Genomic DNA, 72,089 nt, shown 5'->3' with positions numbered 1-72,089 from the left:
GAAAAGTAAACACAGCAGAAGTGAAAGGATTGAGATAGCAGATGTCACACAATGCCATGTCATATGCACAGATCACACTGCCTGCTGGTGGGATGTTGCCATTATGAAGTTGAGGAACTGCTGCCCTCGCCCTCCCAGTCATTGCCTCTGCTAAGGGGAAATCCAGCAAGCTTCATGGTGGGCCCGGCATTAGGGGGATAAAGTTCACTCGCTTGTTGAAAGGGCAAAATAACTGCTCTATTTTCCTCAAGCTCACCTAAGTCAGAAATGGATTTTGTGCCAACATTAGAAATCAATTTTTGTGATATGTGGTGACTGAAATTCCCAGCATGTGTTTTCAAGAGTAGAAGGGTTAAGGCCAGTGTCACATTCACATCCATGTTGTGGATCTGGTGTTCAACCTACTTAAATGCTCTGTGATTTTAAATACTTCTCCAGTTTCAATACTAAGTAAGTGCTATGTAAGCATTTACTACATGCAGGAGGGAATGTTTCTGCAATTCTGGGTGAGAAGAGTGTACTGAGAACATCTTCTACCTTCTTTCCTCCAAGTGTGCAATGGACTTCTCCCACAATCCTCACCTCCCTGTGCTTGCCAAAGCCACAGATGCATAAACACCACCTAGCTGCCCAGAGCTTTATCTCCTGTAACAGACTGATATGGTTAATACACAAATATGAAAAAGGGATAAGCTTGCTTTCTCACTATTCAGATTTCCTTCCCAAGTCACTCTCTGCGCATTAGTTATGCACTTACCCCTCACCAGGACAGTGAACCCTGTGTCATACAGCTATTCCAAATTGTGTGTCCCCGCTTCTCCTCCTCCATCCCACATTTACCCTATACAAGGTAGTATTTTCTAAGTAGATACATAATCTCTCTTTTCCTCCCCATATAAGATTTCTCCCATTTTATCTCTTCATTTGTCTGATGTTCTGGGATTGTTGTATACAGTGATTCTGAAAAAAGCATCAAAGATTAATCACCCTGGAGGTATACCTATATTATAAAAATGAGGTTATGGAGCTACAGTGTTTTGATACAAAAATAAGAATTTGCCAACTCAGGTACTATATTTCTCTGCTTAAAAAGCAGTATTCTAGGATATGGTCTGGAAAGACATGAGGTGTAGGCACATGTTTGGAACTTTCAAGTTGCTTGTCTGATATTAGACTTCACTGAGGCCAACTGAACTTGAAGTGGGCAGTATGGAACACAAGTGGAACATGTCTGTGATTCAACTTTATACCCACAAACAATGGTGCAATGTTGTTTATAGAATATGTGTTATCATATGACAAAAAACACAACCCTATATGGTTGAAGGACAGTGGGTTTGACGTATTTAGAAGTCTAGTTTCAAGACAAATATTTGGATCTCTATTCCATCTTTCCCTAAATTCCAGAGGAAAAACAAGGCTGCATCAAGTAGAAGTATCTAGCAAGATAAGAGAAGGCAAGGAAACAAGATTTTCAAGTATCAATTAATTCTACAAAATATGCTTTAAATTTAATACTATTTCAATAAAAATCCAAACAGATTAATTTTGTGGAACAATAAAACTGATTCAAAAATTAAGATGGAAAGTAGGAAGCATCCTAAAAGAGACAAAAGAAACTCTAAAGAAGAAGGAGGCAGACTTGACCTTACTAATCCCATATAATAAAAGCCCCACGACCTAATGGCAGAACGACCAGAATGACAGGTCTATAAGTTGCTATGAGGCACACTGACCACCAGGAGGCAGATGCTCAATGCAGGAGCTGCCACCTGGTGGTCAGTACACTCCCACAGTGGGCGTGTTGCTCAGCTGACCAGGATGAGCAGCGCTCCCAAAGTGGGCAAATTCCTGCAGGCCATGCCCCCAACCAGTGCACAAATCTCGTGCATCCGGCCTCTAGTTATCAAATAATAACCCAAATAGGTGTTATTGGCAAGAAAAACAAATAAATCAGTGAAAGACAATAGGATGTTCAGAAAGAGTTTCAAGCATATCTGGGAACTTGATATGTATTTGAAAATATATCAATGAAAAAGAATGAACTATCCAGTTAATCACACTAGGACAACTGGTTCTCCATAAATTTCAGAGAGATAAATAAACTAAATGTGAAAAATTAAAGCTATTATTAAAAAGTAAAATAATTTCATGCCTTTAGGGTTAGGAAAATATTTATTAAACGCAAAATAATCACAACTCATAAGGATTGAGAAATGTAAATATATTAACATCAACAACTGACAGAAGAATTAAAAAGTAAAAGCCATAAAGGCATTTTTTGTAAATTCAAGTGCATTAAGATGTACAATGTGTATATGACAAAAGAAATCTACAACACTAAAGACATGTGTCAGAGAGGAAGAGATATATGCAAAATGTATAAAGCAAAAAATATAATCCAGAATATATAAAATATATACAAATGAGCAAAAACAGGGGAAAAGTGGTTCAAATGATGTAAACAGGAGAGAAAAATTAAATCATGCCCCTACCAAGACTTAATTTCCAAAAATAAACATGAAAACAAAACAAAGAGTTATTATTTTACACTAATAAGTAGGGGTTTCCTACAAAATGTTTTTGATGATTTTAGGAGGCAAAAAATATCATAAACTCTTTGTGTTCACTAATTAAAAGACTGAATTAGACCCAGAAATTTAGGGTTGAGATGTTATTTATTTTCTTATTAAGCAAAGAAAAGACTCTGTGGACTACCAAGGAGGCTATAATATAATTTTAATAAACAAAAGAGTTAACATTTATAGGCTTAATATAATAAAAAAATCATACTAGAAAATAGAGTAAATTATGAATATTAACTATCTTTGATACATTAGTGACAGAATCAAGGAGACAATTTGTAATATATATAGCTTATTATTTGAACTAGAGACCCGGTGCACAAAAATTTGTGCACTCGAGGGGAAGGGGGGCTCCCTCAGCCCGGCCTGTGCCCTCTCGCAGTCTGGGACCCCTCAGGAGATAACGACGTGCTGGCTTAGGCCCGCTCCCGGGTGGCAGAGGGCAGGCCCAATCTCTAGGTGCAGTCCCTGGTTGGGCTCAGAGCCGGGCTGATTGGGGAGTTGGGGCGCCGCCCCTGTCATGCACAGAGCAGGGAGGATTGGGAGGTTGCGATGCCACCCTCAGTCACGCTCAGGTTAGGGCCGATTGGGGTTTGGGGCACCGCCCCCTGTCACACTCAAGGCAGAGTCGATGGGCAGGTTGCAGCGCCACCCCCTGTCACGCACAGAGCAGGGCCCATCAAGGGGTTGGGGAGCTACCCCTGTCACTCACAGAGCAGGGCCCATCAGGGGGTTGGGGAGCTCCCCCCTGTCACTCACAGAGCAGGGCCGATCAGGGGGTTGGGGCACTGCCACTGTCACACTCAGGGCAGGGCCGATGGGGAGGTTATGGCTCTACCCCTTCACACACAGAGCAGGGCCCATGGGGGGGTGTTTGGGGCTCCGCACCCTGTCACACACAGAGCAAGGCTGATCATGGGGTTGGGGCGCCAGACCCTGTCACACACAGAGCTGCAGGGCAATCAGAGGGTTGAGGAGATCCCCGCTATCAGGCACAGAGCAGGGCTGATAAGGTGGTTGGGGCGCCTTCCCCTGTCATGAATAGAGCAGGGCAGATAGGGAGGTTGTGGCCCCGCCCCCTGTCACACACAGAGCTGCAGGGCGATCAGTGGGTTTGGGCGCTGCCCCCTGTCATGCTGATTCCGGTGCTGGGAGGCATATTACCCTTTTACTATATAGGATAGAAGCCTGATGCATGGGTGGGGGCCTGCTGGTTTGCCCTGAAGGGTGTCCCGGATCAGGGTGGGGGTCCCCACTGGGGTGCCTGGCCAGCCTGGGTGAGGGGATGATGGCTGTTTGCAGCTGGTCACACACCCTTCAGGGTGGGGGTCCCCACTGGGGTACCTGGCCAGTCTGGGTGAGGGGCTGAGGGCTGTTTTCAGGCTGGCGGGTGACTAAAGCTCTCAACCGCTCCTTTTTTTCTTTTTTTTTCCTTTTTCTGGGCCAGGTTTAGCTTTGAGGCTTGGCTCCAGTTCTTAGGCCTCTGCTGCTGAAAGCAGGTTTCTGGCCTTTGTTTACCTTCTGTATTTGAAACAAGGTTGCAATCCTGCTGGCTGAAGCCTGGCGACTAAAGCAGGTTTCTGGGTTTTTGTTTAGCTTCTATATTTGTAACATAGTTGCTTAGAGTTGCAGCTCAGAGGCCTGCAGTGGCAGGCAGGAAACGTTGGAGTCCTCCATCACTGAAGCAAGCAAGCCTCATGTTCCCTTTAAAAGCTGCCTGGCTGCCCGCCGCCATCTTGGCTGGCAGTTAATTTGCATATTGCCCTGATTAGCCAATGGGAAGGATAGCAGTTGTATGCTAATTACCATGTTTCTCTTTTATTAGATAGGATTATTATGAACACATTTATTATGATTTTATTATAATAAAAAGGAAATATGCTGAAATTAATGGCAGAAAAAGTTAAACTTAAGTAAAAATATCAAAAGGAATTCTTTTTGTTGATGAAAAATATAATGAGCCCGCCTAGCATGTATCAGTGGTTGAGCTTCAACCTATGAACCAGGAGGTCATGGTTCAATTCCTGGTCAGGGCATGTGCCTGGGTTGAGGGCTCAATCCCCAGTGGGGGATATGCAGGAGGCAGCTGATCAATGACTCTCTCTCTCATCACTGATCTTTCTAGCTCTTTCTCTTTCCTTTCCTCTCTGAAATCCATAAAATATATATTCTTAAAAAACCATAATGACTGAAATTACAAAGCAGCAATATAGTAAGCAAAGTATATCATAAATAAAAGGATAATTTAAAGCAGTGAAGTAGATTAAAGTTTTTATGGTGATATTTATTTTAGTGACAAAATATGAACCATTTTCTGTAGAGATGGCTAGTTGTCTGTCACATATTTGATCTCTCCCATTGTGAAAAGGTTTTAGCTATAAAAAGACATGATGAATGCTATTTCAAGGTCTGATCAGTATAAAACCCCCAAAGGAGATATTTCATGCTCTGTGCCCAGCAGCAGATTGAAAGACCCTAAAGGAGGGCAGAGTCAGAAGATAGTAGGGCTGGGGTCACCAAGTAAAAAAAATGCCTTCTATTCAACAGAAACATAAGGCATAAATAAAGTCTTATTGAGTTGATTCACTAAAATTTAGATGTTTGGTTTTATATCAGAGTTATAAACACATTGTTTAAATAAATTGTGCTCTATTCATTTCAAAATATGATGACAGAAAGAATCACATAATATATTATTACAATAACAATATAGGTATTAAACAAAATGAATATGATAGTATGCCATTTTAAAATAGAATCTATATCAGTCTATATCCATACCTATGTATGTATACCTATATGTATTTATATCCATATAATTTGCATATAAAGACAGAAAAAATCTGAAAGAATAAACTGTAAAATATTAACTGTGGTTATTTCTGGATGGTGATATTATGAGTGATCTCACCACTTTTTTTTCAACCTTCTCTGTATTTTCTAATTTTTAAGATTATATATGAATAACTTACATACTAAAAGCCAAAGGTGTTTTTTTTTTTAAAAAAAAAGTTCCTTAGCTATGCCAATTTTCCTGCCCAACATCTGCCCAGATAGTAACCTAAGCTTAGCTAACCAAAAAAGTATAAGGTATTATATACATGAGCATGTTCTGAGGAGCTGCAGTAGGAAATTTGACTTTGTTTCAGCACTGATGTAGAGGGTGCTATGTATCAAATGGCAGCATATTATTGGAACTCTTTCACTGCTTGCCAGGTTCAGCCAAAGCACACACTCTGCTGGTGTCAATCTTGCATAAATTCCTAAACACTCACCTCCATGATCTGATTGAAGAGGGAAATGAAGGAGGAGGAGGAGGAGAACTTCTTACTTGATGGGACAGAAGTTCATAATCATAGGCACTAATTTATTAATTGAGAGATGTATACATAAATGACCCTAATAAAATGCAGACTAACATTTTTTGAGTGAGTGAGTGATTTTAATTTAGAGTAGAGGAACATGTCTCTGTGTGTGCTTGTATGTGTGAGCACATAGACTTTTGTGCATATTTACTTATTTTTTTTTTTTTTTAGTTTAACATGTTTTCTTCTTAGTCATTTGGGCCAAGTAGAAGTTTCCAAATAAAGACAGTTCTGCTTGCTTAGCAAAACCATATTTGCTGATGTTTCCTACGATGTTTGACTTCAATGTGAACTACTTTATTTCTATTTTTTTAAATACATTTTATTGATTTTTTTACAGAGAGGAAGGAAGAGGAACAGAGAGTCAGAAACATCGATGAGAGAGAAACATTGATCAGCTGTTTCCTGCACACCTCCTACTTGGGATGTGCCTGCAACCAAGGTACATGCCCTTGACTGGAATCGAACCTGGGACATTTCAGTCCATAGGCTGACGCTCCATCCACTGAGCCAAACTAGTTAGGGCTATTTTTTTAATTAACTTTTATTAGGTGACATAGGTCAACATGAACATATAGGTTTCATGTGTGGATTTCTAAGTTACAAAACCTTGATATAGCCTTGACTTTGGGTGGTGGGCAGATTAACATTTAAAAAGATGTGCAAAAGAAGTATAGTGAGAAGACAGGATTTATTAAGGTCAATAGAAAGATCATAGGAATGATCTGGCAGATAGATAAACGTGGTGCTCATTGCCTCCCACAACCACATCAAAATTATAACTAAAATACAGAACAACCATCATTCTGAACTGCCTAAAAGCTGGTTGAATGGAAGTCAGACAACTAAAGAATTAAAGAAGAAAACACAGGGAAATTGGTAGAAGGGGTGGAGGCATGGAACAGGCTAGTCTAATACCCACATGTGGCGTGTTTTTTTTAGACCAGGAGAGATATCGTGGCTGAGGAAGCCTCCTGTGAGGAGCAGGGGTCCCAGCCCCACACCAGACCCCCAGCCCAGGGTTCCACAGATGGGAAAAGCCAGTGGGGATGGGTGGCTGAGTAATTGGAGGCTGCTGGAGTCCCAAGTGATCCTCTTAAAGGGCTGTGGCAGGTCCTGCTTCCTCTGAGCTCCAGCACCAGGCAGTGGCTTTTGGGGATCTAGGTACACATGAGGAAGAACTGGATTGTCTAGCATTGGGGCAGGAACTTGGAGGTGACTTTTTCCGAGACGGGGGGGGGGGGGGCTCACAGAGGTCATTGTTCCTATGCTGAAACCACCCATTCACAGAGCTAACTAGCAGCCATATCTGGGTTTCCGTCAGCATGGCACACAGTGTTTGCTTCACCCTTGGGATTCCCTGAGACCCCACACCATCCAATTTGCAGCCCTACCCAAGCGGTTTGCAGTGGCTTTTCCATACAAATAGCCTGTCCTGGTTCAAGCTTCAGACTCTCCTAAAATCTCTCAAACAAGCAGCAGCTGGCATTAGCTTGCCCAAAACCTATCAATAAGAGGCCCAAGACTTGGTACTAGCACCAGCCTACCTTGCTTCACAGCTGGGCCTCACCTGGACATTTCCAAGCCTAATAAAAGTATGAGTCAAGAGATCTTCAGATCTCTCTGAAGCTCATGCCAAGTGGCCCCAGGCAGTGGCTGACTTTGTACCTCTTGGGAGGCTCCAGAGCCAGTGTACCTGGTGGACAGCTTCAGACCATACCAGATTACAACTCTACACATCCACAAGCAACACATTCAAGGGGAAGAGTCAGTGAGCACCAAAGCCCCAATGAAACAAGTCCTGATCCATAGGGGTGTCTCCTACATAGCAGCTCTTCCACTGTAGTCACAGCTGGTCCTCATAGCTAATTGGTCCAGAGGTCAATTCCTCCCAGTGACACCAACAGCAATCAAGGCTGAGCTACAAGATTGTTGGAAGAGCCAACACAGGGGTACACCTAGAATGCCCAGTTCAGTTGACTGGGGAAGCAAAGCCATTGGGCCCTGTAGGACACCTACTACACAAGGCCACCCTATCAATTCAAGGAGACACAGAAGCTCCACCTAATACATAAAAACAAGCACAGGGAAGCAGCCAAAATGCAGAAATAAAAAAATGTCACAAATGAAAGAAATGGAAACAAGCAAACTACTGGATACAGAGTTAAAAACAACGGCTATAAGGTTACTCAAGGATCTTAATAAGAACTTCAAGGGACCTAATGAGAGCATCAAGGGACTTAGTCAAGGATCTTAGTGAGAATTTCAAAGACACAAAAAAGGATCAGTCAAAAATTAAGCATACACTAACTGAAAGAAAGAATAATTTACAGGGATTCAACAGTAGAGGACTCTGATAATCAAATTAACAATTTGGAATATAAGGAAGCAAACAACAACCAATCAGAAGAGCAAAAAGAATAAAAAAATATGAAGATAGTGTAAGGAACCTCCGGGACAACTTCAAGCATACTCAAAATCGCATTTTGTGGGTGCCAGAAGGAGAAGAGAGATAGCAAGTTATTGAAAGCTTATTTGAAGTAATTATGGCAGAAAACTCTCTTTTCCTGGTGAAAAAAATACACACACAAGTCCAGAAAGCATAAAAAGTCCCAAACAAGATGAACCCAAAGATGCCCACATCAAGATACATCATAATTAAAATGCCAAAGTTTAAAGACAAAGTGAGAATTTTAAAAGCAGCAAGAGAAAAGAAGGTAATTATCTACATGGGGGCACCCATATGACTGTCAACTGATTTTTCAACAGAAACTTTGCAGGCCAGAAGGGAATGACAAGAAATATTTAAGTGATGAATGGCAAGGACCTACAACCAATATTATGCTACCTGGCAAAGCTATCATTTAGAATTGAAGGTCAGATACAAAGTTTCACAGACAAGTAAAAGCTAAAGGAGTTCATCGCCACCAAACCAGTATTGCATGAAATGTTGAAGGGTATTTTTTAAGAAGATTAAGCAGCAGAAGAAGAAAAATAAGAAGGAGGAGGAGAAAAAGAAGAAGAAGTAGAAGAAGGAGAAGAACAAGACACTGAAGACATATCTATCAACAATTGAATCCTAAAATCAAAATAAATGAACAAGAAATCTAATGTACAAAATAAACAGATAAATAAAACACAATCAGAGGCACGGAAACATGCAACAGACTGACGAATCTCCGAGGAAAGGGGAGAGGGAAACTGGAAGAGATTAACCAGAAATCTTATATGCATATATGTATTACCTATGGACACAGACAATAGGGTGGTAAAGGCCTGGGGCAGGGAGGAAACCAAGTGGAGGGGGGCAAAGGAGAGAAAAAAGGGTGACATCTGTAATACTCAACAATATTTAAAAAAAAAAAAGAGCTCAGGGATCTTAGAGGAAAAATTATGATCTGTTTACATGGTGAGTAGGAAAAAACATCACAGATTTTAGAACTGAGTCATCCAGTAGTAGCCCACACTCCACAGCTTTTATTCTGAAATTCTGACAGGCATTCCCACTAACAAAGAACATTCCTGGATAACACTTGAAAAACAAGCACTACAATAGATCCAATGCACAAAAAAAGCTATTTTCTTGATGATTACCACATTGTCAAAATTAGAATCCATTTTCAAGTATTTTGAAAACTGTAAAAGATAGCCCACAAAATGGTGGTTATGAAATAGTTATAGGGATGTAAAGTACAGCATGGATAATAAAAGCAATAATATTTGTAATAGCTATGTATCATGCCAGGTGGGTACCAGAAATATTGAGGGGGGACACTTTGTAAAGTATATGATTGTCTGATCACTATGCTGTTCACCTGAAACTAATACAAAATAATATTGAATGTAAACTGTAATTGAAAAATATTTTAAAAAAGAGTTCCCAGAAAACTCTCTTGTTCCTTCCACCATGTGAGGACACAGCAAAAAAGGTGGCCATCTGTGAATCAGTAAGTGAACTCTCTCCAGACAGAGACTCTGCCAACACCCTGATCTTTTTCTTCCCAGCCAACAGGACTGTGAGAAATAAATATGCATTGTTTAAGGGGAAAAAAAGAATTGCTTAAATAGAGAAGATAATCTATATATGTATATAGTGAATATAGTATATATAAATATTCACTAAACTAAAATACATTAAAACCTCAAAAGCATTGAGGTAGTTTTTGATTATTTCTTAAATTATAGTATCTTTATTATAATTATCATTGGCATTGGGTCAGGAACTCGGAGGTGGCTTTCTCCCAGATAGGGAGGACAAAGAATCCAATAATTCTTTAAGAATATTTTTAAATTTTGAGGTAGAGAACAAATATTGAAAGCCTATTTAGCTCCCACTTACAAATATTCAAAATTCACCCTTGAAAATCTATTTAGTATAGGTCTGAAAGTTGTAGATTACCAACGGGCCCTGCTCTGTGTGTGACGGGGTACAGCCATTACCTCCCTGTCAGCCCTGCTGTGAGTGTGACAGGGTGCGGCTCCACAACCCCCTGATCCGCCCTGCACTGTGTGTGACAGGGGGCGCTGCCCCAACTCCCCTATTGGTCCTACTCTGTGAGTGACAGAGGGGAGCTCCCCAATCCCCTGATGGGCCCTGCTCTGTGTGTGACAGGGGGTGGCGCTGCAACCTCCCCATCGACTCTGCCTTGAGTGTGACAGGGGGCAGTGCCCCAACCCCCCAATCGGCCCTACCCTGAGTTGTAGCATGAAATAGATCTTTGGTATTGGAAGGATATAAATTTTAATTTCTAAATATTTAATTTAGTAGTTGATGACTTTATACGTAAAACAGGGAAATAATGAAAACTCATAGGTTATTAGAATTAGAATTGATACATGTAATTTTCCTAATTAGATGGCCAGTAATGATGATACTCAATAGTCATACCGCTTGACATGTGTTAGACCTATTCTAAGTGCATTTCATTAACTCAACTGATGCTCATAATGACTCCAAGAGGTTGGTGATTCACTTAGACCCCTTTTGTGGATAAAGAAATTGAGGTACATCAAGGCTTAACAACTTGCCCATGTAAGTGGAAGCCTTGGGATTGAAACATTGACAGTTTAGCTCCAAGGACTACATTCTTATAATGTCATTTTAGTATTATATAGAAATTGAAATAGTAATTATATATATATATATATATATATATATATATATATATATATCTTATCTAATAAAAGAGAAACATGGTAATTAGCTGTACCTCCGCTACCCTTCCCATTGGCTAATCAGGGAGATATGCAAATTAACTGCCAGCCAAGATGGCGGCCGGCAGCCAGGCAGCTTGAAAGGAACATGAAGCTTTCTTGCTTCAGTGACGGAGGACTCTAACGTTCCCGCCTGCTGCTGCAGGCCTCTGAGCTTGCAGTTTGAAACATTGTTACAAATATAGAAGTTAAACAAAACCCAAGAAACCTGCTATCAGCCAGCTGGGATCTCAGAGCTGGAGTTGAAACAGTGTTTTGATTGTAGAACCCAAACAAACCAGGTACCTGCTTTCAGCAGCTGAGGCCTAAGAGCTAAAGCCAAGCCTCAGAGCTAAAGCTGGCCCAGAATTAAAAAAAAAGAAAAAAAGGAGCGGTTGGGAGTTTCAGTCACCCGCCAGCCTGAAAACAGCTCTCAGCCCCTCACCCAGACTGGCCAGGCACCGAAGCGGGACCCCCACCCTGATCCAGGACACCCTTCAGGGCAAACCAGCTGGCCCCCACCCGTGGACCAGGCCTCTATCCTATATAGTAAAAGGGTAATATGCCTCCCGGCACCGGGATCAGCATGACAGGGAGCAGCGCCCAAACCCCCTGATCGCCCTGTGGCTCTGTGTGTGACAGGGGGCAGGGCCACAACCTCCCTATCCGCCCTGCTCTGTTCGTGACAGGGGAAGGCACCCCAACCCCCTGATCAGCCTGGCTCTGTGCCTGATAGGGGGGAGCTCCCCAACCCCCTGATCACCCTGCGGCTCTGTGCGTGACAGGGTGTGGCACCCCAACCCCCTTATTGGCCCGGCTCTGTGTGTGACAGGGTGCGGCACCTCAACCCCCCCCCCCCCACGGGCCCTGCTCTGTGTGTGACGGGGTACAGCCATTACCTCCCTGTCAGCCCTGCTGTGAGTGTGACAGGGTGCGGCTCCACAACCCCCTGATCTGCCCTGCACTGTGTGTGACAGGGGGCACTGCCCCAACTCCCCTATTGGCCCTACTCTGTGAGTGACAGAGGGGAGCTCCCCAATCCCCTGATGGGCCCTGCTCTGTGTGTGACAGGGGGTGGCGCCGCAACCTCCCCATCGACTCTGCCTTGAGTGTGACAGGGGGCAGTGCCCCAAACCCCAATCGGCCCTACCCTGAGTGTGACTGAGGGTGGCATCGATACCTCCCGATCCGCCCTGCTCTGTGCATGACAGGGGGTGGCGCCCCAACTCCCTAATCAGCCCTGCTCTGAGCCCGACCAGGGGCTGCACCTAGGGATTGGGCCTGCCCTCTGCCACCCGGGAGCGGGCCTAAACCAGCAGGTCGTTATCTCCCGAGGGGTCCCAGACTGCGAGAGGGCACAGGCCGGGCTGAGGGACCCCCCTCCCCCCTCCGAGTGCACAAATTTTTGTGCACTGGGCCTCTAGTATACTAATAAAAGAGAAACATGCAAATTGACCGTACCTGCTATGCCCCCGAGCCACGCCTACCAGCCCATCAGAGCAACTATATGCAAATTAACCCAACCAAGATGGCGGCTGGCAGCCAAGGAGCTGGAGCAAACAGGAGGCTTGGTTGCCCCGGCGATGGAGGAAGCCAAGCTTCCCACCTGCCCTGGCCAGCTGTCGCCTCCACTCAAGGCAACAAAGTTTCAATTATAGAAGATAAATAAATCAAAGATACATGCTTCCTTCCAGCCTCCACTGGGAGCTTGGGTGGCTGGGAGCTGTGGCCAGCCTGCAAAAAGCCTTCAGCCTGTCACCCAGGATTGCCACACCCTCATGGGGTGTGGGTCCCCGCTGATTGGATTGGGCAGCCTGCAAACAGCCATCAGCCTATCACCCAGGCTGGCCAGGCACCCCAGCAAGACCCTCACCCTGATCTGGGACACCCTTCAGGGCAAACCAGCCAGCCCTTACCCATGCACCATGCCTCTATCTAATCTAATAAAAGAGAAACATGCAAATTGACTGCACCTTCACTACACCCCAAGCCACGCCCACTAGCCAATCAGAGTGACCATAAGCAAATTAACCCAACCAGGATGAAGGCTGGAAACCTTGGAGCTGGAACAAGCAGGAGGCTTGGTTGCCCTGGCGATGGAGGAAGCCAAGCTTCCCACCTGCCCTGGCTGGCTGTAGCCTCAGTTCAAGGCAACAAAGTTTCAATTATAGAAGAGAAATAAAACCGAGATACCTGCTTCCAGCCAGCCTCCACTGGGAGCTTGGGTGGCTGGGAGCCGTGGCTAGCCGGCAAACAGCCATCAGCCCCTCACCCAGGATGGCCACACCCTCATGGGCCTGCAAAAGCCATCAGCCCCTCACCCAGGCTAGCCAGGTACCCCAGCGGGGACCCCCACCCTGAAGGGGCTGTGGCCAGCTGGCAAACAGCCATCAGCCCCTCACCAAGACTGGCCAGGCACCCCAGAAGGACCCCCCACCCTGAAGGGGGTGTGGCCAGCCTGAAAATGGCCCTCACTCCTCACCCAGGCTGGCCAGGCACCCCAGTGGGACCCCCACCTTATCAGGGCAAACCAGCCAGCCCCCTCCCATGCACCAGGCCTCTATCTTATATAATAAAAGGGTAATATGCAAATTGACTCTAACAGCAGACCAACTGGGAATGACTGGTCACTATGACACACACTGACCATCAGGGGGCAGACGCACAATGCAGGCGCTGCCCCATGGTGATCAGTGCGCACCTACAGGGGGAGCTCTGCTCAGCCACAAGCCAGGCTGATGGCTGCCAGTACAGTGGTGGTGGTGGGAGCCTCTCCCACCTCCTCAGCAGCGCTAAGGATGCCCGACTGCAGCTTAGGCCTGCTCCCTGCTGGCAAGTGGACATCCCCTGAGGCTCCCAGGCTGCCAGAGGGATGTCTGACTGCCAGCTTAGGCCCAATCCCCCAGGGAGTGGGCCTAAGCCAGCAGGTGATCATCCCCCAAGGGGTCCCAGACTGTGACAGGGCACAGGCCAGGCTTAGGGACCCCCTGGAGTGCCCAAATTTTTGTGCATTGAGCCTCTAGTATATCTATATCTATATCTATATCTATATCTATATCTATATCTATATCTATATCTATATCTATATCTATATCTATATCTATATCTATATATTTGATAACCTCTAAAGCTACATTAATTAAATCAAACATCTGATGTAACTATTCATTCATGAAAGAAAACCAAAACAAACAAGCTGACTGCCTACTGAAATAATTTCACGGTGCATGGAATATGCAGTGGTGCATAAAACATAGATTGTATCCACAATTAGCAGTAACTCAAAGAAGTTAAGTCATTTCTATATTGTATGAGAAATAGAATTCTTCTCTCTCTTTTACTTGTGGTGGTATATACCTCCTTGCCACACTAACTTTGGGCTTAGTCCTGTGACGTATCCAGTAGAATGTTAGCAAATGTGCACATGCCACTTAACATGAGAAAGTCGTACCCTGAGTAGGCATTGGTCCAATGAAGATATTTGAACTGGTATCAAAATACCAGGCCATGTGCTATGGTAAGAGTAAGCATAGGGTATAAGAATAGGAGCAAATGACAGGAATACCTAAAATGGAATTGCATACCCTCAGACAAGTACCTTGGAAATGAAAACAATTCTAAGATTTTATATCATCTACATAACATTCAGAAAAACAAATTCTACTCACTGCCTGCTCATAAGGATTTATAAATTACTTCCTTTTTTGCATTCTTTGTTACTTTAACATGTAATAAAAGCATCTACATGCTAAGTTGAGATAAACATACTGAAATATATTGAGTTGAAAATTCCCAATCTAAGATATTTCTCAAGTTGAATCTATAAACCCTAAAATTGGGAGTTAATTATGAAAAATATATCCAACACTAAATTTAATATAGTAAGTCTTGGAAACAAAGTATAATTAAACTTTATGAAACTACAAATGGTGTAGGAAGGTCTCTAGAGCAGAGTGTTTACTTCATCAAGTAAGATGTTTTCTCCATGTTATTCTGTAAAATAGGCAGGGGTACAATTGAAAAGAGTTTTTGGCCTCTTTTTTGCTAAAGTACTCATAATCATAAGACAGAAATGTGCTATCGTTCAATATTTCAAACATAATGTTCAAATAATTAGACAGGAAAAATGACCATCTTAGAGTAGCTTATTTGGAATATGTATTGTTTGGTGCAAATACTTTTGGCTAATGGGGCAATTTTCTTGCCTCCAGTGAGTTTGTTAATTGATAATAAGAATATTATGTGGACATCATCCTGGAAAAATAAGAAAATTATGTGAAGTTCCCTTCTAATACTAGTGCATCATACGCAATTCTATATAAGCTCTTTTCTTCTTAGAATTTCTGAACTCAATTTTACATATGCCATGGCTACACACTATAAAGGCAAGATTGGCATACTCACCTTGTCTGTACCAACTAAAGAATTTAAATTGCAAATATCATTTCAAGAAGTCAGAAAAATGTATTCCATTCTGCTCAAGAATGGCATTCTGCTCATGAGTGACATTGTAAATATAGGTGTCAATTAAGGATAATTTATAACCAATGGTTTCCCTACCCAGGAGAAATTTGAAGACCAAAGTAGTAATGTCTACATTAAGAAATGTTTATTGAACACCTGTAGAGCTCAATATTGTAGGAGATATTTTACAATTTGTATTGAGCTTGGATGGCATGGCTCAGTGGTTGATTATCAACTTATGAACTAGGAGGTTAAGTTTCGATTCCCAGTCAGGGTACATGCCCAGGTTGTGGGCTTGATACCCGTGGAGGGAGGGCAGGAAGCAGCTGATTAATGATTCTCTCTCTCTCATCACTGATGTTTCTCTCTCTCTCTCTCTCCCTTCCTCCCTGAAATCAATAAAAAAATATTTTTTAAAAAATTTATATTAAATTTATTGGGGTGATATTGGTTACTAAAATTATATAGGTTTCAGTGTACAATTCAATAATGCATCACCTGTATATTGTATGTTCACCATCCCAAGTCAAGTCTCCTTTCATCACTATTTATTCTCCTTTATCTTCTACTTGTAATCACAATTTTGTTGCCTGTATCAATGAGTTTATTTTCTTTGCTTAATCCCTTCACCATTTCACCCAATTCCAACCCTCCTCCTTTCTGACAGCTTTGAGTCTGTTCTCTCTCTATATATGAGTCTGTTCCTATTTTATGTGTTAGTTTATTTTTTTTTAGCTTCCACATATTAGTGAGATCATGTGATACTTTTCTTTCTCTGATGGGCTTATTTCACTTAGAATAATATTCTCCAGGTCCATCCATGCTGTTGCAAAAGGTAAGATTTCCTTCTTTTCTTACAGATGAGTAGTATTCCATTGTGTAAATATGCCACCGCTTTTTATCCACTCATCTATTGGTGGGCACTTGGGCTGTTTCTAAAACTTGGCTCGTGTAAATAATATTGCAATGAACATAGGGGTGCATATATTCTTTCAAAATAGTGTTTTGCAATTATTTGGGTATATTTCCTGAAGTGATATTGCTGGATCATAAGATGGCTCTATTTTTAATATTTTGAGGTAACTCTATACTGCTGTCCACAGTGGCTGCACCAGTGTGCATTTCCACCAACGATGCATGAGGGTTCTCTATTTTTCCACATCCTCGCCAACTTTCTCTGATGATTACTGACACTGAGGATATTTTCATAGTCTATTGGACATCTGTATGTCCTCTTTGGAGAAATGTCTACTCAGGTCCTTTGCCCATTCTTAAATTTGATCATTTGGGTTTTAATGTTGAGTTTTAAATGTTTTTAAATAAATTTTAGATATTAACCCCTTGTCAGATGTTTTATTGCCAAATATGTTCTCCCATAGAGTGGGCTGTCTTTTCATTTTGTTGATGGTTCCATTTGCTGTATGAAAACTTTTTAGTTTGATGTAGTCCCATGTGTTTATTTCTTATTTTCTTTTCCTTGCCCATGGAAACATTTCAGAAAAAAATATATTGATACAAGAAATGTCTGAGGTTTTACTGCCTATGTTTTCTTCTAGGATTTTTTATGATTTCAAGTCTAACATTTAAGCATTTAATCTATTTTCAATTTATTCTTGTGTGTGGTGTAGAAGGTGGTCTAGTATTATTTTCTTACAGTTATCTGTAAAATTTTTCTACAGCATTTATTGAATGGACTATCTTACCTTCTTTGTCAAATATTAATTAACCATAAAGCTGTGGGATTATTTCTTGGCTCTATTCTGTTCCATTGATCTATATGTCTGATTTTATGCCAGTACCATGCTGTTTTGATTACTATGGCCTTGTAGTACAGTTTGATAGGTAGAGTGATCCCTCCAACTTTGTTCTTCTTTATTAAGGTTGATGTGGCCATTCTGGGTCTTTTTGGTTCCATATACATTTTTGAAATATTTGTTCTGGTTCTGTGAAATACAATGTAGGCTATTTTAAAAAGAAAATGATATAGGTAGTATCTAGTATCTCAACCTCCTTTCTAGTTGAGGGAATGGAGCCTACAACTGACTTGTTCTAAGTTATAGAATTTGGTGGTGGACTTGGGAACTTAGGTTACTTCCTCATGGTTATTGGCCTTTTCCTTTACATCAGTTCTCTCAATCAACTTGGCATATACTTTGCATCATCATACTTAGTTCTGAGGACGCAGAGATAAACAGGACATGACCCTTACCCTTGAGAAACTCATGGTCTGATGAGATGGGCAGATATGTAAACATTTAAATATAGCATAATCAGAGGATGACTCCCCACAAATAAATATAACAGCCCTCCCCCCATCCCAGTGGCAAATTTTTGATGGAACATATAACAGTATGACATAGAAATTAACATTAGAATATTGAAATGTAGAGGTTGAGGAATTTGAGGTAGATCTAAACCTGGAAGGTTTTGTCCTTAGTTAAAAGTCAAAGCAGAGAAAAGAAAAAAATCTAACCTATTAAGAAGAAACTATAGCCGAAACCGGTTTGGCTCAGTGGAAAGAGCGTCAGCCTGCGGACTGAAAGGTCCCAGGTTCGATTCCGGTCAAGGGCATGTACCTGGGTTGCAGGCACATCGCCAGTAGGAGATGTGCAGGAGGCAGCTGATCGATGTTTCCCTCCCATCGATGTTTCTAACTCTCTATCTCTCTCCCTTTCTCTCTGTAAAAAATCAATAAAATATATTTTTTTAAAAAAGAGGAAACTATAGCAGGCAAACTTCAGTGTTAACATATCAGAGGAAACACAACTTTGTTAGGGTCTATATTTTAAGACTCCATATTGTAACAAATGGGAATATACATCAAGACCTGCATAACTCCAGCTTTTAATACTGTGTACGTTAAAATCTGAAATTTGAGCCTATGCAAGGAATTGAGAATTTTTGCCAAATTTCAAGGAGTTGATCAATTTGCATAATATACAATGTTTTTTATTTTAAGTATGGGGCCCAGAGGAGGACCACAGTAGATGAAAATATCAGGACAATGACAGCAGATTAAGATGAGGATAGAAAGCAGATAGTTCTGACCGGTATTTTATGAATTATTGTTTAGATTGAGGTACAGATTATGATAAAAAAATTATACACACATGTCATGTGAAAATACATACTTTATTTTATTATGTAGTAAGTAATCTCTATAGATATAGGTAGTTTCATAGGATGAAATTATTCTAATTCAAATAAATGAGATAGACAAATGCATAGAAACATAAATATGGATATGTAGACATTGATAGATATTGTATAGATAGATCAAGACATGTATATGGTTATAGATAGAAATAGAAGTATACTACAAGTTGTTGAGGTTCTCAAGTCCCTCAAGTGAAGTCTGAATACCATTATAAGAAAGAAATGTCAATATTTAGGAAGAAACTTAAAGATGGTTTAAAAAACTATAAGTAGTTTTGAAATAAATTAATTAGAGTAGTATTAACTAAATAGCAAATAGTGAGGTATAAATGAAAAAATGTTACCCACTGGCAGAGTTAAATGACATACCTAAATTTCTTTTAGTCTTGTACATACTTGAGGTGTACATAACCACTATACTTGGCTAATTAATTCCATTGAAGAAACAGTAAATTTCAGGAACATAAAAAATATAGAAAAAAACAACTTTTCATATCTTCAAATGTTAAATGGAGATAGTATTGCTTAGTTTACTGAAGCATGGAGAGGATTAAATGAGACTATGTAAATCCCTTGGCACAGGATGGTTGTTTTAAATTAGCTCACTTCCTTAGCCCAGCAGAAAACTTTACCTTTAAGGATGCAACTATGCCAATGATTAAGTTGACTGTAGGAGGAGTAAGAACAATTGCAAGGTGTTATTGATTTGTTGAAGAAGGATGAATTAAGCAGAGCCATAGCTCAATATAAACATAATATATTCTTATTTTAGTTTATATTTTATTTTATACTAGTGGCCCAGTGCACAAAATTAATGCACAGAGGGGTAGGGGTGTTCCTTAGGTTGGTATGCACCCTCTCCAATCTGGGAACCCTCGAAGGATGTCCTACTGCCGGTTTACAGGGATTGGGCCTAAACCAGCAGTCGGACATCCCTCTCACCAGTATGGGTGAGGGGCTGAGGGCTGTTTTCAGGGTGGTCAAGCCCCCCAGTGGGGACCCTCACCCCATGAGAGCCAGCCTGGGTGAGGGGCTGATGGCTGTTTTCAGGCTGGCCACACCCCCCAGCAGTGACTCTTACCTCTTGGAGGCATGGCCAGCCTGGGTAAGGGGCTGAGGGTTATTTTCAGGCTGACCACACCCCCTTCAGGGTGGAGGTTCCCACTGGGGTGCCTGGCCAGCCTGGGTGAGTGGCTGATGGCTGTTTGTAGACTGGTAAAGCCCCCCAGCGGTAACCCTCACCCCATAGGGGTGTGGCCAGCCTGGTGAGGGGCTGAGGGCTGTTTTCAGGCTGGCCACACCCCCTTCAGGGTGGGAGAGCTATGGCTGGGGTGCTTGGCCAGCATGGGTGAGGGGCTGAGGGCTGTTTTCAGGCTGACCACACCCCCTTCAGGGTGGAGGTTCCCACTGGGGTGCCTGGCCAGCCTGGGTGAGGGGCTGATGGCTGTTTGCAAATTGACCAAGTCCCCCAGGGACCGAAACTCCCAGCCCCTCCTTTTATTCTGTTTTTTTTTTTTTTCAGCACCTCTGTGAGCAGAGGCCATGGCTGGCTGGAAGCAGGTCTCTGGGATTTATTTGTCTTCTATAATTGAAAGTTTGTAGCCTTGAGCAGAGGTCACTGCCGGCCAGGTCGGGCAGGAAGCTTGGCTTCCTTCATTGCCGGGGCAACCCAAGTCTCCTGCTCGCTCCAGCTCTGTGGCCGCCAGCTGCCATCTTGGTTGGGTTAATTTGCATAGTTGCTCTGATTGGTTTGTGGGCATGGCTTGTGGGCATAGCAGAGGTATGGTCAATTTGCATGTTTCCCTTTTATTAGATAGGATTATTTCATATTTAATATTTACAAAAATTTATTTGAGCCAAATAGAGGATACAACTGGAAGCAATCTCTCAACGCAGTAAGATAAATACTTTGGAGAATAAATTTGCAGGTTTTTAAAATGCATTTAAGATTAAGGAGGGGAGGGGAGAACCAAGATGGCGGCATAGGTTAACGCTGGAGTTTGCTGCTTTGAACAACTACTTCAAAAGTGAAACCAAAAAACGGAAGGGACATCACCCAGAACCACAGGAACGCTGGCTGAGTGGAAGTCCTACAACTAGGAGGAAAGAGAAACGCACACGGACACTCAGAGGAGGCGCAGTGCTGAAGTCAAATTCTGAGGTGCGGAGTGCGTGGAGCGGGCTGGCGGCGGAGGGCGCGGTTGTTGTTTTCATTCGGGAGGGAGTCACAGACTCTGAGCTCCAGATCCGGGCGAGTCTTTAGGGACCCAGACTCAAACGGGAGAAGCGGGACTGTCTGGCTTCGGTCAGAGCGAGGGCAGCTTTCTCTCCGAGCTTTGCAGCGGGTGCTGGGACTCAGAGAGGCAGAGCCCCTGGGGACAGGACTGAGAGCCGCCATAACTGCTCTCTCAGGCCCACCCTGTTGATCCTGTGCGACCCGCCCCGCCCCGCCCAAGCCCTGCACAGAGGCATTTCCCGGATAGCCTCAGGCAAAGGCTAGATTAGCACCTCCCTAGAGGACAGAAGTTCTCTCACTGCTGACACAGCTGATTCTCATAGCCACTTGGCCTGGAGGTCAAACCCTCCCTGGGATTAGCTACAACAATCAAGATTTAACTATAAGACTGTGAACAAAGACCACTAGGGGGTGCACCAAGGAAGCATAACAAAATGCGGAGACAAAGAAACAGGACAAAATTGTCAATGGAAGAAATAGAGTTCAGAACCACACTTTTAAGGTCTCTCAAGAACTGTTTAGAAGCTGCCGATAAACTTAATGAGATCTACACGAAAACTAATAAGACCCTCGATCTTATATTGGGGAACCAACTAGAAATTAAGCATACACGGACTGAAATAACGAATATTATACAGACGCCCGACAGCAGACCAGAGGAGCACAAGAATCAAGTCAATGATTTGAAATGCGAGGAAGCAAAAAACATCCAACCGGAAAAGCAAAATGAAAAAAGAATCCAAAAATGCGAGGATAGTGTAAGGAGCCTCTGGGACAGCTTCAAGCGTACCAACATCAGAATTATAGGTGTGCCAGAAGATGAGAGAGAACAAGATATTGAAAACCTATTTGAAGAAATAATGACAGAAAACTTCCCCCACCTGGTGAAAGAAATGGACTTACAGGTCCAAGAAGCGCGGAGAACCCCAAACAAAAGGAATCCAAAGAGGACCACACCAAGACACATCATAATTAAAATGCCAAGAGCAAAAGATAAAGAGAGAATCTTAAAAACAGCAAGAGAAAGAAACTCAGTTACCTACAAGGGAATACCCATACGACTGTCAGCTGATTTCTCAACAGAAACTTTGCAGGCCAGAAGGGAGTGGCAAGAAATATTCAAAGTGATGAATACCAAGAACCTACAACCAAGATTACTTTATCCAGCAAAGCTATCATTCAGAATTGAAGGTCAGATAAAGAGCTTCACAGATAAGGAAAAGCTAAAGGAGTTCATCACCACCAAACCAGGATTATATGAAATGCTGAAAGGTATCCTTTAAGAAGAGGAAGAGGAAGAAAAAGGTAAAGATACAAATTATGAACAACAAATATGCATCTATCAACAAGTGAATCTAAGAATCAAGTGAATAAATAATCTGATGAACAGAATGAACTGTTGATTATAATAGAATCAGGGACATAGAAAGGGAATGGACTGACTATTCTTGGGGGGGAAAGGGGTGTGGGAGATGTGGGAAGAGACTGGACAAAAATCGTGCACCTATGGATGAGGACAGTGGGTGGGGAGTGAGGGCGGAGGGTGGGGCGGGAACTGGGAGGATGGGAGTTATGGGGGGGAAAAAAAGAGGAACAAATGTAATAATCTGAACAATAAAGATTTAAAAAAAAAAAAAAAAAAAAAAAAAAAAAAAAAAGATTAAGGAGGGAAATAAGGAAGATTACATGAATGTGGGGAAAAGCAAGGTGGAGATAAGATCACAGGTTATTTAAGATTATGTGCTCCCTTGAGGGCGGTAACACTTTAGAAGAAAGGGTGTGAAAGAAGGAGTGTGAAAAGGGGCATTTCAAAGGTACATTGACTTAGATGCACAGAAACAAAAGGGCTTGCTTAAAGCAAAGGGCATGACTATCCACCATGACCTTCCCAGTTAGGAATCTATGATCAGTTCACCCAGTGAGGTTACTTTCCATACAAACCCTTTTATTCATCCATAATGGAATGTGAGTTGAGGCTATATTGTCCCACAAAGAAAGGGCAGGTAAATAGAAGACAGTTGGATCTTTTGGCCTTCATTGTAAAAAAAAAAAAAAAAAAAAAACAACAACAAAAAACCCAAAGCACAACAACAACAAAAACCCACTCTGGATCATTTCTGTCCTTTCAACTATCAAGACCTGAGTTGTACCTTCTGTCTTATTTTTCTGCATTTGGCATCTAGTATAACACTTGCATGATCCATGAAGAGTATTAATATTTATCTTATACATATTGAGTAATCATAAATAGTTAGACTATATAGAAGAGCCCAAAGAACAAGTATTCTTATGACTAATTAGTAGACAGGTAATGGCAATTAAACAAAAAGGATTCTGAGTTCAATATCTATCTGTAAGTGTACAGTATAGGCCTTGTCAATGTCTTGGGATAGCTATGTACCTCTGGTGTCCCTGGCTTCTTGCCCTCAGAAAGTCTTTGTAGGTAGGAGATGTCCATTCATGGTTAGGCACCTGATAAGGTCCCTTCCAATGAGGCTGGAGAGTGTCTCTTGATGTCCTTTCCAATAAAATTTCTAGGTTGCAGTCAATGATCGTTAAAGTTCTTTGTCTCCTGGGAGTTCGCCAATTTCACCAAATGCAAAGTTAGGAACAGGTGGGGCAAAATGGTGCCTTGCTTGTACCTAGCACCGGGTCTGGGTCAGCAGTGAATGTTATGCCCAGAGTTCGGGGTCCCCAAGAATCAACCACCAGGGAGCCTCTTCTGATGCAAAAAACAAAAAGTCTTTATTCAAACCCGGGTTTGGCTCCCAGCCTCTTTACTGATGCAGCAGTGAGAAGAGAGAGTGAGCCCCAGGAGAAAAAAGGTTATATAGGGCTAGTCATTTGGGTGGGCTTAGGTAAGTGATGTGGGTTACAGAGACTGGTCACTTAGGTCAGGGTTTTTCAGCAGGGTCTTACAGCACAGTGCTCAGGAATTGACCAACACATTCTAAGGTTTGAGTCCTCCCTCACTATGTCCTGATTGGTCAACTGTGACTCATAGGGAACATTTTATGGTATAGCCTTGTTAGGACCTTAGCTGTGTTCCTTGAGCTTCATTGGTCCACTCAGGCGGTGCTTGGTGGAGTTAGGACATTTCTGGCATTCCTGTGGTCACTCCCTGGGGGGGTCAGGCTGAAGACCCAGCTCTACAAGCATGGGGATAGTCAGTTCTGCTTTGTTCTTTCATGAAAAATAAGTTATTATTTGGAAATAAGAAGTTGGTTTGTGAAAATAGCACACCTACAGTATAATACATGTCTATCTGTGAAGGTCCTGTTTTCATTTACATTAGGCCCTTTTAGAAAAAGGGTGAAAGGTGCTAGTTAACAAGTAGAGAGGAAGATCAACAGGGTAACATTTTTTCAAGCTGATTATAAAGGCAAAAGATTTATTTTGCTATTATATAGTTCAGATTGCCATTATGCATTAGAAAATATTTTAGGACAATTGGTGCCTTGACTGTGGAAAATCGAGGCAATACAACAGTTGTAATGGTTAAGGTTAGACATATTGGTATCAATTTATTTTATGATCAGAAACTACTTTTTCATAAATTTCTCCAAATGTTGGCTACAAAGGGAAGAGAAAGGAATGAGGCTTAAAACTGTCAATAGTCTAACATCTAAAATAGAAATCAGATTCAATATAATACACTGCCAACCCTCACACAAGACCCTGGTCCCCATCACCCCTTCCACAAACATTCCCCCAATGCCAAACACAAGAAGAAACAACTACTTCTTTTCTTCCTTGACAGTACGATAAAGTGTTAAGGAAAAAATTCATCTTCAGTCTTCACCTTGTCCTTATTCTCAGTGTCTGGCTAAATATGGAATGGCTGCTCTGGTGCTCAAATTGCAGAATTCTACATTCCTCCCTACAAACACACACACACTCCTTTTCTCCCTCCACATCATCATAGAACACACAAAAATACAAATTTCCTTTATACACAGGCTGGTATTTATTCAAGGAGACCATTTATGTATTCATCACATAATGACCATTTCTTAGGCATTTTTTATAGAGGGGCTACACATTATTAAAGGTCTTCTTCTGGGAGACCCAGGGCATCATTAGGGTAGAAGAACACCCCAGGATTTAAGCTTCTATGATTCTTGGCTTGCTTACTGGTGGTTATTGCGCCTTCCGGTAGTAAAATACAATTATCTGTTTCTTTCACTCTTTCTCCTTCTTCTCTTCATTCAGCTTAAGAACCAAATTTACCATTGCCACTATCTTGGTTATCTAGTTGGCAAACAAGTTAAGCACAGAAAGACATTGGTTTTGTGGAAGAAATTGGGAAATGATTAGGAAATGGGCTTGCAATTGAATGACAATGGATTGAATAAGGAAGTGTCTGTGGCCAAAAAGCACAAGGCCAGAATCTTGGGTGAGGAATTATTGGAGAAGAGGAAGCATATGAGTGGGGTAGTCTGACCTTACTCTTTAACTTTAGTACTTGCAGTTTCTTTGTCCATCCTTGGGGTTGGAGTCTGATTTATTATCTCAACTAGTCTAGAGTATATTCTTAGTAGGTTTGGCTTTCTTATAGCCACAGACCCTACTCTAAGGGTCCTGGCCTCTATATATATATACTCTCCAGGATAATGAGGAACCACACCCTTCAGCTCTGATTGGCCAAAAGTCAGTGGTTGCCGTGGTGTGGCTTGACATAACAAAGCCTCATATTGAACATCCAGGAGGGGTGGTGGGAGAAGGTGCAGAAGAATCAGATGCTCTGGTTAGAGAAAGAAGACCATCCTCATACCTCCTAAAATTTTCCCAGAGCTCTCTCTCCTCATTTCCTCTAGTTCAAAAATAGTTCAGCATATGGCAGGGAGGTGGTGTTTCCTCTAAGCCACTTCCCACATACTCCCATCATTTCATGGTCCATTACTACTATCACCCAAATATTAGTATTACATAGTATTTTGTGAGATTTTAATGGATATTTTATTTTAGAATAGTTTCATAGGTACAGAAAAATTATGAAGATATACCCATATACCCTATACCCAATTTCCCTTATTACTAACAACTTACCATGGTATGGTGCAACTATAACATGTAGTGAACAATCAGTGAAACACTTACAGTGAAAACTCAGTTCTCTAAAATCTCTAATATCAAACAATATGGTTGTAGACCAAGTTGTTCAAGGAAAAACTGTACCAGGTGTGGAATAAAACTTCAGTTCTTGACCTGACCATCCTTTCAATGGTTTAACAATATTCAATAGTCTACCATGTAAAATGGAAATCAGATTCATTATTATACCCTGCCAACACTAACACAACACCCTGTTCCTCATCACTGCTACCGCAAACATCCCCCCGCCCAATAACAAACAAAAGCAGAACAAACTGCCTCTTTTTACCTTGCCAGCATGATAAAGTGTTAAGGAAAAAATTCATCTTCAGTCTTCACCTTGTGCTTATTCTCAATACCTGGCTAAATATGGAATGGCGGTCTGGTGCCCAAATTTCAGAATTCTACGTTCCTTTCTTCTCACATATTGGCTCCCTCCCCTCATCATAGAACACACAAAAATACAAACACATTTCCTTTATGCACATGCTGGTATTTAATCAACAGCATTTATGCTTTCATCTCCTCAAAATGACCATTTCTTAGGCATTTTTTATAGAGGGGCTACACATTATTAAGGGTCTTCTTCTGGGAGAACATGGGCATGACTTGTGATATAAAAACACTCCAGCACTTCTGCTGCTTCTTTGTTGGCTTGCTTATTGGGGGTTTTTGCCCTTTCCTGTAGTAAAATACAATTATGTGATTCCTTCTGTCTTTCTCCTTCTCCTCTTCACTCTGCTTAAGGACAGAATTTACCATCGCCATTATCTTGATTATCTAGTTGGAAAAAAAGTTAAACACAGAGATACATTAGTTTTGTGGAAGAAATTGGAAAATAGGTAGGAAAAGGCCTTGTAATTGAATGACAATGGATTGAGTGAAACCTCACTACTCTAGGATCTCTAATATGCAACAATGCTGTTCTAGACCAAGTTGTTAAAGAAAAAACTGTACCGTTGTGGCATAAAATTTCACATCATGAGCTGACAATATTTTGAATAGTTTAACAATATTCCATAGTCTACCATGTAAAAAGGAAATCAGATTCATTATTATACACCGCCAGCACTAGAATGCCGGGGTCCAGCCCCAGCAGGTCCAGGGGTCCCCAAAGGTGTGGACGGAGTCGGCGAAGAAGGAATGACACGGAGACAGCGTTCAGTTGATCAGCAGCCTAGCCAGGATCTCTAGCCCGGATCTCCAGCCAAGTTCTGGTCTGGATCTCCAGAGAGGTTCTGCTGTTTATTGTCTTGTTACATCCGTATTTATACCAGTTGATTTTAATCCTGTCAATTTCTATTACAAAGGTTAGGGCGTTTCTTATCTCCATTCCAGGGAGTAAAGATTATGTAGCTTAAGCATGATTGTTTGTAGTGATTAACTACCCACCTGGCACTTAGTTAAGGAGTTTCATGCCCTCCCTGACTTCAGGGAAAAATTCCTACCTGGGGAAACAACCTTTCTAGGAGAGGCATCCCCTCCCTGACTTCAGGGAAAAATTCCTACCTGGGGAAACAACCTTTCTCGGAGAGGTGACCTTGGTTAAAACACACAGCGCTAAGGGGAGCAAACATATTAAGAACAGTGTGCTATATACGCCAGGTCCCTTGAAACATATGCTGTGCAGATGTTTCTTTCCTGCAGCGACTGTGTCAAGCAGCAAGGATGGACCGGCTTCCGGCACTAGAACAACACCCTGTTCCTCATGACAGTGACCAACACCAGAACCCAACAAAACCAAAATTAAACATCAGCTTCTTTTATTCCATGCCAGTATGAGAAACTGTTGAGAAAAAAAATACCCCTTCAGTCTTCTCCATGTCTTTATTCTAAGCGTCTGGCTCAGTATGGAATGTCTTGTCTGGTACCCCAATAAAATAATTTTACATTACTTCCTTCTCACATACCTGTCCCCTCCCTAGATCCCGCCCCATCATCTGAAAACACGCAAAAATACAAACACATTTCCTATATACCCTTGCTGGTATTTATTCAAGGAGACCATTAATGTTTTCATCTTCTCATAATGCCCATTTCTGAAGCATTTTTTATAGAGGAATACACATTATTAAGTGTGTTCCTCTGGGAGACCCTGGGTATCACATGTGGTAGATTAACACGCCAGCACATCTTCCTCTGCATTTGTTGGCTTGCTTACAGGAGGTTTTCCCCTTCCTGTAGTAAAATACAATTATCTGATTCTTTCTGTCTTTCTCCCTCTTGTCTTCATTCAGCTTAAAGACCAAATTTACCATCTCCACTATCTTGGTTATGTAGATTGGAAACAAGTTAAACACAGAAAGACATTGGTTTTGGGGAAGAAATTGTAAAATGATCAGGAAATGGGCTTGTAATTGAATGACAATGGATTGAATGAGGAAGTGTCTGTGGCCAAAAGGCACAAGGCCAGAATCTAGGGTGAGGAATTACTGTGGAAGGGGCAGCATTTGAATAAGGTACTCTGACCTTATCCACTTCTTAGTCATCCAGGTGAGAAACTGACTTCTACTACACTTTAGGACTTGCAGTTTCTTCATCCATCCTTGTGTTTGGAGTCTGATTCCTTATCTCCACTAGTCTAAAATACCTTCTTAGTAAGTTTGGCTATCTTGAGGCAACAGACACTACTGAAAGGGTCCTGGCTTCTATATATACTCTCTAGGTCAATGAGGAGCCGCTCACTTCAGATCTGGTTGCCCAAAAGCAGTGGTTGCCATGGTGTGGGTTGACATCACAAAGCCTCAGCTTGACTATCCAGGAAGGACGGGGGTGGAAGAGGATGCAGAAATCTCAGACACTCTGGTTGTAGAAAACAGACCTTCGACTTACCTCCTAAAATTTTTCCCTAACTGAACTCTCTCTCTCTCTCTCTCTCTCTCTCTCTCTCTCTCTCTCTCTCATTTCCTCTAGTTTCATTATAGTCCAGCATATGGCAGGGAGGTGGTGTTTCCTCTATGTCACTTCCCATACTCCCCCGTCATGTCAGTGGTCCATTCCACTAGGTTCAGATATTACCATTTCCTAGTATTTTGTGTGATGTTTAATGGATGTTTTATTTTAGAATAGTTCCAGATTTACAGAAAAATTGTGAAGATAATACCCATGTACACCATACCTAATTTCCCTTATTACTAATATCTTACTTTGAATGGGGGCAAATGTAACATGAAGTGAATCATCAGTGAAACAGAGTGAAACCTCACTTCTCCAGTATCTCCAATATCCAACAATGCTGTTCTAGACCAAGATGTTAAAGGAAAAACTGTACGAGATTTGGCATAAAATTTCAGATCTCGTGCTGAACATCCTTTCAATAGTTTAACAATATCCCATAGTTTACCATGTAAAAAGAAAATCAAATTCATTATTATACACTGCAGTACTAACACAACCCCCTGTTCCTCATGAGTGCGCCCACCACCATCCATCCCACCCCCCCAATTCCAACCTAGATTAAACATCAGCTTCTTTTCTTCCTTGCCAGTAAGAGAAAGTGTGAAAAAATCCCCCTTCAGTCTTCCCCTTGTCCATATTCTAAGTGTCTGGCTCAGTATGGAATGGCTTGTCTGGTTCCCCAATTAAAGAATTCTTCATTACTCCCTTTTCACATGCCTGCCGCCTCCTTAGATCCCTCCACATCATCTGAAAACACGCAAAAATACAATCACATTTCCTATATACCCTTGCTGGTAATTATTCAAGAAGACCATTAAGGTTTTCATCTTGTCATACTGCCCATTTCTTAAGCATTTTTTTATAGAGGGATACATATTATGAAGTGTGTTCATCTGGGTGACCCTGGGTATCACCTGCGGTAGCTGAACACTCCAGCACTTCTCCTTTTGCATTTGTTGGCTTGCTTACTGGAGGTTTTCTCCTTCCTGTAGTAAAATACAATTATCTGATTCTTTTTGTCTTTCTCCCTCTTGTATTCATTCAGCTTAAAGTCCAAATTAACCATCGCCACTATCTTGGTTAAGGAGTTTGGAAACAAGTTACAAACAGACAGACATTGGTTTTGGGGAAGAAATTGGAAAATGACTAGGAAATGGGCTTTTAATTGAATGACAATGGATTGAATGAGGAAGTGTCTGTGGCCAAAAAGCACAAGGCCAGAATCTTGCGTGAGGAATTACTGGGGAAGGGACACCATTTGAATAAGATATTCTGACCTTATCCACTTCTTCCTCATCCAGTTGAGAAACTGACTTCTAATTCACATTAGGACTTACAGTTTCTTCATCCATCCTTGTGTTTGGAGTATTATTCCTTATCTCCACTACTCTACAATATCTTCTTAGTAAGCTTGGCTATCTTGAGGAAACAGACACTACTCAAAGGGTCCTGGCCTCTATATATACTCTCTAGGTCAACGAGGACATGCTCACTTCAGCTCTGCTTGCCCAAAATCAGTGGTTGCCATGGTGTAGCTTGACATCACAAAGCCTCAGCTTGACCATCCAGGAGGGGGGGGGGGGGGAGATGATGCAGAAGTCTAAGACGCTCAGGTTATAGAAAAGAGACCTTCTTCTTACCTCCTCAAATTTTTCCCAAACTGAACTCTCTCTCTCTCTCTCTCTCTCTCTCTCTCTCTCTCTCTCTCTCGTTCCATTATAGTCCAGCATATGGCAGGGAGGTGGGATTTCTTCTAAGCCACTTCCCGTACTCCCCCATCATTTCAATGGTCCATTCCACTATGTTCAGATATTACCATTTCCTAGTATTTGTGTGTTGTTTTTATGGATGTTTTATTTTATAATAGTTCCAGATTTACAGAAAAATTGTGAAGATAATACCCATGTACACCATACCCAATTTCCCTTATTAATAATTTCTTACTTTGGTATGGGGCAAATGTAACATGAAGTGAATCATCAGTGAAACAGTCACAGTGAAACCTCATTTTTCTAGTATCTCCAATATCCAACAAGGCTGTTCTAGACCAAGGTGTTAAACGAAAAACTGTACCAGTTGGGGCATAAAACTTCTGATCTTGAGCTGACCATCCTTTCAATAGTTTAACAATATCCCAAAGTCTACCATGTAAAAAAGAAATCAAATTCATTACTATACACTGCCAGCACTAACACAACACCCTGTTCCTCATGACTGCGACCACCACCATCCATCCCAACCCCCAAATCCAAACCTAATTAAACATCAGCTTATTTTCTTCCTTCCCAGTATGAGAAAGTGTTGAGGAAAAATTCCCCCTTCAGTTTGCTCCTTGTCCTTATTCTAAGTGTCTGGCTCAGTATGGAATGGCATGTCTGGTGCCCCAATGAAAGGATTCTAAAAACTCCTGTCTCACATGACTGCCCCCTCCTTAGATCCCTCCGCATCATCTGAAAACACGCAAAGTACAAATACATTTCCTTTATACCCTTGCTGGTATTTATTCAAGGAGACCATTAATGTTTTCATCTTCTCATAATGCCCATTTCTGAAGCATTTCATATAGGGGGATACACATTATTACGTGTGTTCCTCTGGGAGGCCTTGGGTACCACATGTGGTAGATGAACACTCCAGCACTTCTTCTTCTGCATTTGTTGGCTTGCTTAGTGGAGGTTTTTCCCTTCCTGTAGTAAAATACAATTATCTGATTCATTTTGTCTTTCTCCCTCCTGTCTTCATTCAGCTTAAAGTCCAAATTTACCACAGCCACTATCTTTGTTATGTAGTTTTGAAACAAGTTAAAGACAGAAAGACATTGGTTTTGGGGAACAAATTGCAAAATGATTAAGAAATGGCCTTGTAATTGAATGACAATGGATTGAATGAGGAAGTGTCTGTGGCCAAAAAGCACAAGGCCAGAATCTTGGGTCAGGAATTACTGGGAAAGGGGCAGCATTTGAATAAGGTACTCTGACCTTATCCACTTCTTCCTCATCCAGTTGAGAAATTGACTTCGACTACACTTTAAGACTTGCAGTTTCTTCAACCATCCTTGCGTTTGGAGTCTTATTTCTTATTTCCACTAGTCTACAACATCTTCTTAGTAAGTTTGGCTATCTTGAGGAAACAGACACTACTCAAAGGGTCCTGGCCTCTATATATACTCTCTAGTTCAATGAGGAGCCGCTCACTTCAGATCTGGTTGCCCAAAAGCAGTGGTTGCCATGGTGTGGGTTGACATCACAAAGCCTCAGCTTGACCATCCAGGAAGGACGGGGGTGGGAGAGGATGCAGAAATCTCAGACACTCTGGTTGTAGAAAACAGACCTTCGACTTACCTCCTAAAATTTTTCCCTAACTGAACTCTCTCTCTCTCTCTCTCTCTCTCTCTCTCTCTCTCTCTCATTTCCTCTAGTTTCATTATAGTCCAGCATATGGCAGGGATGTGGTGTTTCCTCTATGTCACTTCCCATACTCCCCGGTCATGTCAGTGGTCCATTCCACTAGGTTCAGATATTACCATTTCCTAGTATTTTGTGTGATGTTTAATGGATGTTTTATTTTAGAATAGTTCCAGATTTACAGAAAAATTGTGAAGATAATACCCATGTACACCATACCTAATTTACCTTATTACTAATATCTTACTTTGAATGGGGGCAAATGTAACATGAAGTGAATCATCAGTGAAACAGAGTGAAACCTCACTTCTCCAGTATCTCCAATATCCAACAATGCTGTTCTAGACCAAGATGTTAAAGGAAAAACTGTACAAGATTTGGCATAAAATTTCAGATCTTGTGCTGAACATCCTTTCAATAGTTTAACAATATCTCATAGTTTACCATGTAAAAAGGAAATCAAATTCATTATTATACACTGCCAGTACTAACACAACCCCCTGTTCCTCATGACTGCGCCCACCGCCATCCATCCCCCCCCCCCCAATTCCAACCTAAATTAAACATCAGCTTCTTTTCTTCCTTGCCAGTAAGAGAAAGTGTGAAAAAAACCCCCTTCAGTCTTCCCCTTGTCCTTATTCTAAGTGTCTGGCTCAGTATGGAATGGCTTGTCTGGTTCCCCAATTAAAGAATTCTTCATTACTCCCTTTTCACATGCCTGCCGCCTCCTTAGATCCCTCCACATCATCTGAAAACACGCAAAAATACAATCACATTCCCTATATACCCTTGCTGGTATTTATTCAAGGAGACCATTAAGGTTTTCATCTTGTCATACTGCCCATTTCTTAAGCATTTTTTATAGAGGGATACATATTATGAAGTGTGTTCATCTGGGTGACCCTGGGTATCACCTGTGGTAGCTGAACACTCCAGCACTTCTCCTTTTGCATTTGTTGGCTTGCTTACTGGAGGTTTTCCCCTTCCTGTAGTAAAATACAATTATCTGATTCTTTTTGTCTTTCTCCCTCTTGTATTCATTCAGCTTAAAGTCCAAATTTACCATCACCACTATCTTGGTATGTAGCTTGTTAACAAGTTAAATACAGAAAGACATTGGTTTTGGGGAAGAAATTACAAAATGATTAGGAAATGGGCTTCTAATTGACTGACAATGGATTGAATGCAGACGTATCTGTGGCCAAAAAGCACAAGGCCAGAATCTTGGGTGAGGAATTACTGGGGAAGGGGCAGCATTTGAATATCGTATTCTGACCTTATCCACTTCTTCGTCGTCCAGTTGAGAAACTGACTTCTAGTTCACTTTAGGACTTGCAGTTTCTTCATCCATCCTTGCGTTTGGTGTGTTATTCCTTATCTCCACTAGTCTACAATATCTTAGTAAGTTTGGCTATCTTGAGGAAACAGACACTACTCAAAGGGTCCTGGCCTCTATATATACTCTCTAGTTCAATGAGGAGCCGCTCACTTCAGCTCTGGTTGCCCCAAATCAGTGGTTGCCATGGTGTGGCTTGTCATCACAAAGCCTCAGCTTGACCATCCAGGAGGGGCGGAGGTTGGAGAGGATGCAGAAATCTCAGATGCACTGGTTATAGAAAAGAGACATTTCTCTTACCTCCTAAAATTTTTCTCAAACTGACCTCTCTCTCTCTCTCTTTCTCATTTCCTCTAGTTCCATTATAGTCCATCATATGGCAGGGAGGTGGTGTTTCCTCTAAGCCACTTCCCATACTCCCCCATCATTTTGGTCCATCCCACTATGTTCAGATTTTACCATTTCCTACTATTTTGAGTGTTGTTTTAATGGATGTTTTATTTTAGAATACTTCCAGATTTACAGAAAAATTGTGAAGATAATACCCATGTACACCATACCCAATTTCCCTTATTGCTAATATATCACTTTGGTATGGGACAAATGTAACATGAAGTGAATCGTCAGTGAAACAGAGTGAAAACTCACTTCTCTAGTATCTCCAATATCCAACACGGCTGTTCTAAACCAAGGTGTTAAAGGAAAAACTGTACCAGTTGTGGCATAAAACTTCACATCTTGTGCTGACCATCCTTTCAATAGTTTAACAATATTCCATAGTCTACCATGTAAAAAGGAAATCAAATTCATTATTATACACTGCCCCGACTAACACAACACCCTGTTCCTCATGATTGCGACCACCACCATCCATCCCACCCCTCATAATAACAAAGCTGTCCTTAACCTCAGTATGAGTTTCCAATTTAGTCTCTTTACTTCTAGTGGATCCTTCATCAAACAGCACTCCCCAAATAACTTTCAGGAAGCTCAACCCAAATCATGTCCTTTTAACTTCTCAGAAAGATTTCAGTTATTTCCTTCATCAACTAAGACACCAAATCCAAACTCATTTCAGTGATCACTTAAGATCTTCTAGTAGATTTCCAGTCTTATCATAATTCTATGACTCCCTTTCCTTGCGCTTCAACTTTACTTTTTATCCAGCAGTGTTTCCAGCTGGAATGTCTTTAAGAGCCTGCTGAACCTCTGACAAACTTTTCTGGCCCTATCTTTTTGTTCATCTTACCAGAGTCTTACTTGGATAGTAGAGAGGCTTCATACCCTTTAAGGGTAGAATTACTATTTCTACACAAGTCATAACTCCCATGGCATGCTGTATTAACCAGTTAAATGTGGATTCAGATGGGTTTTTAATAAAATGCATATGGAAATTGCTTATGATGAAATGGAGAGCTTAATAACAAATTGAAGTGTCAATATCAGGACCTACATTCATTAATAAATAAATTTCACCAATAGGATGTAGTGTTTATTACTACTGCTTTGCAGAGGTGTGAGTAAGTCACTCTTTGGAGGGGAAATCATTACTTCATTTCCATGAGATCAGTGAAGTAGTGAGGAATCTTTACATATCTGGATGTCCCTGTAAATATTCAGGAGATCTTTGGAGCAAGGGAAAAGCATTGAAAAAAGCTTTGGGAGAAAGGTATTTCAGTTTCCCAAAATATGATATGTGAAAAGAGAGAACTGAACCAGTCACCCCTTACCCCAAGCTTGTTGCAATTCAGAGGCCATTAGGTCACTAAGAGAGATACCCAGATGGGCTCCTATCCTTTGGGGTACTACATTCATAATATAAAGTTGCCTCATTTCTGAAATTAGGAAATCAACGTTGTGACTATAATTTTGGTTTGATATATCCATTTCATGGTTTTTTTTTCCTTTATATTTTCCAAATGAGTTCTAACTTAAGATTTTATAAAAATAATATAAATGGATTAGAGAAATGATATGAAAGCAAATGAATGAATTGAGCTATATTCTGTTAACCAATAGTTAATTAATATACTTATACATTTACAGAAAATTGCAAATTCATGCAAAAATAATTCATCATGGCTATGGTACTAATCTTAATTACCGGGAATGACTCAAGTAATCTCTCTGTCCAAAATTTCCTCTGGATCTTCTTTCATTGCCCTGATTCTGCATCTCCATTTTGGTAACAGGACTTTTCAAGTTTTAGATCTCACACTCATTTATGCAATACTAGTCCCTTCCAGCTTTCAGAATTGACATAGTAATCATAGAATTTTTAGTCTTTATTGTCCAGATAGTCTGCTTCCTAAAGTTCAGCCACTATGTTTCACTGCTCTAGCTATTTCTACATTCATTTTAAAGTACCATTGTTCAAATCTATGCAATGCATAACTTCAAAGACCAGGGCATTTGCAATCTGAGGGTTTTCATCTCCCTCTGTATTTTAGAAAGACACTTATTACCTCCTGGGGAATGTGCTCCATCAATAAAATGCTTCTTTATGTGCATTTATTTTTTTCTCTCTACAAAGAGTCCCTCTGCAAATAAGTACCCATCTCTAGGACTGAGTTAACTAATTCAGGTCTTACTGCTTCTTCATTTTATTTATTTTATTCATTTATCTTTTACTATGATGCCAAACACCATCCCCTGTTCTCATGAAATTGCTTCCTTTTTTCCTCCCACTGTTCACCTACGACTGGGAGTAGTCTCAGCCATCCTCTACACTCTAGATTCAGATTGTCAAGTATAAACCCTGACTCCCTTACTTGCTTGCTGAACTTTAATCATATTTCCGTTTCATCTCTAAAATGACACATTTTTATTACAGAAGGTGAATAAAATATTCCAGTAAAGAAGATAGAGTACAGAAGCAGTTCCAGAAAGGTCCTAAATTTCCCAATCTACAAATTGAGAAGCAGGAGAAGGCTCTTAAAGAAGGCTTCTGGATGAAGTGATTCATGCCAATGATGAGGCTTACAGTAGTACATGAGACAAAGACAGATGACAACATTAGTAGTCCATATTGCATGAGACCACAGTGCGTCACAAGGACTGCACATCAGTGGACACATAATTATAATATTCAACTCATTAAATTGACCAATGTTCCATGAATGTCAGCTCTCCAACTCTAATAGTCCTGAACAGTCAGGTTGTATAAAAGGGAATGCTTTTGTGGATGATAAATATTTTTAAAACTGTAAGGGACCTTAGAGATCTTATAGTCCAGAGTTTGAACTTGGATAAGTGGGAATTGGTTTTTCTGGCATTGTATATAAGAAATTGAGTCACAAGTCTTTCATTGATGATCTGTCATAGAGCTAGTCTTTATGAAATGTCACTACCCATCCAGAGCCTATCTTTATCTTTAGCTTGACCCAGGAGAAATAAATTTTATACCTATTAATCACTCATTTATTATTGACTCATTCAATTATTACAGTCAGATCCCACTCTTTGTGGTAGGTACTGGTAATAAAAGAGTGAATAATTCATACCATGCACCCCCCTTCACAAAGACTGGAAGAGGAGACCAAAAGCTTAAACAAATAATTACAATAATATATATAATATATATACAATGGGGAAGTATGGGTATAAGCTCACAGTAGGAGCAACTAACCTAGTCTAGAGGGCTTGAGAAGATATATAGGTAGGATTCTGGCAAAAAAAAAATAGAATACAATGCAGCTGGCACAAGAAACTTGAAGAAAGTGATCTCTTATAGATATGTGAATAGTGTTGAGGAAATCCACAAATACCCCCAGAGACTATTGAAAGGAGACAATTGCTATCCCTGTGCCTGAATGGGGAAAAGAGAGAAAATAGTGTTACCATCCTAGTAAAAACTGGACTCAGGAAGGGACCCAGCCACTTACTGAAAATGTCACCAAGAACAGGGAAGAAGCTGAGAAGAAACATTCCACCCTCTTTCATCTGACTGTGTTTTATTGGCCAAACCTAACTGAAGAGAACTCATGTGTTTCAGTCTCTATGAGTCAGCTCACTAGAACTCAAAGCAGGATAGAATGATGGACAATGGATAAAGATGGGGTACAGGTAGGAATCAAGAGGTGGCAAAAGGAATAACCAGAACAGAAGGCTTCTAGGAAGAAGTGGCTTCTTCTCAAAGAACTGGCCTTTAGAGAAATGATGGCACATATTGTAGGAGATATCAGTATTTTTAGACATTGATGCTAAAAAAGGAATAAAGGGCACTGAGAAATCCTTTTTTCAGTCTCTATCCATTAATAACCTCAAATGTATATGTGTTTGTGATTTTTAAAAAATTATAGTGTGCTCTGGACTGGAACAGAGAAAAAACAGGAACTAAAATATATGAAGTTGATTTTTAATTAATGGGGAGATGATTTGTTGGGTATGTGAAGTAGAGAGAAAGCAGACAGAACGTAGGCCAAAGGCATGTTAAATAATCATTGCTGGAGACAAGAATCTAAACCTAGAAAGAGATCATGTGGTATTTTGTCCTGAGTGTCTGAATATTGTCTAATAAGTGATGTGTAAGTCTCAATGCCTTCCTGTGCCAATATTCTCACAAAGGGCATAGAGGGCATGCTGAATCTTGCAAGCTATGACTACACAGGCTATATATCTGGGGCAAAATAACTCGGTGAAAGGGATACTCCTATCAGTACAGTTTCAGCACAATTGCAAATTCATAAAAGCAAAAGGTGTAGATGAATGTAAGTCAACAGCAGTATCCAAGTGGCCTGTGTAGAAAGAAGACAGTGTATGGGGTGAGAAGTTACAGAGGATGGAATTTTCAGTGTTATGTGAACACTGGGTCATAGGGAAGAAAATATGCAAATTGTGACTCATGAACAGGCTTTAGGTACAGGAGAGCATCATGAAGGAAGAAATGGGACAAAATTCAATCCTATATAATAAAAGGCTAATATACAAATCGACTCAACGGCAGAAAGACCAGCTGCTATGATGTGCACTGACCACCAGGGGCAGACACTCAATGCCAGAGCTACCCCCTGGTGGTCAGTGCGCTCCCACAGGAAGAGCGCTACTCAGCCAGAAGCCGGGCTCATGGCTGGCAAATGCACTGGCTGTGGTGGGAGCCTCTCCTGCATCCGTGGCAGTAAGCAGCACTAAGGATGTCCGACTGATGGCTTAGGCCTACTCCCGACAGGCTCCTGGACTACAAGTGGGTACAGGCTGGACTGAAGGTCGCCCCCCTCCCCCCCGAATACACAAATTTCATGCATTGGGTCTCTAGTAATACAAAAATAGCAAACATGTAATTGCAACCGAAGTACAACTAAACATTAAAAGCACCACATTAGTTCATAAAATATGTTCAGTTATGATTAATTCATTCCTTTCAACATATAGAAAAGCCTATAGGATATTTCACACAAAATTATTCATGCTGATATATATATATATATATATATATATATATATATATATATATACATATATAATCCTATCTAATAATAGACAAACATGGTAATTGATCTTACCTTTGCTATGCCTCCAATTGGCTAATCAGCAAGATATGCAAATTAACCGCCAACAAAGATGATGGTTAATTTGCATACGTAGGCGCGAAGCAGCGGAGTGAAGATTGAAGGTGGCTCTGGCTGGAGCAGCAAGTGCTGTGAAGGCAGCGAGGGCTTTGATGGCGGCTCCAGCCAGAGCGTAGGCCTGGGTTCCGGGTGCTGGAGGAAAACCGGTGCTGGCAGCCAGGGTAAGGAAAGGCCTTTTGTAAGAATCTTTTCATGCAACAGGCCTCTAATGTGTATATATATATATATATATATATATATATATATATATATATCCTATCTAATAAAAGAGAAACATGGTAATTAGCCGTACCTCCGCTACCCTTCCCATTGGCTAATCAGGGTGATATGCAAATTAACTGCCAGCCAAGATGGAGGCCGGCAGCCAGGCAGCTTGAAGCGAACATGAGGCTTGCTTGCTTTAGTGATAGAGGAAGCCAGGATCCCCGCCTGTGGCTGCTGGGCACTGAGCTTCTCTCTAAGAAACATTGTTACAAATATAGAAGCAAAACAAAACCCCAGAAACCTGCTTTCAGCCTACCGGGATCTCAGAGCTGGAGTCGCAACAAAGTTTCAAATACAGAAGGTAAACAAAGCACAGAAACCTGCTTTCAGCAGCCGAGGTCTGAGCTAAAGCCGGCTCTCAGCTCCAGTGACAGCCATAGACGTAAATAAATCCCAAAATAAAAAAAAAAAGGAAAAAAGGAGAGGCTGGGAGCTTTAGTCACCCACCAGCCTGAAAATGGCCCTCAGCCCCTCACCCAGGCTGGCGAGGCACCCCAGTGGGGACCCCCACCCTGATCCAGGACACCCTTCAGGGCAAACCAGCCAGCCCCCACCCATGAACCAGGCCTCTATCCTATATAGTAAAAGGTTAATATGCCTCCCAGCACCGGGATCAGCAGAGCAGTGAGGCCTCCTGGCCTGGGATCAGCGGAGCCACAAGACCTCCCAAACCCAGGATCAGCGGAGCCGTGAGGCCTCCCAGCACTGGGATCAGCAGAGCCGTGAGGCCTCCTGGCCCCTGGAGCAGCGTGACAGGGCGCAGTGCCCAAACCCCCTGATCGCCCTGCAGCTCTGTGTGTGACAGGGGGCGGGGCCACAGCCTCCCTATCTGCTCTGCTCTGTTCGTGACAGGGTAAGGCGCCCCAACCCCCTGATCGGCCCTGCTCTGTGTGTGACAGGGTAGAGCCACAACCTCCCCATCGGCCCTGCCCTGAGTGTGACAGGGGGAGTGCCCCAACCCCCTGATTGGCCCTGCTCTGTGGGTGACAGGGGGTGGCACCTCAACCTCCCCATCGACCCTACCTTGAGTGTTATAGGAGACAGAGCCCCAACCCCCCAATCGGCCCTACCCTGAGCATGATTGAGGGTGGCATCACAACCTCCTGATCGGCCCTGCTCTGTGTGTGACAGGGTACGGAGCCACAACCCCCCCGATGGGCCTTGCTCTGTGCGTGACAGGGGGCAGTGCCCCAACCGCCTGATCGGTCGGCTCTGTATGTGACAGGGGTGGCACCACAACCCCCTGATTGGCCCTGCTCTGTGGGTGACGGGGGTGGCTCTGCAACCTCCCCACTGACCCTGCCTTGAGTGTGACAGGGGGCGGCGCCCCAACCCCCCAATCAGCCTTACCTCGAGCATGACTGAGGGTGGCATTGCAACCTCCTGATCCGCCCTGCTCTGTGCATGATAAGGGGCAGCGCCCCAACTCCCCAATCATCACTGCTCTGAGCCCGACCAGGAGCTGCAGGGCAGGCACCTAGGTATTGGGCCTGCCCTCTGCCACCCGGGAGTGGGTCTAAGCCAGCAGGTCGTTATCTCCCGAGGGGTCCCAGACTGTGAGAGAACACAAGTGGGTCTGAGGGACAGCCCCCCTCTGCCAGTGCACAAATTTTTGTGCACTGGGCCTCTAGTATATATATAAAAGGCTAAGTTACTGTCCAACCATCCAACCATCTAACCAGCCCCCTAATGATGCACACTGACCATCAGGGGGCAGGAGCTCAACGCAGGAACTGCCGAGTTGCAGTGACTTGGCAGCAGTGATTCTCTGGTGATGCAGCCCAACACCAGAGAGGAGGGAGCCAGATTCCTTGCAAAGCCATGCAATTCCACATTTGGCCATGGGTTATATTGTTCCTGGACACTGTTGGCCCTGAATCTGGTTTACTGCACTCTTGTGTTTGCATTCCACACCCTGTATGACAACAACTTTGCAGAGTGCCCTCTTGCACTCTGGGGCACCTCAGGGGACATTGGAGAGCTGGTTTTGGCCTGATCCCTGCAGGCCAGGGGGAGGAAGTCCACGTGCTGGAAGGACCCCACTCACTCCACAGATGTCCTTCAAGCTGCGGTGCTGCCCCAGGTGCAGCCATCCCAGGAGGGACCACAGGAGGTTGGCTCCAGGGAGTGCCCAGCGCCTCTCACCCAGTCCCACCCCACCACTGGCCACCACATGGGACCACCAGCACCTTAAGCTGGAAGACCTGAGGGTGAGTTTTCGTTCTTTTTCTTCACCCCTCCCCCACCCCACTCTACAGACACCCTTTGAGCCCTTGCACTGCCCCAGGAATTCTAATTAACTTCCCTTCAATGTGCATGAATCCATGCACTGGGCCACTAGTCCTATCTAATAAAAGAAACATGGTAATTAACCGTACATCCACTACCCTTCCCATTGGCTAATCAGGGCGATATGCAAATTAACTGCCAGCCAAGATGGTGGCTGGCAGCCAGGCAGCTTGAAAATAACATGAGGCTTGCTTGCTTCAGGGACGGAGGAAACCAACGTTCCCCGCCTGCCTTGCCGGCCTCTGAGCTTGCAGTTTGAAACATTGTTACAAATATAGCAGCTAAACAAAACCCCAGACACCTGCTTTCAGCCAGCCAGGATCTCAGAGCTGGCGTTGATACAGTGTTTCAATTATAGAACCCAAACAAACCAGATACCTGCTTTCAGCAGCAGAGGCCTCAGAGCTGGAGTCAGAGCTAAAGCTGGCCCAGAATAAAAAGAAAAAAAAAGGAGCAGTTGGGAGCTTCAGTCACCTGCCAGTCTGAAAACAGCCCTCAGCCCCTCACCCAGACTGGCCAGGCACCCCAGTGGGGACCCCCACCCTGAAGGGTGTGTGGCCAGCTGCAAACAGTCATCATCCCCTCACCCAGGCTGGCCAGGCAACCCAGTGGGGACCCCCACCCTGATACGGGACACCCTTCAGGGCAAACCAGCTGGCCCCCACCCATGCACCAGGCCTCTATCCTATATAGTTAAAGGGTAATATGCCTCCCAGCACCAGGATCAGCGGAGCCGCGAGGTCTCCCGGCACCAGTATCAGCGTGACAGGGGGCAGTGCCCAAACCCCTTGATCACCCTGCGGCTCTGTGTGTGACAGCGTGAGGTGCCCCAACCCCCTAATCGGCCCTGCTCTGTGGGTGATAGAGGGCGGCGCTCTCACCCCCCCCCACCCCACAGGCCCTGCTCTGTGTGTGACAGGGTAGAGCCATAACCTCCCCATCGGCCCTGCCCTGAGTATGACAGTGGCGGCGCCCGGCCCTGCTCTGTGGGTGATAGAGGGTGGCGCCCCAACCCCCTGATCCGCCCTTCTCTGTGTGTGACAGGGGGCGGTGCCCCAACTACCCTATCAGCCCTACTCTGTGAGTGACAGGGGGGAGCTCCCCAACCCCCTTATGTGCCCTGCTCTGTGTGTGACAGGGGGCAGCGCCCCAACCCCCTGATTGGCCCTGCTCTGTGCATGACGGGGTGGCGCCGCAACCACCCCATCGACCCTGCCTTGAGTGTGACAGGGGGCGGTGCCCCAACCCCCCAATCGGCCCTACCCTGAGTGTGACTGAGGGTGGCATCACAACCTCCCAATCCGCCCTGCTCTGTGCATGACTGGGGGCGGCACCCCAACTCCCCAATTGGCCCTGCTCTGAGCCTGACCAGGGGCTGCACCTAGGGATTGGGCCTGTCCTCTGCCACCCGGAAGCAGGCCTAAGCCAGCAGTTCGTTATCTCCCGAGGGGTACCAGACTGCGAGAGGGCACAGGCCGGTCTGAGGGACCCTCTCTCCCCCCCGAGTGCACAAATTTTTGTGCACCGGGCCTCTAGTGTATTAAATAATAGGAATTCCTCTGAAACAATTTGAAAATCTCAAGGAATTGGGAGTGGGTGCAGATGAGACTTAATAGCATGACACAAAATCAGGACAAGGACAATGTATCTTCCAACTTTCATGAAAAGTTTCTGAGGATTGGTTTTAGGTTACCTAGAAGCATAATTTGTTTTTGTTTCAGCATTAGTATTGAGTGCCTACCCTTTCCATTGTATAGAAATATTATGCCTGTTCAGCTCTTTGCCCTTAATCACAGGTCATAGGTACCAACTCAGAAGGTTAAATATGAGCAAAAGCTTGGTCACTATGCTATTAGACTGTCACAGAGATTTCTATATATAGAAATTTTCTTTTAAAAATTTAGGAAATATTAATAAACTTGATTTAGGGATTAGAATAAAAAGAATAAAATATAGTTTTAAATGATAATAAAATACATATTGGCTTTGTTTGGGGAAGAGACACCATGTAGTACTCTAAGGCCAGCAGCAGCTTGGGGCAGGACAAAGATGCATAGGGCAGGAGGAGGCCTCTCCTGGAGGCCACAATAGTCATGAAAAAATTGAATCTGAAGATAATAGAAGATGGGTACTTCAGGTAAATTTAAATAATATACAAATTTGAAATATTTTAAAGAATGACATTAAAAGTCTTATTCCAGATTAGTTTAAAGTAGCTATATGCGTGTGTGGATAGAGGAACTCTCTCAATGTATAATTGAGTGCGAGATTGTAAGATATTTGATGATAGATACTCTATGTTGTCAATATTTGCTTACTCCATTTGCCCAGAACAGTCTTTTATATATACTAAGTTTTCAATAAGTATTTATTGAAATATCATTCTTATGAAAATAAACTTTCTGATCCCTAAATTACATACTACAAGAAATATATTATGCTAAAAAATTGTGAGGCAGTATAATAAACTCTAACATATCTTCTTGTAGCATTCTTAATGCATACTAATCTATGTTATAGTATATCCATTCCATTAAAATTACATCAATTAGGATTTTAGCTACCATTTATTGAGTACCAAGATGATGCCAGACACTGAGCTAAGGTCTCTGCATTGTCTTATTTATTCTTCAAATGATTCTCTAAGTGGGTACAATTTTATACCTACTTTAAAAATGAGGAATTAAATTTTAAAAATATTTATTAACTTTTCAAGGACCTGGGTTTTAGACTAAAGATATTATCAGAACATTCATATATTAACAAAAATTGTTTACATTGTAATAAAGATAAATTTTTCTACTATTCACATTGTTAGTCCCATAAAGGGATTATTAAAATTCAGCAATTTGTTCAAGGTCATACAACAAGTAAGAGATTGAAATGAAATTACATTTTAACATAACTTAGGTCATTACCACTAATATTATTCAGTAAAAGGATTAATGAGAGAAAATCACCCTCCATCTCAAGCAACTAGTAAACAAGACAAAAATACATCCAACAACTGTTTTTGAGACATTGGTCAATGGACAGTGCAAGATTCTAATACATGAGAGAAGGAGTATAATTCTATGAGCTCTATAATTGTTCCAGCTAACTTGCAGGCAGCTTTCAGGTAGTTTGAAGACTAAGGAAGGGGGGAAGCAGACCTCAGTCATCTTACAGAGCAGAGGGACCTTAACATTGCTAGTATAATTATGTTCCATAGCTCAAAAACATAAAAGAAGATTTGGACTTGATGAGGGGGAAATATAAAAGATTCATATGGTCCAAACGGAGCTTTTTAGTGATGATAGTATAAAGCTTAAAAGGGAAGGGGAAGAACCTGGGAATAACTGTATTTTAGACAGTGGAGAAGAAAAGAACTATGAACTTAAAGACATAATAGAAACACTCCAAATGAAATACAGAGAGAAAAAAAGACTGAAAAATAAGTAACAACTAAATGAACCAGAAAAAAAGGAGTTACTTGAAGAATAATGGACAAAAATGTTTCAAATTTAATGCAATCAACATATTAAGGTCAAAATACATGCACACACACACAAACACACACACACACACTCACTCATGTAAAAGCACATTATAATCACATTGCTGAATCAGTGATAAACAAAACACTCTTAAAAGCAAAGGAGAGAAGCATCTTATATTCAGAAAACAAGGATAAGACCATCAAATCTGCTAGCAATCCATAGAACAAGGAAGCAATCTCTGTAAGTACTGACATTTTTAAAAGGTCAATATACAATTTTTATTTAGTAAAAATATATTTGTAAAATGTAGGCAAAATGCTTTTTAGACAAAAACAAAAATCCCTGAGAGAATTAATTACCACCAGACCCAAACCATGAGTACTAAAAGAAGTTCTTCAAAAGGAAAACAATAACTGATAATAATTGGGATCTACACAGAGTAAAGGAGAATACCAAAAATGGTATATGTGGTAAACAGAAAAGATTTTCTCATTTTAATCTATTTAAAAGATAACTGATGATAGCAGAAATGATAATGTAGTTTTTATTATGTAAGTAGAAATAAAATAACACCAATAGCACAAAGGACAAAGGAAGAAAATGGAAACATGTTTGTAGCACTACATGTGAAGTTGTATAATGTTATAATTTGAAGGTGGACTGGGATAAGTGAAAAATACATATTTTAAATCCAAGGACAGCTGATAATAATAAAACAAAATAATATAGCTAAAAAAAATAGTGAAAATAAAATAAAATCATAAAAATAATTCTATAAACCCAAAAAAAAGCAGTAAATGAGGAACTAATAAAAATGACAAGTAATAATAAGATGGTGGTTTTAAACAAATCATATCATTATGTAAATTAAAAATAACTTGTCCAACACTCCAAATAAAAAATAGTATTTGTCAGATTAGATAAAACAGTGTGACCCAGCTATATGCTATCTAAAAGCAAACTGCTTAACTATAAAGACACAGTTTTAAAATGAAAGTGTTAAAAAAGCCATTAACATACTAATGAACAGAAACTTGCAGTGGCTATCATATCTAATCTAATCTAATAAAAGACAAACATGCAAATTGACCATAACTTCGTTATGCCTTAAGCCACGTCCACCAGCCAATCAGAGCAACTGTATGCAAATTAACCCAACCAAGATGGAGGCTGGCAGCCACAGAGCTGAAGGGAGCAGGAGGCTTGCTTGCTCCAGTGATGGAGGAAGCCGGCTTGCCGTCGGCTCTCAGCTCCACTCAAAAGCAACAAAGTTGCAATTATAGAAGGTAAATAAACCCCAGATACATGCTTTCAACAGGCCGTGGCCATGGAGCTGGAGTGAGCAGGAGCTGGCTCTCAGCTCCACTGAAGGCAACAAAGTTTCAATTATAGAAGGTAAATAAATCCCAGAATAAAAAAAAAAAAAGAAAAAGAAAAAAAGGAGAGGCTGGGAGCTTCCATCGCCAATGGGCTTGGCCAGCCTGAAAAGGGGCCTCAGGCCCTCACCCAGGCTGGCCAGGCACCCCAGCGGGACCCCCACCCTGATTCAGGACACCCTTCAGGTCAAACCAGCCAGCCCTCACCCGTGCACCAGGCCTCTATCCTATATAATAAAAGGGTAATATGCAAACTGACCCTAACAGCAGAAAGACTGGGAATGACTGGTCACTATGACACACACTGACCACCAGGGTCAGACGCTCAATGCAGGAGCTGCCCTCTGGTGGTCAGGGTGCTCTCACATGGGAGGAACTCTGCTCAGCCACAAGCCAGGCTGATGGCTGCCAGCACAGCGGTGGTGGTGGGAGCCTCTCCTGCCTCCTCAGTAGCACTAAGGATGTCAGACTGCAGTTTAGGTCTGCTCCCTGCTGGTGAGTGGACATCCTCCAAGGGCTGCCGGGCTGCCACTGGGATGTCTGACTGCCAGCTTGGGCCCAATCCTCCAGGAAGCAGGCCTAAGCCAGCAAGTGGACATCCTCCAAGGGGTCCCAGACTGCAAGAGGATATAGGCCAGGCTGAGGGACACTCCTGAGTGCACAGATTTTTGTGCACTGGGCCTCTAGTCTTAGCTAATAAAAGAGAAACATGAAAATTGACCATACCTCTGCTACACTCACAAGCCACAACCATAAGCAACACCCATCAGCCAATCAAGAGCGAGTAAGCAAATACACCCAACCAAGATGGAGGCAGCCACGGAGTGGAGCAAACAGGAGGCTTGGGTTGCCCCTGATGATGGAGGAAGCCAAGCTTCCCGCCTGCCCTGGCCAGCTGTGGGCTCGGCTCAAGGCTACAAAGTTTCAAATAAATCCCAGATACCTGCTTCCAGCTGCTGTGGCCTCCACTCAAGGAGGGTCTGGGAGCCTGGGTTGCCTGGGGTGTGGCCAGCCTGCAGACAGCCATCAGCCCCTCACCCAGGCTGGCAAAGCACCCCAGTGGGGACCCCCATCCTGAAGGGGGTGTGGTCAGCCTGAAAATGGCCTTCAGCCCTTCACCCAGGCTGGCCACACCCCATGGGGTGAGGGTCCCAGCAGGGGTGTGGCCAGCCTGCAAGCAGCCATCACACCCTCACCCAGGCTGGCCATGCCCGCCCAGTGGGGACCCTCACCCCATGGGGGCATGGACAGCCTGCAAACTACCACAGGCCTCTCGCCCAGGCTGCCCCATGCCCCAAGGGAACCCCCACCCTGATGCAGGACTCCCTTCAGGGCAAACCAGCTGGCCCCCACCCATGCACCAGGCCTCTATACTAATAAAAGGGTAATATGCTAATTAGACTGGGAGACCTTCCAGGAGACCTTCTGGACGTTCTTCTGGACAAAGCCATGGTGGCGGGGCCAAGGTAGAGGTGGTTAGGGGCCAAGAGGGGAGGGAAGTTGTGGGTGATCAGGCTGGTGGAGAGCGGGGCCATAGGGGGTAAGCAGACTAGCAGGGGGGCAAGTTGGGGGTGAGCAGGTCAGTGGGGAGGGAAGGTGGGGGTGAGCAGGCCAGCAGGTGGGGCAGTTGGGGGTGATCAGGCTGGCGGGGGGCCATTTGGGGGCAAGCAGACCTGTGGCAGGGGGCAGTTGGGGGCGAGCAGGCCAGCAGGCAGAGTGGTTAGGGGCAATCAGGCAGGCAGGCAGGCAGGTGAGCAGTTAGGAGCCAGCAGTCCCGGATTGTGAGAGAGATGTCAGACTGCCGGTTTAGGCCCGATCCCTGTAAACTGTCAGTAAGATATCCTTTGAAGGGTTCCAGATTGGAGAGGGTGCAGGCTGGGCTGAGGAACACCCCCTCCCCTGTGCACGAATTTCATGCACTGGGCCACTAGTAAAGCGATAATATGCAAATTGACCATCACTCCAACACACAAGATGGCTGCCCCCATATGGACACAAGATGGCCACCACAAGATAGCTAGCAGGGAAGGCAGTTGGGAGGGACCAGGATTGAAAGGGAGGGCAATTGTGGGGTCCCAGCCCTACAGGGGAGGGCAGTTGGGGGGGACCAGGCCATCAGGAGAGGGCAGTTAGGGGCAATCAGGCTAGCAGGGGAGTGCTTAGGGGTGATCAGGTTGGCAGGCAGAAGCAGTTAGGGGCAATCAGGCAGGCAGGCAGGCGAGCGGTTGGGAGCCAGCAGTCCTGGATTGTGAGAGGGATGTCCGACTGCAGTCAAACATCCCTCGAGGGGTCCTGGATTGGAGAGAGTGCAGGCTGGGCTAAGGAACACCCCCCCCCCCCGGCATGAATTTCGTGCACAGGGCCTCTAGTATTTTAGTAAAGAGGACAAAACAATCCTAAATATTTATGCATTCACTATAGAGCTTCAACATACATGAAGCAAAAACTAATCTAATTAGAATAGAAAAGGGAATTTTTAAAATCTATGATAATAATTGAAGATTATAATACTCAAATCTTGGTAATTAATAGAGCAATAGGTAATAATGCAGAAAATGGAAGGCCTGAATAACACTGTCAACTAACTCAACCTAACTAAAAGATATAGAATTCTCTATCCAATCAGAGAAGAATACAGTGTTTTCCAGTCACAAAGCTATACCACATGCTATGCAATAAAATAAGCTTTAATGAATGTAAAAGTATGGAAAGCATACAAAGTGTGGTCTCTTAACAGTAGTTGTACTAAAACAGAAAGATATGTGGAAAATCCATAAACAATTAAATATAAAATGATACAATTTTAAATAAACCATGTATCATATAATAAATCACAATGGAAATAAGACAGTATTTTTAAGTAAATGAAAGTTGATTTACCACATTTGTGAGATATTATAAAAACCATATTTAGAGGGAAATTGCAGCATTAAATGTTCATATTTTTTAAAAAAATGTCTTGAATCAATGATCTAGGTTTCCACCTTAAAAGCTATGAAAACTAGAGGAATATAAAATGAAAATAAGAAGGAGGAAATGATAAAGACAATTGCTTAAATAAGTAAAATAGAAAAGTGACAAGCAATGAATAAAAATCAATGAAAACAAAAGAAGATATTTGAAAATATCCATAAATTAATAAATCTCAAATGAAACTGACCAAAAAAAAAAAAAGAGAGAAGGAGATCAGTATATATCCTATCGCCACTAAAATAAGAGAGGGATGTTATGAACAACTTGTAAACTTGGATAGAATGGTCAAATTCCTTGAAAGACATTTATCAAATCTCACTTGAGAAAAAATAGATAATCTGAATAGGACTTTATGTACTAAAGTATTGAATTAATAGTTAAACTTCCTAAAAATCAAACTCCAGGCCCAGATGACTTCACTAGTAAATTCTATCAAATACTTAAGGAAAAAGTAATACCTATTCTGTAGAACTATAGAAAATAGAAAAGGAACACTTATTAACTCATTTTAAGAAGACAGTATTTCCCTGATACCAAAACCAGACAAAGTTGTTTAAAAAAAAACTAAAAATCTATTTGCTTCATGAACATTCATGCCAAAGTTCAGTGAACCCAGGAAGATACAACAGCAATAATAAATCATGACAAATTTCAGTGTATATTAGGAATTCAATGTTAGTTTAAATTTAAGTATCAAAGTATTTCACGATACTAACAAGGTATAAATAAAAGTTTATATGATCCTCTAGGACAGTGGTTATCAACCTGTGGGTCACGACTCCTTTGGGGGTCGAATGACCCTTTCACAGGGGTCGCCTAACACCATCGGAAAACACATATATAATTACATATTGTTTTTGTGATTAATCACTATGCCTTAATTATGTTCAATTTGTAACAATGAAAATATATCCTGCATATCAGATATGTACATTACATTATTGTTATATTCATTACAGTAGCAAAATTACAGTTATTAAGTAGCAACGAAAATAATTTTATGGTTGGGGGTCACCACAACATGAGGAACTGTATTAAAGAGTCGTGGCATTAGGAAGGTTGAGAACCACTGCTCTAGGAGATACAGGGAAAAAACTTGGCAGAAATCTAACACCAATTCATGATAAAAAAAAATCTCAGAAGAATAAAGGGACTGATAAAGGGCATCTATTGGAAACGTACAAGAGAAAAATATTTGCAGAGGATTTTCCTGAAATTGACTTGATTCTAGAACAACTCAATAATTGAGACAAACATCCTGATTTAAAAATGAGCAAAATATTTGTACAAGCGTTTCAAAAAGAAAAATACAGAAAACACCATCATGTACATGAAAAGATGGTCAATGTCATTAAACATCAGGAAATTAAAACAACAGAGTCCATTACATATCAATCTGAATAGCTAAAATGAAAACGCAATTGTTGGTGAGAATATAGAATAATTAAAACGTTCCTGTGTGTTTGTTGTGGATACAAAATGGCACAGCCAATCTGGAAAACACGTTTAGCCTTGTCTTAAAAGTTAAGCATACGGTTGTTAAATAACTTGGCAATTCCACTCCTAGGCATTTGCCCAAGAGGAATCAAAACACATGTTCATGCAAAAGTTATACACAAGTATTCATAGAAGCAGTATTCATAATAGTTAAAAACTGGTAACTGCTGAATGGATAAACTGTGGTGTTTTTTCATACTAGGGTATACTACTTGACAATGAAAGGGACAATTGATACACACAAGAACGGATAACTCTTTTTTTCCCCGTTGACCCTTTCTAGCCCATCCCCACACCCTGGCCTAGGCCTTTACCACACTATTGTCTGTGTCCAAGGGTTATGCACATATGCATACAAGTTCTTTGGTTAACCTCTTCCCCCCACCCACCCCCACCTTCCCTCTAAATTCAACACTCTACTCCAAAGTCTCTGGATCTACTTTGTTCATCAGTTTATTTTGTTCACTAGAGTCTACATATGAGTGAGATCATGTGATATTCATCTTTCTCTGACTGGCTTATTTTGCTTAGCATAGTACTCTCCAGGTCCCACCATGCTGTCTCAAAGGGAAATAGATCCTTTTTACTGCTGCATAGTATTCCATGGTGTAGATGTACCACAGCTTTTTAAATACACTCATCTACTGATGGGCACTTGTCCTGTTTCCAGATCTTAGCTATTGTAAATTGTGCTACTATGAAGATAGGAGAGCATAAATTCTTGCTGATTGCTGTTTCGGGTTTCTTAGGATATATTTCTAGAAGTGGGATCACTGGGTCAAATGGCAGTTTCATATTTTAATTTCTTTGAGTAAAATCCATACTGTTTCCCATACAGGCTGCACCAGCCTGCATTCTGACCAGCAGTGGATAGCATGGATAACTCTTAAAAGCATTATTCGAATTGAAAGAAGACAGACACAAAAATATACCTTATGATTTCATTTATATGAAATTCCAGGAAAAGCACACATAGTGACAGAAGTTGATTGATTGCTAATGGCCAGGGATAGGATGAAGAAAATGTCTATGATAAGATATAAGGGCATTTTTTAAAGTAAAGGAATATTTTAATAGCCTAATTGTGGTGGTTACTCACTGTATGTGTTTGTGAAAATTAATTGAATCACACATTTAAAATGAGTTAATTTTATCATATATAGATTATCTGCCTCTATAAAACTGATTAAAAAGTTAATATTTCAATCCCTCAAATAAAAATATGAAACAAAATTAGTTGACAGGACAGTATAATTTTTCAGAACATAAAATCTAGAACCAAACTGTCTGGGTTTTAATCTTGGTTTTTCCACTCACTGTTGTGTGACCTTGGGCAAATTACTTCCACTCTTTCTGCTTCAGTTTCCTCATTTGTATCATAAGAATGATGATAATAGCTGCCTTATAGGGTGCTGTCATCTATAGAAGTAAATACATGTAAAGTACATAAAAGAGCAATAGCACACAGTAAGTGCTCAATTAATGCTCCCAGTCCTTTAACTGTTTGTTTCTGATTCTGCCACCATAATAATTACATGTATCAGATCATTTAACTTCTATTCCATTTTCTTCAACTTTAAAAATGCAGGTATTGCCCGAACTGGTTTGGCTCAGTGGATAGAGCGTCAGCCTATGGACTAAGGGGTCCTGGGTTTGATTCTGGTCAAGGGCATGCACCTTGGTTGCGGGCACAGCCCCAGTGGAGGGTGTGCAGGAGGCAGCTGATCAATGTTTCTCTCTCATCGATGTTTCTAACTCTCTATCCCTCTACCTTCCTCTCTGTAAAAAATCAATAATATATATATATTTTTTAAAATGCAGGTATTACAGGTTCCCAATGGTTTTGCAGGTTTCTGACATCCTATAGTCTGCAAGGACCTGGAGCAATTGTCCTACACGCTCTTAAAAGACATTCTTTGCAAAATTGATTAAGGAATGGTTTTTAAAAGAAGGAACACACCCTGAAAATATTTGTTTTTCAAATAGAGAAATTAATTATTTCTTTGGCAGACCTCTTAGGTCGATATGCATCCTTTCACTTCAAATAAACCATGTTTTGCCACAGATAGACTTAAAATATTCATTTCATCACAACCTGTTTTGACAGTTTTGCCAATAGCATTTTCTTTTGGTACAGCTTTGCTTTCATTTCTGGTAGAGCATATAAAATTGTTTTCAAGATTGATAAAAAGGCTCCTTATTTGTTTAACACAGTGCAATCCAATAGGTCCACAATTTCCCCTAGCTGTAGACTACTAAAGTTGTCACACCCAGTAGCTTGTTGCTGATCAGCCCTTTTTCCCTAGATACCTCGTTTTTCTTCTCACTTAATGGTGATGTCCTTGATAATGTAGTGATGCCCAACTAGTTAGAGGCCATATGTATCAGGGAGTAGAGTCCTGAAAGATATTTGAAAATGATTATTAGTTTTCCTTATTCAGCATGTCTACTTTAAAATGACTTATAGGAGAAGAAATTAGAATATAATAGTTAAATAGGTAAGCACTCAAGAGTTATAGTGATCAGTTACTGCATAGGTGGAAGGTCCATTCTCTTTGAAAACTGTCAAAAAATCTTCAGCTTCCTACAAGAAGAAAGGGACCTGCTTCAAGAGCTCAGCTAACTTAAGTATGTGCATATAAATCACATATTTTCCTGCCATGATAAAATACAAACCCTGTTTTCAAATTTCTCTCAAAGAGACATCAAGATTAATTTCAATTAATAAAATTTCCTGACATATTCTTGGATTCTCCCTATGAAAATGTCTGATGATTGATTGCATGTTTAATAAACAATAAAACTTACAGCCATCACGTTCTTGCTAAAACTTGATTTCTCCTCTGGTAATTGTGTGAAGGGAGAGGAATGTGATTACGTTTCTTGTCAGCATTTCTTTGAGAGGTGTTTTATGCAAAGACAGCCAAGCCCTAGAGCCTAATTCTTTCACATGCCTGCAGCTGATATAAGTGTTTGTTGTACTGTTGGGTACTTTTGCATGTTTCTTTTTTTTTTTTTTATTAAACAGGAAAACTCCAAATATTTTTCAATCATAAAAAAGAATAAAACCTTGCCAATTGTAACAACAAGGTTGGACCTTGAAGATATTGTACTAAATGAAATGTCAGAGAAAGACAAATACCATATGATCTCACTTATATGATTATGTGTGGAATCTAAAACAAACACAGAACAGATTGGTGGTTATCAGAGGTGGGGGATGGGTGGCAGGAGAATTGGGTGAAAATGGTCAAAGGTTCAAACTTCCAGTTATAAAATAAATAAGTCATGGGAATGTAATATACAACATTGTAGAATAGTATTGCATATTTAAAAGTTGTTAAGAGAGTAAAACTTTTAAAAATCCTCATCATAAGAAAAAAAATTGTAACTATGCATTGTGACATATTAACTAGACTTATTGTGGTAATTATTTCTCAATATATACACATATCCAATCATTATCTTATATACATGAAACCAATATATTGTTATATATCAATTATACCTTTTTTTAATTTTAAGATGGAAACTCCATATAGTTACTCACTCTCAGGGCTCCAATAGGCAGTATGAGTGTGAAATCAAGGCTCTCGGACTATTGGGCTTGTGTGTTTTATCTTCGTTGAGATGTTCCCATCTCCAAGGTTCTGAGGAGGAAATATCCTTCACCTTGGGACAATGTTCCTTTCTTTAATAGTGGAGTCATGTAGAGGAGTAGATACTTCCCCTTCCCCCAAGGGCATTCGTTATTCAGTATATAAAAGGAAGTACATAAAGGTATTTCTACCATATTTGACTTCATGTGATACTAAAATTACAATTCAAACTGTCCTCCCATGTTCACAAAACTGACAGAATTAATCTTAATTGGTAATTCACTCAGATATTAATTACTGAACACAGAATGTGTACATTTGAATTTTCTAGAAAGTAAACTGTTGGTGAGATTTCAATTTAAGAGAGCGATATAATTAAAGTCATGTGAAGATAATTAAAGAAACTCCAAGATAGAAGATTAAGCTGGGTTGCAAATTTTACGTAATAAATTGAATGGGTAGATAAATGGAGCATCTTCATTTTTATTTTGTAATTAATCTGGTCTTTGCCCAAGCTATACTTACTTCTTAGGTGGTGTGTGTGTGTGTATAATTCGATTTAAACTTATCTGATTTCTAACTTAAATAATTTATGCAGAAATTTTAGATATTGTCCATGCCTCATTTAAATTAAACTATTTCAAAGGCGATAATAAAGATCAGAGCAGAAATAAATGAAATAGAGACCAAAAAAACCCACAATACAAAAGGTCAATGAAACCAAGAGCTGGTTCTTTGAAAGGATACACAAGCTAGATGAACCTCTAGCCAGACTCATCAAGAAGCAAAGAGAAAGAACCCATATAAACAAAATCAGAAATGAAAGATGCGAAATAACAACAGACCCCACAGAAATACACAAGATTTCAAAAAAAAAATACTATGAACAACCCTATTTCAACAAACTAAACAATCTAGAGGAAATGCATATATTCCTAGAAAAATATGACCTTCCAAAACTCAATCAAGAAGAATCAAAAAAATCTCAACAGGCTGATAACTAAGGAGGAAATTGAAGCAGTCATCAAAAAGCTTTCAACAAACAAAAGCCTGGGGTCAGGTGTCTTCATAAGAGAGTTTTAGCAAACATTCAAAGAAATAAAACCTACCCTTCTTAGATTATTCCAAAAAATTCAAGAAGAAGGCACACTCTTAAGCTCTTTCTATGAAGCCAGCATTACACTAATCCCAAAACCAGATAAAGAAAGAGAACTACAAACCAATATCCCTGATGAACATAGATGCTAAAATCCTTAACAAAATTCTAGCAAATCAGACACAGCATTACATTAGAAAGATCATATACCATGACCAAGTGGGATTTATTCCAGGGATGCAAGGCTGGTAAAATATCCACAAATCAATAAATGTGATACATCACATAAAAAATTGAGAGACAAAAATCACATAATCATATCGATTGATGCAGAAAAGGCATTTGGAAAAATCAACACCCTTTCCTGATAAAAACTCTCAGCAAAGTGGGAATAGAGGGATCATACCTCAATATAATAAAATCCTTATATGACAAACCTACAGGCAACATCATACTCAATGGGAAAAAGTAAAACAATTTCCCATAAGAACAGGAACAAGTCAGGGATGCCCACTTTCACCACTCCTGTTCAACATAGCACTGGAAGTGCTAGCCATAGTGATCAGATAAGAAGAAATAAAAGGCATCCAAATTGGAAAAGAAGAAGTAAAACTGTCCTTATTTGCAGATGACATGATATTGTGCATAGAAAACCTTAAAAACTCCATCAAACTACAGGATGCTGAAAAAAAGAGATACAAGAATACATAATCAAATGGAAGAATATACTCTGTTCATGGATTGGAAGAATCAACATCATTAAAATGTTTATATTACCCAAAGCAATCTATAGAGTCAATGCACTTCCCATTATAATACCAATGGCATATTTCAAAGACCTAGAACAAACTCTCCAAAACTTCATCTAGATTAAAAAAATACCCCAGTAGCTGCAGCAATCTTGAGAAAGAAGTTGGAAGGATCACAATACCAGATATCAAGCTATACTACAAAGCTACTGTTCTCAAGACTGCCTGGTACTGGCACAGGAACAGATATATAGATCAATGGAACAGAACAGAGAACCCAGAGTTCAACCCAAGCCATTATGCTAGATTAATAGTTGACAAAAGAGGCAAGAGCATACAATGGAGTCAAGACAGTCTTTTCAATAAATGGTGTTGGGAAAATTGGACAGATACATAAAAAAAATGAAACTAGATCACCAACATACACCATACGCAAAAATTAACTCAAAATGGAAATTAAACATAAGACGGGAAACCATAAAAATCCTAGAAGAAACCATAGGCAGCAAATAGCAGGCATTTGTTGGAGCAATATCTTTATTGATACAGCTCCTAGGGCAATGGAAACTAAGCAGAAAATCAACAAGTAAGACTACATCAAAATAAAAAGCTTCTGCACAGAAAAAAAAATCAACAAAACAACAAGAAAGCCCAATGCATGGGAGAACGTATTTGCCAATGTTATCTCTGATAAAGGTTTAATCTCCAAAATTTGCAAGGAACTCATACAACTTAACAAAAGGAAGATAAACAATCCAATCAAAAAATGAGCAAAGGATGTAAATAGACACTTTTCGAAAGAAGACATACAGAAGGCTGAGAGATGTATGAAAATATGATCAAAGTCACTAATCATCTGAGAGATGCAAATCAAAACAACAATGAGGTACCATCACCAAGGAGGTTACAATGTGAAGCAAATTCTCTGAAATAGAATAAGGCAGATGTCCCAAAGAGGGTATGAACCTCATTCCAAACTTCCAGGCTGCAGTGGCCAAAGTAATGTGTCTTTTTTGCCCATCCCAAAAGAACCAAGCCATGAATCAATCATAGTCCTCTCTTTTCCCTTCCTTCATCTACTCTCTCTTCTGCACATATTCAAAGATTTCACCTTCCAATAGGCAATTCAGAAAAATATAGCAAGAAACCAGAACTGATTATTTGCATCTAAATATATTTGGTTGCCTAGGAAGCAGCAATGTGAACAGGGATAGATAAAAAAGAAAGCTCTGAATGTGGTGCATGCTACAGGGGATATTTTATGTACTTCACTTTTCAAAAAAGAACTGCATTCAAATTATGGTATTTGCTAATTTGTGGGAATTTGAAATTCAAAGCAGGAGAAGATCCAGCTTCTATCAAGCATAGTCTCACTAAGTATCATATTTCTCTTTCCAAATATCCCACTTCTGGATATTCAACCTGACCTTCAGATTTAGGCCCCAGAAAGCTCACATGAGTAACATCAATATTCAGTTCACTTTGACCCTGGCTGAGGCTGTGGGGAGCTCTTACAAACTAATGACAGATATTTTGAAGGACAAAAACTCAGAGTTATAAAGTTCAAATAAAAGTATTATTACCATAAAAAATGTTGTACTAAAAATAAAGGTTAAGCCTGAGAGAGTAGGTTAAACTGTGAAAGCCATGGAACAGTTATAATTTAAATCAATTTTTCATACATTGAATACTTCAAAATGGAAAGTAGAAATAAGACTATGTAAAATGCCTGAGTTTATTTGAATTTTCATTTGAAAAAAAAGAACAATTAATAAATGTATTCCTCATGATAAATAAATTGAGCTTATATTATGAGATACTAAAGGAATCTATTTATCTTAACCCAATGCCCAAACATGTACAGAAATTCTGTGCTACATTATATTGTAAGAAAAAAGAATTCTAGCTGTAAGTTATTTGCTGTGGTTAGCTACATATGTGACTTTAGCAAAATCACTTTACCAATCTGAGCCAGCTCCAGGATGGTTATGTGGGGATGTGCCGGTTGACATTGCTTCACTTCCTAATTGATGTAAATGGAGTTGACTATAGTGCAAGTATATTCCTATGTAGATGAAGAAATTGAGTTCCTGGGAGTGTCAAAAGGGAAATCAGGAACAGAAAAATGAGAAGGTTGCAGCCTGGATTCAAGAAACTGATTGAAAAGAAAGAGAATTCCTGGGCAAGGATCATAGTTCTAAAGAGGTAGAATACTTCCCAGCATGCCATGGATCTGCCCATTATCTTGACATCTTTCTTATGAGTACTCATTTTTTAATTGAGTCAAATCATATGTACAATAAAATGTCATAATATGAAATACACAACTCAACATAATGTTTTTGAGATTCACTCTTATTGTTACTGAGAATTGCTTTAAAAAAAATAAAACCTCTTAGCATATAATTCCATTCAAACCCTTACACTAAATAACTAAACCAAGTTCTAGCATGGCTTCTAGAGTTCAAGGCCATGACCCTAGGATGATCCTAGTCAGCTCCTTAAAATGCCTGCCTGAGAAAGTTCAAAACTACCAGGAGAATTTACTGTTTGTTCCAGCTAAATCCTGGTGCTAGGCAGATGGGCCCCTAAAACTTCCCGTAGAGCTATTACTTTAGAAAGCTTACAATTATTCATCCTTTCTCTGCCCCTCTGAGATATAAACCTCCCAGCACCCAGAACTGTCTCCTGAAAGATGAGAGCCATTTCTTTGAAATGCACACATTCAAGGACATGACTCTTGTTCTTTATCTGTCCCCATGGGCTGGCAAGGTCTTAACTTTAGTGGGCCCCTTGCTCCAACTTGTACCATAGCCTTCTTTCATAAAGATATGGGAAGTTTGTTTCTCCTCCAGATAAGTACCACTTTGCAAATCCAAATGGCCTAGTTACGCGGAGCAAATCCCCTTCTTAGTGGCCTCAGTGCCTTTCCTCTAGCACACCCCAGCCTTCAAAAAGTCTCCTGCTTTTTGTTCCAGTGGAGTTAAGTTCAGGCGACAGACACTGAGTTCTCTCCCCTATTGCAGTAGTTATTAGTGAATAAAATTCTGCCTTTATGGCTTTAACTAGGTTCACATTATATGTAGCAAGATTTTTATGTTTGCTGAAATAGAATTTCATTAAAGGACAATGCCGCCTACTAATTTATTCATTCCACTATAATAAGAGGCTTATAACTCAATCTCTTTAAGAGACATTTATACTAAACTGAGCAAAGGCAATTTGGTTATACCCATGTAATAGACAGTTTTGTTAAATATTGGTAACCTCTAATATTTAGAGATAGAAAGGTCTCCAGGTCTTGTCCTCTGGCACCTCACCACCAAATAGCATGTCATAAGTCATAGATAGCATTCTGCTATACACACCACAATGATGAGAAAGTAAGCATTCAGTAAATATTGTTGCAAATTTCTTTGTAAGACCAACTTGACACTAATCAGATTCCTCTAAAAGTGACTACATATAAGAACCACAGCTAATCATAGAGCTGGGACACCAGTCTAAAAAGTACAGGACCCTGGCTTCTCAGGACCTCTTATCCAATTCCTGCAAAGGCACAAATATAAAATTATTCCTAGCTAGTACACATATGTTCAAACCACTCAAGTCAACAATTAAAAACATTCTTTATATTATACTAATTAACAAACCACTTGGTGTTGATCAGAGATAAAGAGAGTGGAAGGGCACCAGCAGAGCCTACATTTCTGAATACAGACTCTGAAATACTAAATAAACTAGGATAAGCATAATATACTGGGACGTAGATTGAAAACCAAATCATATGCCCAGCCGGTGTTTCTCAGTGGTTGAGCATTGACCTATGAACCAAGAGGTCACAGTTTGATTCCCTGTCAGGGCACATGCCTGGGTTGCTGGTTTGATCCCCAGTAGGAGCCATGCAGAAAGCAGCCAATCAATGATTCTCTATTATTATTTTTTTAAATATATTTTATTGATTTTTTACAGAGAGAAAGGAAGGGAGAGCGATAGAGAGTTAGAAACATCGATGAGAGAGAAACATCGATCAGCTGCCTCCTGCACACCTCCTACTGGGGATGTGCCTGCAACCCATGTACATGCCCTTGACCGGAATCAAACCTGGGACCTTTCAGTCCGCAGGCCGACGCTCTATCCACTGAGCCAAACCGGTTCCGGCGATTCTCTATTATTATTGATGTTTCTATCTCTTTCTCCCTCTCCCTTCCCCTCTGAAATCAATAAAAACATATTTTTAAAAAATAAAATGCACATGCACATACGCACACACACATTACAGCAACCACATTTTAAAGTAAATTGCAGACAATATTATACATTTTTTTAATAAACATCCAAGTATAGCTTGCTAATACAGAACTAATCTCTACATTCAGGAATTAGCCCAGGAAAGCTTCTCTTCTTGACAGATTGACACATGGAGGAGGAGTGCCTATAGTTGTTCATTTGGCTGACTACTGGTATGTCCTAGCTTCTGAGCCCTGGGCCATCTCTGAAGTTTACTTGTATTTAAAGAATCAAAAGGTGAGAGACAGAGTAATTATTATATTAGGATAGCATATTGCTGGCCTAGAGCCCCTGGCATTTAACTCTAAAAGCAATGGAAATATCTCCTGTATTCATTAGGTATTGCCACAAATTCATTGGCTTTGACAGAAATTTTTCGTTCACTGTATCTGCAATTGGATCCTAAGGGTCACACAACTGGGAGTTGGGAAAGTAGAGTGGGCTTGGCTGACCCAACTCTACTTCACATGTCTCACTTGGGTTCCAGGCTGGCCAAAGCTCTCCTCATGCTAATGCTTGAGGTGCAAGAGGGAAGAAGAAATGTGTGAGGCCTTGTAAGGTCTAGATTTGAAACTGATTCTCAGTCACTTCCACCCACATGACAGAGCAAATCAGCAGGTCAAACTGAAAGTCAAGGGGCAGGGAGTTGCCTCTGCCCATGATGAGGTCACTGTCAGGCCACGGAGGTAGGAAGGGCTATAGCTCTTGAGCCTGTCACTCAGCTGTCACATTCTCTCCACAAACCAAACATACTGTTACTTCTCCCTGAATTAAATATTTCTCTTTTCATTGTATGTATTAAAATATTATTGACCAAGAAGGAAACAGACTTTTATTTATTTTTTTATTTTTAAATATATTTTTATTGATTTCAGAGAGGAAGGGAGAAGGAGAGAAAGAGAAAGAAACATCAATGATGAATCATTGATCAGCTGCCTCCTGCACATTCTCTACTGGGGATTGAGCCCACAACCCAGGCATGTGCCCTTGACCAGAATTGAACTCAGGACCCTTCAGTCTGCAGGCCGACACTCTATCCACTGAGCTACATTGGTTAGGGCAGATAACTTTTATTTTTAATGCATGTTTTTTCATTTTCTGTATAAGCCTCTTGCAAATATCAGGACCTAATGCAGACCTGGTTTTTTTTTTTGTAAATTTTTTTAAAATATATTTTATTGAGTTTTTACAGAGAGGAAAGGAGAGAGATAGAGAGTTAGAAACATCGATGAGAGAGAAACATCGACCAGCTGCCTCCTGCACACCCCCCACTGGGGATGTGCCTGCAACCAAGGTACATGCCCTTGACCGGAATCGAACCTGGGACCTTTCAGTCCGCAGGCCGACGCTCTATCCACTGAGCCAAACCGGTTTCGGCAATGCAGACCTGTTTTATAAAATTATATTCATTCATTTTACAAACAAATATTGAGCACCTACTATATACGCATCAAGTGAAGCAATGCGAGAAACACAAAGATGGATCAGATGTAGATTATTTCTCAATTATCTTGAGGATTTGGGAGTTGAGGAGGGAAGTGGGGCAGGAGTAGCAGAAATTGAGCAGGGTGATTAAAACCATCAGCTTGGGGCTTAAGCATTTCTACATTGGAGTTTCAACCCCACCATTTCAGGCAAGCTATTTACTCTCTCTGCCAGTTTTAACCATTGACACATAGACAAAACAAGATCTAATACCTTGTAGGCACAGAATTAAAAATATGTAAGTATGCCCTACACTTATAAGTGTTCAATTAGAAGCTAGCATAAAACTTCGGGTTACTTGGACCAGATTGGACACAACCTTCCACCTTCATTTCCTCCTCCATTCTGTTGTCTCACTAGTACTGTACTAATTGCTGTCCAGCAGCTGGCTTCGGGGACAACCTTCACAATAGCAGGCTGTAAAAACCAACTACAGGGAGTTAAATCATTTTCAGGGATCTGTTCTGTCACAAAACCCATGTAAACAACTCTCAATCACTTCCCCTACAGAAACAATGAGCTGGAACAGAATCAGAAAACCTGGATAGAACACATGTCACAAACCCGATCCTGTGCCATGTGAGGCAGCACGGTCCAGCTGGTTGTAGGACCACGGAACAAGGTGGACCACTGGTGGATACCAGGGTTGATTTTCAGACATGCAGTTGATTTTCTAGAATCTCATTGACTGAGAAAACACATCCTCAATATCAATCAATCAGGGACCATGACAGCTCCAAGATGATAAAGACAAATAAGCAAACATCTCATGTAATTTTAGGCTACAATTACATAAGCACCCCTCCCGCTCTACACTGGAGTTTGGCTCCTAATGACCCCTGGGATTATCCATCACAGACTGCCCACCTAGTAAAGGCAATAGAAGACTGGAGCAAGGGAGGCTGGATGTTTGCACCATCAAGAATTATGAAGGAGTTAGTATAGAAAACAGAGGAATCAGGTGGAAAAGTCTCAGTGATTGGAAAGGATGAGGAGAGTGGATGATGGGAGTCCTAGATAATGTCATAGATGACTGGTATGAGGTCCAAAGGAGAAGAGGTTTTATTGCTATTGCTCAATTAAACCTAAGATTTTTTCCTCCAAGATTCTATATCCAAATAATTTTTAAAATATAAGATTGAGAAATAGTTTGATAACTTCTCTTGTTCTAGAAATCTAATGTACAGCAATGGTGATGTCCGTTAACAATACTGTTTTGAGCAAACCCAGTCACTGCAAATGTGCATGAACAGCCAAGCCTTACCCAGGAACCCCAGGAGCCAAGCCTCAAGCAGAAATCCCGGGAACCCATTCCGTGCATTTACAGCCAAACCTTATGTTTCAACTGTGCGCACCATGTCCACGCATGAACAGCCAGCCTTATGCAGCAACCCCAGATGCCACAACCACACTAGATGCCTCCAAGCCTGAGGCAGCAACCCTGGGAGCTGAAACCAAGCATGAGCAGCCAAGCCCTACACAGCAACACCGGGTGCCTCAAGCAGCAATCCTGGCACCACAAACGCATGAATCACCACCAAGCCCGACACATTGATCTTGGGACTGGTGACCGTGCAACCCACTACCAAGCCCACCGCTACAGCCAAAGGCCCCATTCAACTTGATGCACAGATCCTTCGGTGACAGCAAAAATGGGGATAAAAGAAACAACCCCTAAAGGAAAGAAAAGGAGGAATCGCAAGAAAGGGAACTAAATGAAACAGAGGCATGCAATTGGTCACAACAAAAATGCAGAATAAGGGTCATACATTTCATAAAACTGGATGGATGAGAAAAATCAACAACTTATGTAAGAATCAAGAGGAAATAAAGATTGATATAGCTACAATAAAAAAACACTATGGAATGTTTCAACAGTAGACTAGAAGAAGCGGAGGACCGAATTAGTGAATTAGAAGACAGGGCAGCAAAACACACCCAATCTGTACTGCAATTGGAGAAAAAAATTAAAAGGCAGGAGGAGAGCCTAAGTGAGCTTTGGGATGACAGGAAACGAAGCAACATACATATAACAGGGGAGCCAGAATGACAAGAAGAAGAGCAAGGGTTATAAAACCTACTTGAAGAAATAATATCAGAAAACTTCACTGAGTTGGGGAAGAAGAAAGTTACACAAGCACAGAGAGTCCCAAACAAGATGAACCCAAAACAACCCACACCAAGACGCATCATGATAATGACGGCAAATGTTCATTAAAAAGAGAATCTTAGCCCTAACTGGTTTGGCTCAGTGGATAGAGCATCGACCTGTGGACTGAAGGGTCTTAGGTTTGATTCCAGTCAAGGGCATGTACCTTGGTTGCAGGCCAAGGGCATGTACCCAGTAGGAGGTGTGCAGGAGGCAGCTGAACAATATTTCTCTCTCATCAATGTTTCTCTCTATCTCTCCCCCTTCCTCTCTGTAAAAAAAATTAATAAAATATATTTAAAAAGAGAGAGAGAATCTTAAAGGCTGCAAGAGAGTGACAGAGAGTTACCTACAAGGGATCTCCCATTAGATTATCAAATGATTTATCAAAAGAAACACATCAGGAAAGAAAGGAATGGAAGGAAGTATACAAAGTGATGTAGGGAAGGGAACTGAGTCCAAGAATACTGTATCTAGCAAGGCTATCATTCAAAATTGAAGGGGAAATCAGGAGCTTCACAGAAAAAAAAAAGCCTAAGGTAGTTTATCAATACCAAGCCAGCAATGCAAGTAATGCTGAAGGGACTGGTGTAAAAAGAAGAAATATAAAGGAAAGAAGGAACACAGACTCCAAAAAATAAAAATGGCTGCAAACAAGTATCTATCAATAATAACCATGAACATAAATGGACTGAATGCTCCAATCAAAAGACATCAAGTGACTGAATGGATAAGAAAATATTAACCATATATATGCAGAAGACCCACCTCAGACCAAGGGATGCAACAGACTGAGAGTGAAGGGATAGAACAATAACTTTCAGACAAATAGAAATGGAAAAAAAGCTGGGGTAGCAATGCTTATATCAGACAAAATAGACCTCAAAGTGAAGGCCATAACAAGAGATAAGGAGGGCCACTTCATAATACTAAAGGGTGGAATACAACAAGAAGATATAACTCTGGTAAACATATATGCACCCAATACAGGGGCACCTAAATACATAAAAAATCTTCTGTAAGATATCAAGGGAGAGGGTAACAACCATACAATCATAGTAGGGGACTTTGATACCTCACTGACATCACTGGATAAATCCTCTGGACAAAAAATCAGCAAAGAAACAACAATCCTAAATGACTCAATAGATCAGATAGACTTAATTGACATATTCAGAACATTTCACCATAAAGCTATGGAATATACATTCTTCTCAAGTGCACATGGGACATTTGTAAAGATAGACCACATGTTGGATCACAAGCAAAGTCTCTCCAAATTGAAGAAGATTGAAATCATATCAAGCATCTTCTCAGAACACAATGGCATAATATCAGAAATCAACTACAATAAAAACAATCGAAAAAATTCAAAACACTTAGAGGCTGAATAGCATGTTAATAAATAATTATTGGATTACCAAAGAGATCAAAGAATAAATTAAAAAATACTGAAAATGAATGACAATGAAAATACAAAAATCCAAAATCTATGGGACACAGTGAAAGTAGTCCTTAGAGGGAAGTTCATAGCTCTAAAGTCCTACCTTAAAACACAAGAAAAATGGTAATAAATTAGCTAACCCTGCAACTTAAAGAATTAGAAAAAGAGCAACAAGAAAAGTGAGAATAGCCGAAACTGGTTTGGCTCAGCGGATAAAGCGTCGGCCTGCAGACTGAAAGGTCCCAGGTTCAATTCCAGTCAAGGGCATGTACCTGGGTTGTGGGCACATCCCCAGTAGGAGATGTGTAGGAGGCAGCTGATCGATGTTTCTCTCTCATTGATGTTTCTAACTCTCTATCTCTCTCCCTTCCTCTCTGTAAAAAATCAATGAAATATATTTAAAAAAGAAAGAAAAGTGAGAATAATCAGAAGGAAGGAAATAATAAAGATTAGAGTGGAAATAAACAACATAGAGACCACAAAAACAAAAACTAAACAAAAGATCCATGAAACCAAGACCTGGTTATTTGAAAGCATAAACAACATTGATGAACCTCTAGCAAGACTGACCAAGAAACAAAGAGAGAGGACCCAAATAAACAAAATCAGAAATGAAAGAGGAAAAGCAACAACTAACTCCACAGACATAAAAAGGATTGTAAAAAAATACTACGAACAACTCTACTCCAACAAACTGGACTACCTTGATGAAATGGATATATTCCTAGAAAAATAAAACCTTCCAAAACTCAATCAGGAATAATAAAAAAAACCTGAATAGGCAATAACTACTGATGAAATTGAAACAGTAATCAAAAAACTTCCAGCAAACAAAATCCTGGACCAGAGGGTTTCACAGGAGACTTTTACCAAACATTCAAAGAAGAATTAAAACCTATCCTTCTCAGACTATTCCATAAAATTTAAGAGGAAGGCAGACTTCCAAGCTCTTTCTATAAAGCTAGCATTACCTTAATCCCAAAACCAGATAATGACACTACAAAGAAAGAGAATTACAGGCCAATATCCCTGATGAATATAGATGCTAAAATCCTCAACAAAATTCTAGCAAATCAGATCCAGCATCACATTAGAAAGATCACACACCATGGCTAAGTGGGGTATATTCTAGGGATGCAAGGCTGGTACAGTATCTGCAAATCAATAAACAATTTGAGAGACAAAAATCACATAATCATATCAATTGATGCAGAACAGGCATATGACAAAATCCAACAACCTTCCCTGATAAAAACTCTCAGCAAAGTGGAAATAGTGGGATCATACCTCAGCATAAGAAAAGCCATATATGACAAACCTACAGCCAACATCACACTCAATGGGCAAAAACTAAAACCATTTCACCAAAGAAGAGGAACAAGACTAGGATGCCTACTTTCACCACTCCTGTTCGACATCGTACTGAAAGTGCTAGCCATAGCGATCAGACAAGAAGAAAGAAAAGGCATAAAAATTGGAAAAGAAGAAGTAAAATTGTCATTATTTGCAAATGACGAGATATTGTACTTAGAAAACCCTAAAGACTCCATCAAAAAACTACTAGACTTAAAAAAAAAAAAAGAAACAAACTACTAGACTTAGTAAATGAACTCAGCAATGTAGCAGGATACAAAATTAACACCAAGAAATCTATGGCTTTTTCATACACCAATAATGAACTCACAGAAAGAGAAACTAAAAAAAAGAATCCCATTTACCATTGCAACAAAAAAAATTAAGATTCCTAGGAATAACTATAATCAAGGAGGTAAAGGACCTGTACTCAGAAAATTACAGGACACTGAAAAAAGAGATAGAGGAAGACATTAACAAATGGAGGAATATACCGTGTTCAAGGATTGGTAGAATCAATATCATTAAAATGTTCATACTGCCCATAGCAATCTATAGATCCAATACAATCCCCATTAAAATAACAACGGAATATTTCAAAGACATAGAACAAACTCTCCAATAATTCATCTAGAATAATAAAAGACCCGAATAGCTGCAGCAATCTTGAGAAGGAAGAAGTTGGAGGGATCACAATACCAGATATCAAGCTATACTACAAAGCCACTGTTCTCAAAACTAACTGGTACTGGCACAGGAACAGACATAAAGACCAATGGAACAGAACAGAGAACCCAGAGGTCAACCCAAGCTGTTTTGCTCAACTAATATTTGACAAAGGAGGCAAGAGCATACAATGGAGACAAGACAGTCTTTTCAATAAATGGTGTTGGGAAAATTGGAAGATACCTGCAAAAAAATGAAACTAGACCACCAACTTACACCATACACAAAAATAAACTCAAAATGGATAAAGGACTTAAATGTAAGATGGGAAACCATAAAAATCTTAGAAGAAGCCATAGGCAGCAAAATAGAAGACATTTGTGGTAGCAATAGCTTTAGTGATACAGATTCTAGGGCAATGGAAACTAAGGAGAAAATCAACAAATGGGACTACATCAAAATAAAAAGCTCTGCACAGCGAAAGAAACCATCCACAACACAACAAGAAAGCCCACTGCACGGGAGAACATATTTTCCAATGTTATCTCCTATAAGAGTTTAATCTCCAACATTTATGGGGAACTCATACAACTTAACAAAAGAAAGACAAATAATCCAATCAAAAAATGGGCAAAGAAACTAGACACTTTTCTTTTTTCTTTTTTTAATTAAATCTTTATTGTTCGGATTATTACATTTGTTCCTCTTTTTTTTCCCCCCATAACTCCCCTCCTCCCAGTTCCCGCCCCACCCTCTGCCCTCACTCCCCACCCACTGTCCTCATCCATAGGTGCACGATTTTTGTCCAGTCTCTTTCCGCATCTCCCACACCCCTTTCCCCCCCAAGAATAGTCAGTCCATTCCCTTTCTATGTCCCTGATTCTATTATGATCACCAGATTATTTATTCACTAGATTCTTAGATTCACTTGTTGATAGATGCATGTTTGTTGTTCATAATTTGTATCTTTACCTTTTTCTTCCTCTTCCTCTTCTTAAAGGATACCTTTCAGCATTTCGTATAATCCTGGTTTGGTGGTGATGAACTCCTTTAGCTTTTCCTTATCTGTGAAGCTCTTTATCTGACCTTCAATTCTGAATGATAGCTTTGCTGGATAAAGTAATCTTGGTTGTAGGTTTTTGACATTCATCACTTTGAATATTTCTTGCCACTCCCTTCTGGCCTGCAAAGTTTCTGTTGAGAAATCAGCTGACAGTCGTATGGGTATTCCCTTGTAGGTAACTGAGTTTCTTTCTCTTGCTGTTTTTAAGATTCTCTCTTTATCTTTTGCTCTTGGCATTTTAATTATGATGTGTCTTGGTGTGGTCCTCTTTGGATTCCTTTTGTTTGGGGTTCTCCGCGCTTCTTGGACCTGTAAGTCCATTTCTTTCACCAGGTGGGGGAAGTTTTCTGTCATTATTTCTTCAAATAGGTTTTCAATATCTTGCTCTCTCTCATCTTCTGGCACCCCTATAATTCTGATGTTGGTGCGCTTGAAGCTGTCCCAGAGGCTCCTTACACTATCCTCGCATTTTTGGATTCTTTTTTCATTTTGCTTTTCCGGTTGGATGTTTTTTGCTTCCTCGCATTTCAAATCATTGACTTGATTCTTGCGCTCCTCTGGTCTGCTGTCGGGCGTCTGTATGATATTCGTTATTTCAGTCCGTGTATGCTTAATTTCTAGTTGGTTCCCCAATATAAGATCGAGGGTCTTATTAGTTTTCGTGTAGATCTCATTAAGTTTATCGGCAGCTTCTAAACAGTTCTTGAGAGACCTTAACAGTGTGGTTCTGAACTCTATATCTTCCTTTGACAATTTTGTCCTGTTTCTTTGTCTCCGCATTTTGTTATGCTTCCTTGGTGCACCCCCTAGTGGTCTTTGTTCGCAGTCTTATAGTTAAATCTTGATTGTTGTAGCTAATTCCAGGGAGGGTTTGACCTCCAGGCCAAGTGGCCATGAGAATCAGCTGTGTCAGCAGTGAGAGAACTTCTGTCCTCTAGGGAGGTGCTAATCTAGCCTTTGCCTGAGGCTATCCGGCAAATGCCTCTGTGCAGGGCTTGGGCTGGGCGGGTCGCACAGGATCAACAGGGTGGGCCGGAGAGAGCAGTTATGGCGGCTCTCAGTCCTGTCCCCAGGGGCTCTGCCTCTCTGAGTCCCAGCACCCGCTGCAAAGCTCGGAGAGAAAGCTGCACTCGCTCTGACCGAAGCCAGACAGTCCCGCTTCTCCCGTTTGAGTCTGGGTCCCGAAAGACTCGCCCGGATCTGGTGCTCAGAGTCTGCGACTCCCTCCCGATTGAAAACAACAACTGCGCCCTCCGCCGCCAGCCCGCTCCGCTCCGCGCACTCCGCACCTCAGAATTTGACTTCAGCACTGCGCCTCCTCTGAGTGTCCATGTGCGTTTCTCTTTCCTCCTAGTTGTAGGACTTCCACTCAGCCAGCATTCCTGTGGTTCTGGGTGATGTCCCTTACATTTTTTGGTTTCACTTTTGAAGTAGTTGTTCAAAGCAGCAAACTCCGGCGTTAACCTATGCCGCCATCTTGGTTCTCCTCCCAGACTCAGAGGAGGCGCAGTGCTGAAGTGAAATACTCAGGTGGGGAGTAACTAGACACTTTTCAAAAGAGGACATACAGAAGGCCAAGAAACATATGAAAACATGCTCAAAGTCGCTAACCATCTGAGAGGTGCAAATCAAAACGACAATGCAGTACCACCTCACACCTGTCAGAATGGCTATCATCAATAAATCAACAAATGACTTGTGCTGGAGAGGATGCAGAGAAAAAGGAACACTCGTGCACTGCTGGTGGGAATGCTGCCTGGTGCAGCCACTGTGGAGAACAGTATGACATTTCCTTAAAAAATTAAAAATGGGAATTGGGGAGGGGGAAGAAAAATGGCGGAGGTTTAGAGGGACTTGTCGGTGCCTTGTCCCAGAGCAGATAAGGGCAAACAGCTGAAACGGGTAACATACAGACCGAATAAGCAGAGGAGATTCAGCTGAGAGACAGTCTGCAGCCAGGAAAGACAGAGAACTCCTAGAAAAAGGGAACGGTTAGAGTCTGAGGCTGAAACCTCTCCCTGTGCGCCCGCTCAGCCACGGAGACCGCGCCATCTTGAGTGGCTGTTACCTGCATCCAGGGACTAGCTACTAACCCAGAAGCAATGGCTCTCAAGCAGCACGACTATGTGAACTCAGAGGAGCCCTGCTTCTCCCCACAGAAAGGTTGGACTTCCCCCAAAGGTGCGGTTTGCAATTTAGGTTGTGGAGTGGAATGCGCTAGCACAGGGGGGAACTCTGCACCCCACAAAGTCCACGGCCGTTGGAGCCAGCATGACCCACGAGTGTGGAAGGGCTCCCCCAGGGCTGCTGGCAGAAGGGAACGCTATAAATAAGCCCACAGTTGGACTGGACGCAAAGGGGCAGCCTCAGACTTTGCCAGTTTGCCAGCTATTTGGTGCCAGGGGCCAGAGCGCGCACAGAGACTCCGCACAGATCTGGAAGGTGGAGCCTTGCGAGTTGGCACAACTTCCCAGGCTCTTGATTTTACACTTCCCCTCAAATCTGTGCGTTTGATTGTTGAACCCAGTGCATGGAATTGCCCAGTTGGGGGTCAGTCTCAGAGCCTGTGGGGGAAGGTTGTTTTTGGGGAGCCTGGGAAACAGAGCAGGGAGAGACGATTAAAGAACCAGTTCTGGGTGGAGGACTTTCCCAGTTTCAGGTACAATAGAGAACACCTGGTCAGAGAGGACTTATAGCATCAGTGGTCAATCCCGACACACTGTCACCGAGAGGCAGAGCCACGAACTGACTCTTCTGTAAACACAGACAAAGGCTGTCTGGGAAACCAATAAGGCCTGCCTTAAAATCAGGACTGGGGCTTACAACACAGAGGAACAGTGTATCAGAGGGAAATTCAACATTCTCCCGAATACCTGGCGTGCCAAAAAGAAGAGTAGAAGATCTGAAGCACCTTCATTACAGCACATTTTTAATTATTTTTTAAATTATTTTTTCACCTTTTAACTAAGAAACCATTTTTTTTCTTTTTTCATCACCTGATTTTACCCTTTTAATTACT

Source organism: Myotis daubentonii, chromosome X (genome assembly GCF_963259705.1).
Source record: "Myotis daubentonii chromosome X, mMyoDau2.1, whole genome shotgun sequence".
NCBI classification, from domain to species: Eukaryota; Metazoa; Chordata; class Mammalia; order Chiroptera; family Vespertilionidae; genus Myotis; species Myotis daubentonii.
This window is presented reverse-complemented; position numbering follows the sequence as displayed.